General features: G+C 40.3%; 2 protein-coding genes across 6 annotated transcripts; both read left to right on the top strand.

Moving 5' to 3' along the window:
• The first annotated feature begins 45,806 nt into the window (after positions 1–45,806).
• Positions 45,807–65,382, top strand: LOC127652886 (nucleus accumbens-associated protein 1-like). 5 transcript variants are annotated; one of them, XM_052139317.1, is made up of 6 exons: positions 45,807–45,952; positions 50,940–51,965; positions 53,321–53,491; positions 58,456–58,561; positions 58,646–58,743; positions 60,753–65,382. In XM_052139317.1, exons 2-6 carry the CDS (start codon positions 50,969–50,971, stop codon positions 61,052–61,054), a joined length of 1,674 nt encoding a protein of 557 aa, XP_051995277.1. In that variant the 5' UTR covers positions 45,807–45,952; positions 50,940–50,968; the 3' UTR covers positions 61,055–65,382. The 5 variants fall into 5 exon arrangements, with proteins under 5 accessions (XP_051995277.1, XP_051995280.1, XP_051995276.1 ...); XM_052139320.1 differs by lacking the exon at positions 45,807–45,952 and adding an exon at positions 46,509–46,691 and having other exon boundaries at positions 53,324–53,491; XM_052139316.1 differs by lacking the exon at positions 45,807–45,952 and adding an exon at positions 46,509–46,691.
• A 3,237-nt stretch (positions 65,383–68,619) lies between these two features.
• Positions 68,620–69,819, top strand: LOC127652944 (immediate early response gene 2 protein-like). The gene has a single exon (XM_052139411.1). The coding sequence runs from the start codon at positions 68,814–68,816 to the stop codon at positions 69,387–69,389; it is 576 nt and encodes a 191-aa protein (XP_051995371.1). The 5' UTR covers positions 68,620–68,813; the 3' UTR covers positions 69,390–69,819.
• Positions 69,820–72,089: the final 2,270 nt, after the last annotated feature.

Below are 72,089 nucleotides of genomic sequence, written 5' to 3'. Positions count from 1 at the left end.
TTTATAATCTTTGGAAGGCGAAATCTAAAATAAAATCAGACTAATAATCACAGATCTAAACCAGGCTACGTTTGAATGTTTAGTTCTGTCACTCATTTAGCAGGGCTCGTGTTGTGCTCGCTGTGAGCGAGATCGCGCTCTCTCTCTCTCTCTCTCTCTCTCTCTGACTGCGAATAGCTAAATTGCATCACAGATGAATGGTTTCATATTATTATACATAGAAATGGCTGGCGAGATAAAATAACTTTCTCTTTATAGCAATAATAAATGTATTTTCTTAATTTCTCCAGTACCGACAGCAGAAGCGATAACGTCCGAGCTTACCAAAGCCAGTCCTTCAATAGCCTATAGTGCCTTGGTATCTTTTTTATTACTTATTTCTCTGCATTGAGTGACAACCCTCTCAAATATAAGACACACAAACAGAACAAATATAAGTCTCAGATTCACTCTCTAATTGCTTATTGTGACATGATAGCCACCCTTCTGCTGTGATAATGCAACTTCAACTACGCTATCAATATCCAAAGTAGCCGAACGTCATGTCAACTATCGCGTTTGTCACGTTTTTTCTTGAAGTTGGCAGTAACATATCAAAAGTTTTTAATTAAATATAAAGAAGTTATACAAATTTAATCCTTACTGTTTTCTTCAAGGAACTTAGCTCCTTCCTCAGGCACTGGATGAGGTCTGCTCACTCTGCCTGAAAATGACTCTAGGGGCAGTGTGCGTCGAACACGTGTTCCACAACAACACTAGGCTGCCCACAGATGCGCCTGCCTAATAATCGGCTTGATATGCGTGGATATTGGCCGATGCCGATTATGTAAAAAATGCAAAAAAATCGGCCGATTAATCGGTCGACCTCTAGTTGGAAATCAACATTTACCCTGAAATGCAAGGCCCCAAAATGCTTTTGAGACATATGGGAAATGTTTAAGTAAAGAAAAGAAAGAAAGAAAACTGACTATGTGGTGCCAGACACTACAGTCGACCTGATGCCTTCTCTCCTCTGGCCCAATCACATGCAAAAGGAAAGCCCATTGGGCAATGCATCATTACTAATCCGCTAAAGCTGAATTATGGAATAGATCAGATTCAGAGATCGCACAGAGAGCATCTTATTGAGGAGTGGCCACTAACAGGAGATCTGTGCTAAAAGTATCCATTTAACCAATACAGAAAAAGGGTAAACGAATCATAACGTTATCTGTCAGTTCTCTATTTCCACCCTTACTGTGAATCTAAAATCTTCAATAGGATGCTATTAACTCTGGCCTCCTCCATTACCAAGATTAAAAATTAAAGTGAACATTAGGGTTCGAAAGGAAATAAAAGTCTACTAATCCATTATGTGCCTCAAGGAACATTTGGCTCAATGGGAAGCCTAAATATTACACCCTGCCCTGTCAAGTAATGTGAACTCTTCCTGCACCAGATTCTCTCTTTTCTGTTTAACCTCAGGTCATAAAATAAAAATACATATTAAAGAAAACATGTTTACTCTTACATTTTGCCATGCTTGTCCTTGCTTTTCTGGTTTTTCAGGCTTGAATGAAAAGTCATTTTATTCCTTTCATAAGTAGCGGTGAAAGCTGGCACAGCACAAAGCAGCAATTCATTTTAGTGAATATGTTTTTCAAGATACGAATCAGTAATATGATCTGCAAAAGAAAGTATATCCATCCTGCCAATTGTATCCTCTATGTCCTGCTATAAACCTTGACATGTATCAAATATATAAAAAATGAGGAAGCAGACCCAATTGTTAGTGAATACAGAGCAATTTCATATTCATAAAGTGAGAATTAACTAGTCTGTTGCATAAAAATAATTTCTAAATTTAAGTAATTGAGGCTGCTTAAACACCAGATAGCATCTAATATTTTCTCTTAATCATGAGACAATATGTACATGATGGGAGAATGCCTGCAACATGTTTTTCCTAGCCCTGGAACAACTGAACTGTCCATGGTCCTGAAAGTAGAAGTCAGTCAAGACTCACAGACTGAGAAATATTGACAAAGAATGAGAGTCAGACAGTTTGGGGAAATGGTACTTACAAGTCTCTATGTATGCTTTTAGGCCCTGTTCTAGCTGCTGTGTCTGCGTTACAAGCCTCAGTTACTGTATAATACCAGAGTGGGTCCACAAGGAGAAAGATTTGGATGTCCCATTGGTGACTGCTGACATTGCAAACATGTTGATGTTAGTCTGATAAAGGCCTTACAACAGACCAGTAAAGTAACCTCCTCTATACACACACACACACACACTCTGTCTGACTCAGTGTTGTCTGCCACTGCATCTGCCCCACTAAGCACGCCTGCACTTAGCTGTAGCAGAAACACAATTGTGAACACTCACTCTTGAGCTACACTACAAGAGGAACACTTTTGTAGATGTACAATAATGTGCAAAGGTTTTAGGCAGTTGTGAAAAAAGTGAAATGTTACAACCTGCCCAATACACGGTAAGCTAAAATATTATTTCAATAAAAGCCATTTAATAACTTTGTCATATACACTCACTAAGCTCTTTATTAGGGACACATATTCACCTACTTATTCATGCAATTATGTAATCAGCCAATCGTGTGGCTATAGTGCAATGTATAAAATAATTCAGATACGGGTCAGGAACTTCAGTTAATATTCACATCAACCATCAGATTGGGGGGAAAATGTGATCTCAGCGATTTGGACCATGGCATGACTGTTGGTGCCAGATGGGCTGGTTTGATCTCCTGGGATTTTCACACACAACAGTCTCCAGAGTTTACTCAGAATGGTGCCTAAAACAAACAACATCCAGTGAGTGGCAGTTCTGCGGCTGGAAACTCCTTGTTGATGAGAGAGGATAATGGAGAATGGCCAGACTGGTTCGAACTGACAGAAAGGCAACAAAAACTACAATTGTAGTGAGCAGAATAGCATCTCAGAATGCACAACACATCCAATCTTGAGACAGATGTTGATGCTGTTGTTGGGCTACAACAGCAGAAGACCAACAGCAGAAGACCATGTCAGGCACTTTATTAGGACCATGGTGTTTTTGTATATTTACTGTATCAGTGACTGTATAATGTAGCAATAAGTTTGCCACTTGACAATGAATATAAATCAAATCCACATTATTGACCGAAACAATGCTGAAATTGATGACAAAACACACTTGTTTCATGTAGTTTGTTCTAATTGGGGTACGATGTAACGTAGTGTTACAACATACCCCATCAGTGCAACAAGATTCAAACTTGGCTAGTCACTTCAGCTGGCTGGCTAATAATTACAAGACTATGCAAGATGCTAGCTAACAGATTGGAGATTAAAATGATACCAAGTTTGCCTCGTTATATATTAGCACTGATAACAGAGATGAAAATTAACTTCAGTGTGAATTTTTACTTTTGCTACAGTCAAAGGAAATATTGGCTTTAGGTTTTTTTTTTTTGCCACAATTTTTGATTGGACAACAAGTAAACAAATTAAGTTTAATCTTACCAGTGTGTATGGAAACGTTTAAAACTTTAAAATTACTATAATATTTTACAAAATTCACTATTGATAGATTCTGGAATGACACAAGGGGACACAAACTAGGGGACCACTCTTTTTAATCAGCCAACCAGACACAATAGGCCAGATATTGGCTGATTAATGTTGGTTTATCACAATTTTGCACTTGTAAGTCTAATAATTACATATTTTTACATTTATGCATTTGGCAGACGCTTTTATCCAAAGCGTCTTACAGTGCAATTATTACAGGGACAATCCCCCCGGAGCAACCTGGAGTTAAGTGCCTTGCTCAAGGACACAATGGTGGTGGCCGTGGGGTTAGAACCTGCAACCTTCTGATTAACAGCCCTGTGCTTTAGCCACTACGCCACACATATATCACAAGTACGACATCAACTTGACACAAAACACTTGCAGAGGGAACAAAACAGATGCTGAGCTTTTAGTAACAATGTTTATAATGAATGCATTCATTTCCTTTTACTGGTCTCAGTTCTAAACAGGACTAGTCAGTCTCCTGTTTGGCTTTCAATATTTCACACCCTGACACAGAGGACTAATGTGACGGTACACATAGCAAAACTTCTTGAATTTTTGCGATAACAAACAAACAAAAGCAAACAATCCTTGAATCCTTAAGAGTTGTGGGATTCTCACAGGTTATGCAGAGAATAATAAAAAAATATGTGTGCTATAGAAGGTTATCAAGTTTGATGTTGCTCTTGAGGGGCCTCTAAAATACAAATCTAAAAGGAGACCTCTCTCAGGCGTATTTTCAGTCATTGCTCACACTCTTAAAAGTAAAGGACATAATCATTACCATTATCAAAAACGATTAAGCTCAAACAAAACCAGTGTTAGAACAATTTGCATTCTCATTTAACACAACATATTACAGTTGCAATCCTTGAAAGTGCACAGGCAGTATAAATATGTATGCAGGAGAATTACATCAAACCAGAAAGCATAACGAGTCCACCCTTTCCTGTTTTTCACAATGATGTTAAAAAAAAATGAGAGTTGAATGATGTGCTTACAATATGAACAGGCGGTGAATGGGTGGTGAATCAATTCTCACTCCATAATACTCTACTTTATTAAGGGTCCCTTACCTATTCAGGGCCATGCTGCACACCAATCCAGGCATGCCCGAGGAATTCATTATGATTTAGGTAATGAAAACACCACTGTGCCATGCAGGAAGCAGAGTGTCCTCAGGGTGGAGCATTATTTCTGCTTCTTGAATCTACTTTATAAAAGCAGCATTAAAGGTGACACATATCATTTCTGCACCACTAGTGGCACCAAACAAAATTACAACCTACAAATGTATTACTTAGTTTTCTGTACATATTAAGCTGGGATAAGATAAAGTATTTTAACATTATGCAACTTTCAATGAAAAAGATAAAACATGCCCAGATACAGTTTAATAAGAGTGTCCCTTTTTAGAGACTGGATTTAAATGGCGTAGATACAAGGAAAGCCAAAGGAATTGGTCATGAAAAATTCCTAAACATTAATGTATTAATATTAAAAAACAAAACTGGATTGCATGATAACCTGGCAAAAGGAGAGATCAAAAATACATGATGATTTTCAGCTAACACTGCACATTACCATTACAGATACAAGACTGCTATGTCACCAGTACTTAGTCACAAACAGCCATTGGGTCTGTTACTCATACCTCAATAACAACACTATTGAATGTAAAAATGAGGACAAACATGTTACACATTAAGCAGAAAGGATGACATTCACAAAACTGACAGACTGATTCTTAAATGATTGAAAGTAGTGCTACTGAGAGAGAGAGAGAATGGGTGGGAGTGGAGAAGTGGGCAGAGAGTCAGAAAAATTGTATTGCCAAAATTGAACTGGGACAGGCAGAAAAACAAGTTTCTCATGCAGATCCACATATTGTGAGACAGAGCTCTTTGAAATCAGAATCTTTCAATAGAAGCAGGAACATGGAGGAAAATGGATCACCAAGAAATTCCTGGTTACCAACTCTTGCAAATCCCCCATTTCTCTCCTTTCCTACCTCACACACTCAATAGTGGATGATTTGCGGGGGGTGGGGTTGTACCAGTCCTGGCAATGAGTGCTGCAGATGGCAGATGGCACCCTACACATACACACACATTTAGTTAGTTATCTAAAAGGGACATACCAAAGCCTTCTATTGTTATTATATAAAGCTAATTATAATTACATGACTCTAACCCATACATGACCTCTAAAATAAAACCTTGCGTTTTCAGAAATGTAATTAAAGATTCGCTTTATTCATGAATCGATTTCACAATAGAGTGCAACAGTTTGGAACTACAAGTAAAAATCCCATAAATTTTTTCCACTGGGTAACTGACTATTAATAATAACTTACAACCCATTAAAGACAGACCAACTGTGAGCTACGAGGATGTTATTCAATGTTAAATATGCTTATGCAGAAGCCATCAGTCCACATTATTTCAACTTAATTTTATTGAATTGTAGAACTCCTGGTGAAGCACTACATTACTATGATCTTGAGAGGGAAAATCCGAATAACATTTTGTAATATATTAGACTTGGAAGCGATGCCTTTCTCATGCACTGATAATTCGATTTTTTAGATGTTTCTCAATATTATCGTGATTTTTTAGATATAAATAGGGCTGCTCATTGCACAACAGTCTTTGTCTTTTCAAACATATTCCTCAATACAACTTTGGTAAAGTGTGAAGAGCAGGGGAAATTAAAGGGGGTCATACACCGAAAGCATCTAGCGAACGGCATGGCGTGTTCTAATATTTGAAACAAAGATTTTTTTTCTATGAAGGTACACGTCCCTCTCTTCCACCATATGCCGAGCTATGACTCCGGTGGCTGCTTAATAGTCTGCAGTGCTGAGGAGCACAACTCGCATAGTTTTCCATTAAATTAGACCCAAATCATTATCAAAGGACATACCGTAGATTATCAACGTCACTGTGTTCATTTTTGAAGTACAAAACCTTCGGAACTTTGGACTGCCATCCGCTGCACCACATCAGCTTGTACCACAGACCTTCTACATAGGGGAGCCTACAAGCTTAGCCTAAAATAGCATAATGCAGTGGAAATTCCATGGGCGGTTCACTGGTAAGGAAACAAGAGGCCATTTTTTGAATGTACGTCTATGGAGGAAATGCTTCAGTGTGCTTAATAAACTGCTTTTGTGAGAAAACAGTTCATCACTTAATGAATTTACCACCTGTCCGTTAATCTTCAAAATGTTTAACACTAAACAATCCTTTTGGAATGAACTACTATGTGTGGAGCAGTGGGGATTTCTTTAAGACTGCAAGGGAAGCTCAGCTTCCCCTATAATGTCAAAAAAATAATGGTCAAATATGTACTATTGTGTAAACAATTTATTGACTAAAAATACGTTAGAACACGTTCATCTCGAAGACGAGTTCATTCAGAATCAGCTACATTACATATAGCAGGTCGGCTGACTCGATTTACTTCTCATACATTCCCGTAGCGTCAGTGCATTTCCCTGTTGAAGCCGAGCGTCCATTGACTTCAACGGGGCTGCTCTGAACAGTTTTTTTCAGTGCTCCGAAAATAGACGGTCATTGGATAAATGCTGCGATTATGTCCTGCCCACGGACGCTCAGCGTCTCTGGGGGTGAATGAGGAGTGGGCTGGCCCGGACTCCGGGCTTCCGCGTGATGATTGGAGGATCTGTCGAAAGACTGCATCTCCTTTTGATTGACAGCGAATCTGTACTATAAGAAGTCACTGAAGCTATTTCGCGCTCAGTCCCATCGCGGATTTCTCAAGTGTAGTCGAAAGACAAACTGCTGCAACCTATTTCTTTATATTTGTTTGCCGAAATTGCTAGTCAATTTGCATAATACATTTCACAAAATTATAAACCACATTCCTTGTTTCAGTTTTACCAAGTTTAATATATTTTGTTTTAGAGCGTTCGTTCGTTCGTTCGTTCGTTCGTTCATTCATACAGTAGGCTAGGCTAGCGTCGTACGGGTGAAACTGCGCACGATGGCAGACGGTGCTAATATTGTCGACCTGATTTTGGCGAAGCCATTTGAAAGTCTTCCTTACGAGGAAAAAATTTGAATTAAACAGCAGGGCAGATCAACACCTAAGATTGATTTAGTGCAAAAAATAGGGTAAATAAGTTTATAATGTAGGCCGAAAATGAGCTTCCCCTCTTTGAAAGACCAGCAGCCGCCACTGGTGTGGAGTTTACTAAGACGAAATAGCTGTTTTAAAAGAGAAGATACAGACAATTATGCAACAGGTATGTGTCCACTTATGGCTCTCCCCATTCATTTTTATTGTTTCCACAAATAGTGACTTACAATAGTAACACACTAGTTGACCATTACACTCTCTCAATGTTGAAAAAGCAGAGGTTGTTATCTCGGTATAGAAGATCTCTACTCATACTGTGTGTGTGACACCTGTGCCTTTCCCACCCACGACCTGCTTCAGTAAATTTTATATCACCCTCTTGTGGTCTCCCAAAGCTATCATGTCAGACTACATTTAACGGAAGGCAACTGACAGTGAATTGAAAAGCATGCACATTAGACTTCTAATTTAAATGTCGCTAATGTTAATATATTGATGCCTCAAAAATTTTGCGATAAAATAACCTGCTGATCAAATCAATATATTGAATATATATTGATATTTTCTAAAAAAATCCCTATATATATATATATATATATATATAAACATTAAATACGTTAAGTACAGTCTTGAACCTTGACCGATTTTCAATTTGTTTTAGATCAAATCAAAGTTTGAAATGTTATGAATCATGTGGCTTAAAACTTATATCAAATTCTTATGAACAATTTTATGTAAAAATACTTCCAGAAATAAGACGGCTGAAAAAGTGGTTCCCCTTCTGTCACTCACTCAACGTTGTGTTGATGTAGTGACACTAGGGGTAGCTCTTGAGAGCCCTGAACACCTCTATTATTTTGAGAAAAGGCCAATGAGAATTGGCAAGTGGAATTTCCATGCCACTTTCCCAGACATACGGGTATAAAACGGGAAGGAATGCCCACTCTCATTCAGATTATTTTGCCTCTGGGCGCTTCAACAGCACTTAAAGAGTGTATATTTCTGCTAAAGAGTATATTTCCTCTATTAGAGCACACACATTGACATTGAACACCTTTTTAAATAAGCTTCTTTATAAAGATGCCTTTCCGTCTTTGTGTGATTTCTGGATTTCCGGTCGTTATCTCTCCACCTACGATGGCTACATGAGCTGCCTCACGTGTCTTGGCTGCGATCACACTGAGGCAGCGTTTGTGGATGGTTCATGTTCTCATTGCAAGAATATGACCATGGGAACGTTGCAGTCACAGCTTTCCTTCTTCCGACACAGGAAAATTCCCCAAGGACCTCCTATTCCCCAGCATGCTCGTTTGCTCATGTCCGGTTCCGAAATGAGACCAACCAGCCTCATAGCCAGCTTGACGTCTCTTTCGGGGCCTGTGAGCAGGATGAGTCTTCGATAGCTGCATCGGAGAGAACACTGGCATTGTCAGACGCTGAGGACTCGACTTGGCTGTCACCTTCGGGTCTGCCCACCCAGTCTGACCCGGAAGGCTCCTAAGCGCCCCTGAGATGGACAACCCAGGAGAGCGACGTCTGCTAAGGAGCTGGTATCCAGACCACTCCATCAACTGGTGGATGGCCGGGAGGTAAATCTTTTGTTTCCTTCTCTTTTTTGTTCACTGCACCTAGAAAGGGCTATGGTACCCAAATTGTCAAAAAAAGATCAGTTTCCTCACTCCTTGGGTCACAAATTTGGTGTTCACGACAGCCATTGTCACGGAAACCAGACCACGAGCACTCGCAGCCAGGGTCCCGCAAACGCGCCCAACCGCCTTTGTACGCCTGGCTGCCCGCAGAGGCAGCTCTTGACCGGTTAAGGGAAGTGGGCGTCCACATACTCAACTAGCTCGATGACTGCCTGATTCTAGCACACTCTCTAGAGTTGCTGTGCGTGCACAGGGACCTGGTACTCAGGCACCTCAGCCGTCTAGGGCTTCAGGTCAACTAGGAAAAGAGCAAGCTCTCCCTGGTTCAGAGTATCTCTTTTCTCGGCATGGAGTTAGACTCGGTCTCAATGATAGGGCGCCTCACAAGCGAGCCTCACAAGCGATCGCTCACAGTTGGTGCTGAACTGCCTGAAGTTTTTCAGGTGGAGGACAGCAGTTCCACTGAAACACTTTCAGAGGCTCCTGGGGCATATGGCTTCCTCGGCGGTGGTCATGCCACACGGGTTGATGCATATGAGACCACTTCAGACTTGAGTCCCGAGATGGACATGACGACGCAGCACATATCGCGTAGCTATCACTCTGCTCTGCCGCCACTTATTCAGCTCTTGGACAGACCTCATGTTTTTGCAGGCAGGAGTTCCCCTACAGCAGGTGTCCAGATGCATCGTGGTCACCAAATATGCCTCCAAGTTGGGCTGGGGCACCATGTGCAACGGGCACGCAGCCGCTGGTTCCTGGACAGGACCACGACTGGGTTGGCACAACAACTGCCTAGAATTGCTGGCTGTACTGCTCTCCCTGCAGAGGCTATTGTCATTGATCCAGGGCAAGCGTGTGTTGGTCCGGTCAGACAAAACAGCGACAGTAGCTTACATAAATAGCCATGTCAGCGTACATTCTCCTCGCATGTCACAAAACGCCTGCCATCTCCTCCTTTGGAGTCAGCAGCGACTGAGGTTGCTTTGGGCCACTCATATCCCAGGCAGCCTCAACGCTACAGTGGACATGCTGTCATGGCAGATGATGCTCAGCAGAGAGTGGAGACTCCACCCCCAGGTGGTCCAGCTGATTTGCAGTCGATTTAGCAAAGCACAGGTAGACCTGTTCGCTTCCCTGGAATCCTCACACTGCCCGCTCTGGTATTCCCTGACGGGAGCCCCCCTCAGGACAGATGTGCTGGCACACAGCTGTCCCCGGGGGCTGCGCAAATATGCGTTCCCCCCAGTGAGCCTACCTGCACAGTCCCTGTGCAAGGTCAGGGAGGACGAGGAATGAGTCACTCTCGTGGCCCCATGTTGGCCCACCCAGACTTGGTTCTCGGACCTCACACTCCTCGCAACAGCACCTCCATGGCAGATTCCCCTGAGGAAGGACCTTCTTTCTCAGGGATGGGCCATCATCTGCCACCCGTGCCCAGGTCTCTGGAACCTCCATGTCTGGCCCTTGGATGGGACATGGAAGACCTAAGTGGCCTACCACCAGCAATGGTAGACACGATCACTCAGGCCAGAGCTCCCTCTACGAGGCAACTTTATGCCCTGAAGTGGTGCTTGTTTGCGAATTGGTCTTCCCCTCATGGGATCTCTCCGTGGTCCTCCTGGGCCTTCGGGGAGCCTCCTTTGAGCCACTATAGTCAGTAGAACTGAGAGCCCTGTCCTTAAAGACAGCCCTCCTGATGGAGCTCAGCTCCATCATGAGGGTGAGGGACCTGCAAGCGTTCTCTGTCAGCGACACTTGCCTGGATTTCAGTCCGGCAGATTCTCATGTGATCCTGAGACCCCGGCTGGGCTATGTGCCCAAGGTTCCCATGACCCCCTTCAGGGATCAGTTGGTGAGCCTGCAAGCGCTGCCCCAGTTGGATCGCACGCAGAGCTTTAAATGCTCTGAGCATTTGTCTGCTTCGGCAGACAGGAAACGCTGTCTCCAAACAGAGGCTTGCCCACTGGATCGTGGATGCCATCGCTCTGGCATACCAGGCCCAGGCCGTGCCAACCCCTTTGGGAATATGAGCACACTGTACTAGGAGAATGGCACCGTCGTGGGCACTGGCACATGGCACCTCTCTTGCAGACATCTACAGAGCAGCAGGCTGGGCTACACTCAATACCTTTGCGAGATTTTACAATCTCCGGGTTGAGCCAGTATAATACCGTGTTTTGTCAGGTATGAACAGGTAGAGTTTCATTATGCTGAACAACTGGCTGGGTGTATCGATTGTGTATAGCGCCCTTCCACTCTGATGAGGCGAAAGCATGTGCTTTTACCCCCAGTTGAGTTAATGAAGTTGTGGACCCTGGATGTCCTTCCTCCCTAGCCCTGAAGCTCGAGGTTCGCACTTAAACCCACTACGGGTACTAGTATTCCCTGTACTGGGATAGGTGCTCCACAGGTGCCGATTACTCAGGTAACCCCTAGTGATGTATTTTCCATGGTACGGTCTCCCTTTCGGCAGCCCTTCCAACATGGAAATGTTCTGTTTGGAAAAAGTTCTGTGTTTGTCTTAGGTAACAGTAATATGTGCCTATTATTTTTTCACTAGCACTAGGGAACAGAGGCTGCGTCTGGCTGCCCTGTTGCCTGGAGTATACTGTTGTACTGGGATAGGTGCTCCACAGGTGCCGATTACTCAAGTAATGAGTGATGTATTTTTCACGGTACGGTCTCCCTGTCGGCAGACCCGCGTCTCCCTTGGGCCGGATGCCGTGTTTGTAGAGCTGCTCCCCTTCGAGGCAGGACCTACCACCATGCCCCTTCCATTAGTAGCTGTGAGCCCACGTGCTGTATTGCCACATGTTGACCTCACCTTTGGGCAGGATGTAGTCTCCACACGGTCTTTTCCCCCTGAAAGAATAGGAGCGGAAAAGAAGACCTTCCCTGATGCGTAAATTAGCATTAGATGGCCCCAGCCGGATCTAATACTCTGTGGAGAGTGAACATAGAGAGAAAAGGCAGCGGCTGCCATGGCATGCTCCCATGCTAGTTACGTCGCTTCCCCCTCACAGGGATGTGGGGAACTACATGACATCTTTTTAGGGCGTTGGGGGAGGTTACGTGCAGACTGACACACCTGCTATTATGCATGCAGCAGCTTGCTTGCACCTGCATCAGCAGTTCACGGTTCAGCTGCTGTGGCGTTTTTTATAGGGACCCCTAGTGTCACTACATCGACACAACGTCGAGTGAGTGACAGAAGGGGAACGTCTTGGTAGACAAGGTCAGACAATGGTCTCAGATAGTACAGCATTTTGGCAAGAGGGACACAACGTCTCATTCCCTCCATCAGGAAACGGTGGTTACGACAGTAACCAAGACGTTAGGCACTGTTGTACTCTATTGAGGACATAACCAGATCATGAAACAGCCTATATAAAAAGAACAACTTATATTCACTAACTGTATTGCAATAATCAAACTCAACTCTAGTTTTACAGATCAGTAAGCATGATGAAAATTCTATGCCAGATGTTAATTGGGATATCAGTTTTCACTGAAATGTTCCCTTAATTGCAAGTTCTTAATTCAGTGTGACAACCATTTCATTGCTACTGCTAGAAGTTAAACAATGATATCATTCATATGAGTACAAAAACAGAAGTTCAGTGTGCAGCTCTTATAAAGAAAATAATTCAATTAGTTTCAGGTCAAATCACTGATGCATTTACAAAATTATTTTCTAGTGCTCATACTCATGCAAGCATAAAATGTAAGTTGTATGTTATGGTAAGAGAGGTTTAAAAATAGCCAGCAACAAATGTATTTTATTCAATTTCTTGCATGGGGCGATGTCAAATTACAGTGAACTTAACCATTATGTTCTGTTTGGGGTCCCTCTTCAGACCCTCTTCAAATAGTAAAAACACATATGCATCATTATTTTTTTTTATCCTGATATTTCATGAATTTTCCTAATTACATAAGATCTTTTCATAAATGTGTTTTTGACTTAATGATAATTTTTCTGATGTCCGCTATGACATGACTACAAACATGTGATGCGAACATGTGAAACACTATCTCTCTCTCTCTCTCTCTCTCTCTCTCTCACACACACACACACACACACACACACACACACAAACACACACAAACTCTGATGAGCACATTGGACAGAGATACATCTTTGAGCATCAGAGATGACAAAAAACCAGACATGGTGTTAAATTACAATAACACAAAAGAGGGGCCTGGACAAAGTGGTTGCCACATACAGCTGTCAACGAAAGACCGTTCGTTGGCCCCAGGTAATATTCTTCAACATCCTGGATATCAGTGCATACAATGTGTTTGTGATATGTTGTGCCATCAACAATGAGTGGTGTGGTGACAAAATAAACCGGAGGAGAATATTCTTGGAGCAGCTAGGATATGCCTTGGTGTGGCCTCACATTGATAGGAGAGAGCGCCTTCCTAGGTCACTTTTTCATGCATCCACTGTGAGGGAGATTGAAAGTCGGCCTGAAGCAATCACTTCTCCAGCAGCTGCTGGAAAACATGGACAATGCCTGGTCTGCTCCAGAAAAAATTATTCAAAGACTAACAAAAGATGTCTGAAATGTATATATGTACAGCACATGCACAAATGGTCTGTTCCTCTTGCATCTGAAGTTAGATTTTTGGGGTTTTCACCATATTAGCATAATAGAGTATCAGGAATTTTGTGGTGTGACAGGGTTTTAGGAGAATGTGTTTGGCCATACTTTTTGTGTATTATATGTTATATATGTATACAGAGGGAATAGAAGAAAAACTCTTTGAATATCAGCAGTTCAAGACATATTGTTATAGGCAAAATCTATTACAGAGCTCACATCAGTTATCTAGCTTTGGAAATGTTCTGTTTGAAAAAAAATGTTGTGTGTGTCTTAGGTAACAGTAATATGTGCTTATTATTTTTTCACTAGCACTAGGGAACAGAGGCTGTGTCTTGCTGCCCTGTTGCCTGGAGGATACAGTAAATTTGCACATAGTTAGTCTGCCTAGTTGGTGAGTGTGTGGAAAAATACACTTGCTTTTGGATTTGTTTGTCATATATATATATATATATATATGTTTGTCATATATATATATATATATATATATATATATATATATATATATATATATATATACATACCGTTTTTTTATTTTGTGTAATCAAAAGTTATATGGTGATTTTTAGATTTCATTTTTTTTTTTCTGAAACGTGCCCTTGAAATTTGCATGAAATTAACATTTGGCTGTCCTGTTGCCCAGACGATTTGTATATACTGTACATTTGCACATAGTTAGTTTGCCTGGTTAGTGAGTGTGTAGTCAAAAAAAAGCACTTTTGCATTTACTTAAAATTAATTTAAGTTACTATTTAATAAAAAAAAAAAAAATCATACAAAAGGGATATTTATATTTGTTCAATAACATATATAGAACATATAAAGCTATATTTATTTCATTATTTTGTGTAAATAATGAAATTATATGGTTATATCTGTATTTAATGCACATTCCTACTTCAGAAAATGTAAGAGTTAATGATACACTTATTTCTATTCTTTTATCAGCTCAGGATAAATGGAAAGGAACATTTAAGTAGGAAAAAAGGATTATTTCATAATTATAATTATAATTTTCACACTTTAATCATTAGGGTAACAGTGACCCCAAACAACGAGGAAGTGAAGCAAATTTCAACAGAACATAAGGGTTAAATGGAATGCGTTTTTGATTCATTTCAATATCTACCTTAAATCCCTTTTTGCTTCCTCTCTCTCTCTCTCTCTCTCTCTCTCTCTCTCTCTCTCTCTCTGCTTACTTTTCTTATCAGGGTTGTGTGGTAATGTTGCTGCCAGTGTAGAACACTGTTCTTTGGACTTTATCAGAGTAAAGATTGTCAGTCTGGCTAAGAGATTGATTGATTGAAGCTCTTTTTATTTTTTATTTTTCTCTTTGTTTCTTTCTTTCTATCTATCTATTGCTCTTTTAAAAAATTCACAGGGTCCTAACGTGATAAACACATTTAAGTGTAGCTCTCATTGAATGAAAGGTCATGTTCTCTGAATTGGTAGTACCAAGGGCGAGTCTAGCCCCTTTTTAGGGGTGCTTCAGCACCCCTAAAAAAGGAGCTCAGCACCCCTAAAACTTGGAGTAAGAAATGTTGTTATTCTAAAATTTTTGTTCGTCTTTGACAAGGTTAAATAATGTCCAAAACATACTCCGTAGTTTGTGGTTTAAAATGTATGTGTTAAGGATGAAAATGAAAACACCCCTGCTTAGCAAATGGTGTCATCCTCTTCTCTTCTTCTACTTCTCCTCTGTACCTGCACCGCTCAGCACGACCGTCATCCAACGCGAAACACACGCAGAGGGAGAACCCGTTATGTAGTGTTGTGAATCAACTAAGTTGCTCCAAAGCTGTGTCTCATACTTCTTTCCTTTTACCTAGAGTTGTTCCGATTCTGAAACCATATCGGTGAGTACTGGAGTCAGTATCCTGAATCACCATGGTACACCTATAATAAGTGTTTATTTTCTGACTATTTTAGTTCAGCGGGTCGCCGCCGCTGTGGAGTAGCACAGGACCTGGGTGATTCGTCCATAGTCATAAACGGAGAGAAGTACCGCCGGTTACAATGTTGTTCCGCAAGACGCATGCAGTTCTCTTTTATTAACTGCTAGAGCGTGAAACAAAAACAGCAGCGCGACAAATAAACTGCGCACCTGTGTAGTGCGTACGTGTGTCTCTGTTGTTAAAGTTTATCGTTAATTTGATACTAATTTTAACAATCGGGAGTCATGTAAACATGACATCACGTGCGTCTTTTCTGGTCAGTCGTCATGGAAACATGAAGCCCTGGCGTTTGGACCAGAGTAAAACAAACATATCACTGTATACCACCAGTATGTGTGAAAACACTCACTGTGGCTTTTTAAATGAATTGTTATTCATTCCTAGATTTATATCTGTTATTTTTCAGTTGTGGCTGACTATCAAACTAGACAATAAAAGAAAGTTTAATGTTTTTCTTTTGCTGTATTTATTCATTCCTCACACACAGAGGATTTAACCTGAACCTGTAATGATGTGGAAATAAGGGAAAGGCAGAAGGGTGTGCGGATCCAAATGCGGCTTTATTATAATACAAAACAAACAAACACTGGAGCAAAATAAAAAGTCCACGAGGGGAAAAGTAAACACAAACACAAACTAACATACAGCTGAACACGAGTCGACAGAACATCCACGGGAAAACCTGGAGAAAACACGAATGGAGATTACACATTGGCATAGACATGAACATGAAATGGTAACGATCGACAACGGAGAGAGGAAACGACAGGGTTTAAATAGACAGACACAGTGATAACAAAATAAGCGACAGGTGCGGATAATAACGCTGTGACAGCGGTGATGAGGAGTGAGGAAGAAGGGAAGTGTAGTTTTAACAGAGACAGTGAAACACAGGCGGAACAACAAGGAAGACACGACAGGGAGCGTGTTCGGTGAAACAGAAAACACGGGACGGACAACAAGGAAGAGTGACATGGAACGTGACTGGCGAGGGTGAAACAGAAAACACGGGGCAGACCACCAGGAAACGTGACATGAACGTGACTAGAGAAACAGAGAACACAGGGCAGACAACGGGATCATAACAGAACCAGGCTTAACTCCTGAACTCCTAGCATTACTCTCTCTCTCTCTCTCTCTCTCTCTCTCTGTGCATGTGTGTGTGTGTGTGTGTGTGTGTGTGTGTGCGCGCGTGTGTGTGGCCTGCGAGTGAGCAATGGACATACGACAGTTCTTTAAAAGAAAAAAGACAGATTCAGGTGAGAGACTAGTCCATAATGACCTCTGTCTTGTTTTTTTTTGTTCTTCTGAAAAGTGTTAAGCTAAAGTAACAGATAATGCAAACCAGCTATCTGTTGTTGTATCAGGAGAAGCGATCTATCTACAGGAGTCTGCAGTTGTATGTAAGTGTGTTTATTTCATAGTTTTTAACATTGTTATAGTGGTATTCATTGCTAGATCAGGAGCTGTTTGTTTACTGTCTTGAACGTGGGTCGCTTAGACGTGTGTTTGGTGTGTGTGCGCTATATTTGTGTTGACTTGTCCCATAGTATTCGCTGATAGAATTGTTAGACTTGTTTAAACTTGTCACGTAGGATTCGTTGCTAGATTTGCTTAGACTTCGGGTTGGTTATCCTGTGTGTGTGTAAAACTATAGTCGTTTTAGTGTCTGCAAACAGTGCTTCACTTGTTTTAGAGTATTATTTATTGCTCAAGTGCAGCATAATTTATTTGTGCTGTACAGAAGTTGCGTTTGTTCCCGCGCAACCCTGAGTTTCGGTTTCGGGTGACCACATGACTAGCTTTGTTGTGATAAGTAGCATTAAGGCGTGGCTGCTTTTTTCCACTGAACGGCTCGTAAAAGTTGTTATTTATTGGACTTAATGCTGACGCGGAAGCGGCAGCGGAAGTGGTGGCCCTCGTGTGAAGCCCTCCTCGTGTGAAGCCCTCCTTGGGTAAAGACCAGCGAGTCTAACTGTGCGAGTCCACCGAGCAAGGACACTGACAAGGCTCCACTCACCAAAGCACTTAACTATTTTTCTATTCTATCTCTTTTATTATTTTACTTATACATACATACTAACATGTCTAGTTCACTAATAACACATGCCTTCAAGCACATCCCTGTTATCTGTTGTAGACCGTTCACAAGATACAGATGCAAGACAAAACGCAACCCACACAATCTACGGCAGCTCTGCACTTCAACACCTGCTCCACTCTCGTTCTCAGTGGGACTCTGGAACTGCCAGTCTGCTGTGAACAAAGCTGCCTTCATTCCAGCTTTCGCCACGCAGTCCACCCTCAGCATCCTGGCACTGACAGAGACATGGATACGTCCTGAGGATACAGCAACACTTGCTGCTCTCTCCAACAACTTCTCCTTCTCCCACACCCCTCGACATACTGGTAGGGGTGGGGGAACAGGTTTGCTCATTCATAATAACTGGACTTTTTCACCACAGGCTTCACTATGTAACAATACATCTTTTGAATTCCATGCCATTACTACAATGCAACCCACAAAATTACATGTTGTTGTCATCTATCGCCCCCCAGGTCAGCTGACAAGCTTTCTTGAGGAATTGGATGTCCTGCTGTCCTCCTTGCCAGAGGATGGCAGGCCACTTGTGGTTCTTGGTGATTTCAACATACACCAAGACAAACCCCAGGCCATTGAACTGAATACTCTTCTGGCCTCATTTGACTTGGAAAGACTACACACCACAGCAACTCACAGGTCGGGCAACCAGCTGGACCTCATTTTTACACGTAACTGTACCACCTCTAATATTCTTGTTACTCCTTTACATGTCTCTGATCACTACTTTGTTCAATTCAACATGATTCTCCCATCCATTGTAAAACCGACCCCACCTTTGGTTTCCTTTCGCCGTAACCTCCGTTCCCTCTCACCCTCTCGCCTTTCCACTGATGTCTCTGCCTCTCTTCCCACAATAAATGTATTTTCCATGCTTGATGTAAACACTGCCACAGACACACTTAGCTCTACTTTAACAACCTGTCTAGACAACATCTGTCCTCTCTCCTCTAGACCAGCACGGACTACACCACCCAGCCCCTGGCTGTCTGACGTCCTTCGTGAACATCGGACTGATCTCAGGGCAGCTGAGAGGAGATGGCGGAAATCTAAAAATCCAGCTGATCTAGGTAAATATCAGCTTCTGCTCGCAACTTTTTCAAATAACGGTAAAACTGCAAAAACTTCATATTACCAGACCAAGATCAACAGCACCACTGACACTCGTAGCTTGTTTAGAACATTTAACACACTTCTCTGCCCTCCCCCTCCACCACCTTACACATAACTGACAGCAGATATATTCATTTTTTACTGATAAGGTTACAGCCATCAGCAATACATTCACAGCACCACACCCTGTCAAACACCTGGCTCCTGTATGCAACCCTTCTTTCCCTATGTTCTCTCCTTTCACTGACACTGAGGTCTCTAAACTCCTCCTCTCCAACCACCCCACAACCTGTTCCCTTGACCCCATTCCATCACACCTTCTCCAGGCCATCTCTCCGTCCATCCTACCAGCACTTACACACATAATTAACACATCCCTTCTTGCAGGCACTTTTCCCACTACATATAAGCAGGCTCGAGTAACCCCACTGCTGAAAAAACCTGCACTTAACCCCACACAGATAGAACACTACAGACCAGTCTCTCTCATCCCATTCATGGCAAAAACACTTGAAAGGGCAGTTTTCAATCAGATCTCCGCCTATCTCTCACAGAACAAGCTGCTGGATGACAATCAGTCAGGCTTCAAAAGTGGACACTCCACTGAGACTGCCCTGCTGTCTGTCATCGAGTCGCTGTGACAGGCGAAAGCTGAATCGAAATCATCCGTTCTGATTCTGCTGGACCTTTCTGCTGCCTTTGACACAGTCAACCATCAGATCCTTCTCTCCACCCTCTCTAAACTGGGTATCACTGGATCTGTGCTTGACTGGTTCAACTCTTATCTCTCAGAAAGGTCCTTTGAGGTAGCATGGAGAGGGGAAGTGTCCAAGCCACATCAGTTACTTACTGGGGTACCTCAGGGATGAGTGCTTGGGCCACATCTCTTCTCCATATACACAACATCACTGGGACCCATCATCCAGTCACATGGTTTCTCTTACCACTGCTACGCTGATGACATGCAACTCTACTTGTCTTTCCAGCCCAACGACACCACAGTGACCGCTCGAATCGCTGCCTGTCTGGCAGACATCTCAGCCTGGATGAAGGAACACCACCTTCAACTCAACCCTGCCAAGACCGAACTCCTTGTCTTTCCAGCCAACCCGGCTGTTGAACACAACATCACCGTGCAGCTGGGTCAAACTACAGTTTCGCCTTCCAAAACGGTCAGAAATCTAGGGGTAACCATTGACGATGAGCTAAATTTCACAGACCACATTTCAAAAACTGCAAGATCTTGTAGATTTACACTCTATTTAAAAAAAGATTTACACTCTGATTTAAAAATGTTTCTAAGCCCAATAATAATAATAATCTGTGTGCCTTTTGATCATATCCTTAGAATCTGTAAATGGTCTCCATAATATTTTTGTGACATGACAAACTGACCTCAACTCTCCTGCCTACAATATATTTGTGTATGATTGTCAGTGCCAAGGGAAAGAGAGGGAGATGGAGAAGGAGAAAGGGAAAGGGAGAGCATGCAGGAAGAACCAGGTGAGGAAACAACAACAATAAATTGACATATAGTGAATAGTGGCAAGCAAAACAGTAACTACTCATACTCCTATACTAACTTATTGGCATTAAGTAGCCTATATTACATTTACTTTTTGTAACATTATTTTACACCACATTTTTTCATAATAAAGGAGGAGCAAAACAATAGGGAGAGTGCATAAGGGATGAGAGGGAATTGACTAGTGAAAGAAATGAAGAGACAGAGGGAGTGCAACATAGAGACCACCAAGCCAAAGCAGCAGAGACAGAAGAGAGCTGTTCAGACTTAGGGGATAAGGACACTGGTCCTAAACAGTTAAAGCTGTCTCAATACCCTCATACTCAGTTTGGCACACTAAAAATGAGCCTTTCAAGAACCATTTTTTTTAAATAATTTACAGAAGATGAATTACATTTTGTTGTCCAAGTACCTGTTACTTTGTTCAATGACAATAAAGTTGAATCTAATATAACCAATCTGATGACTGTTGATACAAAAGGAGGCACATGGAGTTAACGGTCAGGAAAAGCAGCTGAGTGAAGAAGGTTTTGTGTTTGTTACAGGGGGCTGTCTGTGTGAACTCTCACAATTAAGCTGGTGCTCTGAAAAGGTCTCCAAAAACAAAAGAAGAAAAAAATCTGGATTTTGGAGTTAGTTGAACCAATGTTAAAATGATAAAGTTATTTTTCAATAGACATATTTTTTGTTTTTGTGTGAAAAGAGGGTGGGTGGTGGCAGTGGGGCTCATTGGGTGCTCAGCACCCCTAAAGCTCTGATCCTAGAATCGCCCCTGGGTAGTACAAAAATGCACATTGTAACATCACCTTTTTTTAAATGTCAGAGGTGAGAATAGTTTGGAGAAAGGAATGAGAGACAGAAAGATCTTATATCAGGATAATATGGAGAGAGAATATTAATTAATTCTTTCTCCACACTCTATCATTTCCCCCCATGCATTACTCAAATAGAATATAAATCCATCTTTACATGGCAATTTATCTCTGAGAGCTGCTCATTCTAGGTGTGATCGATTGTAATGCTGAACCCCTTTATGGTCAAGTGTCCTGGCATAACCTTTTACTTTCATATATACATGTAGAATGACTCACTGAAACGTTTGAATAATGCCTTCTTTTCCCCCATTTTACAAACTCAAAATTGGTGCTTGCAAAGGCACATAATTTGTTCTGAGCCATTTTTTTTTGCTATGGATATGAATGATACCTCAAATTATGAGGCCTATTGGGGAGAGGTGTGCTATTACTTTTCTCAGCATACAGACGTTCATATGGCAGATGAACAAATTAGTTGAACGGGGTCCCACACAGATCTAGGGATCAGAACATCATGGAGATTTGACTAGGGCATTGAAGCTACAATGTAGCATCCACCCACATCACTCTAGCAACCACCTAGAAACACCATAGCCACTCAGAACACCATAGCAATATCCTGACAAAAAACAAGAAAACCCTAGCAAGGTGGCAACAAGTTCTACTCAGGCAAATACCACTCACATTTTTTCCCCAAAGGTAAAAAATCTAGCTATGAATGCTATCACTTTCAAATGATTTCTTTAGGGAAATTTTTTTTTTCAAAGATTTTGAAGCGCTTGTATCCATTTAAATATATGAACTTACACAGACACAACAAACATGTACACAGTCTGACAGTGTTCACAGTCAAACAGATCTATGTTTTAATAGTGGTGCTTAAGGTAATTTAGGACCCCCCATAAAACTGGGAGTGTAATTAGCCCCCTGAGCCGGCCAATAGGAAGTGACAGTAAGGTAAACAGGCAAGCCTCATTAACCCATCATCATGAGACTCGGTAATGAGGAGAAACACTGCAATTACAATCAGCACATCATAATAACACACACTCAGAAACAGCCTTACTGGCAGAATGTTGTAGATCATCTGGAGACGTGTGAAAATGATGAGCATGTTTAACACTTAAATGCATGGGAACATATCACAAATAGATCTTCAAAAGGCCCAGATAGTTTAAAATGTTCAAAATATTTTTAAGATCATTAGAAAATAATAAAATAAAATATATATATTTTTATATAATTTTATGTTTTATTTTTTATATATCAAAGAGAAAATGCAACAAATCAGGACAAATCTAAAACAGGATTCATTATTTTATACTGACATTTGATGAGACGCAACTAGCTGTTAAACACATACTGAGCTCCACATAACACGTAAGATACACATAAGCTACACAAGTATTTTCTCAGGCACTTTTTGTGTCTAAATAGATGCATAATTTACATAAATCAGTAGTACACCCAAATGACAATAGTCATATCATACTGTTAATTTGCTGTACTTGTTATAGTGTACTTCCATGTTGTTTCTTCATCAATTAGCAATATCAAATGTAAATCACTGAAACAACAGCACCACCACCACCACCACCACCAAAAAAAAAAAGACACTCTTACATACCTAAGGGTTCTAATGACATTATACAATTGTGGTACTTAAACCATTATATTTGTTTTTGCTTTTTTCTTCTTTTTAGTTTTTTTTGTTTACACTATTTATAAGAGAAAGATTGAGGAATACTAAAGAGGTGTGGGCACAACTCCAAAAAAAAATGGATAAGGTTACAGGTGGTGGAATGAGGTCCTGGGTCACTAGAGACCCGGGACCTATATGTTATGTGTTTAAGAGTTTGTAGGTAACACATTCAGCCATATATGTTCAGGCACATGCACACTAGCCCACAGAAACAAACCTACTCTTTGACTTTCTCTTTCTCACATACACACAAGTGCACATTCACACTAATGAATGCAAATCACACTACCAGTCCAATGTTTTGAAACACTTTCTCATGATCTTAAAAATCTTTTGATCTGAAGGCATATGGCGTATACTTAGACAAAAATATATTTGTGCCACCATATTAATTTATTTCATTATAAATCTAAAATTTTAATAAATAAAAAATGGACCAAATAATAAAGAAAAGCAGTCAATACTCCCATGGTTCTGCCATTTATTTTTGCTGATTTTAATTAAGACAATTACTGTACAACAGCATCTTTTCTCACTGTAATACCGTTGAAAATGTATTGTATTTTGGTAATGAGAATCATCACTGAAAACAATGGGAATAGTAAAAGTAAAATATCTGGATGTGTTGAGGTAATGAGAAAATTTACTTAAGTGTCCTGAAAATAATGTTGCACTGCAAAAAATCTTAGTGTTCCTAAATGTAGGCTTCATTTTCTGTATGCAAGATATTATTTTTGTTTTGTTTTATTGGTTTGGGGTTCAAATGTGCCCAGGACATTTTCTTGACAAGTTTCGTGAGAGTCACCCCATCACAGACATAAAAGCATGGTCATTATCATTAATTTAATCTTAATCTTGCATTACATAATACAAATTACATATTAATTACACTGAGCCTCGTACTAAAACATGTGCGTAAATGCATCTGACTAGATGAAACATGTTTCTTATTTTCCAAGGGCAAATACATTTTCTCTAAATGTCTCACTCAAGACAGAATATAAAAAACATACTTAAAAAAATGTTTGATACATGTTTACAGAAGCAGAGCTCCACAAATATCATCTCTCACTGGTCAGATGCATAAACTTAATCTTGCCATTTTATAAGTGATCACCCAAATCTTATGCTTTAAGTGGCTTGCTTCCTGGCAACATAACATATGATTACATTGTATCATTGGTCAGCACTTCTCTATCCTAACAAAATAAATGTGACACTGTCTTGATATATCTAAATATACATTTAATTGTTCACAGAATAAGTGTTTTTAGATGCATAGGCCTGATGAATTATTTAATATGTTAGAACTAAGATCTACTGCACACAACAGGTCAATGGTTCAGACTTCATGCACAATATCCATATGGCCCCCAAACTATCCAATGACTTGTGAAAAATTAAAAAAGTGAAAATTCTTTAATAGGAAGCAGAATATAAGACACCCCTCCCCCACAGCACACACATACTCTCTCCCTCTGTCTCTCTTGTATCATTATAAGGCTTAATTAAAAGGCACATTGAAAGCCTGCAGGGATTCTGTCTTTAGGGATGCATTTGGAGAAAAGGGACAGTTCAGCTTGGCATCATAATTACTGCCTCTCTGTGCAGTGAGCAGAGAGATAAATTAAGTGCACAAGAAAAACATCATCTCCATTGCCTGTTTGCTTTGGTTTCATCTCACACACAATAAGAGCAGCATCTACCATGTTTTAACAGTGAAAGACCAGCTGTGCCTTCAAACCATTAAGCTTAAGGGATGTTAAAACACCAAAAGACAATATCCAAAATGTCCTCCACTTCACCATGCTGGTGGCTTGACCTCTATGTCCACAGTAGTTTGAGCCCTGGGCTCTCTGTGCAAACACAGTCCTCATGTGGCTGTGGTACTAAATTGCTCTGAGTATCATTGACTGATAGAGTTAGATCAAGCACTGTGACATGATACACCTGTGCAAACCACTGGATTTTTAATCTAGCTCAACCCCACTAAAACCACTTTCACTGAAGTCATTTATTGTAATTACTAATCGTAATGCTTTTTGCCAATATTAAGATCTTTTACTGGTGACACAAAATCAAGAAAGAATGTAGGCTATGTAACTCCAATCATAAGAGTGTGAATCGTTCTGATGTCCTCAAGTAAAACTAAGACTACATTAGAGAATATGAAAAACAATTCTGTTATAGAAGAACTCATAAGATGTTCTCAGAAACTGCAACTTACCATTATGAACCTTAATTGAATCATATAAAATAGCATTATATTTATAAAATGTGGGTTGTTTAATATATATATTTTATAATGACATTTATATAACTCAACATGTTACCCTGATAAAAATAATCTTACCGTTAATTAGACACTAATCATTTATTTAACTCAACAGGTTACCCTGATAATAAGAATCTTACCGTTAATTAGACACTAATCTAAGCCTCGGATAGTTACGTGATACAAATTTAAAGAAACACTATCATTATTCAAAGTTTCCCTCTCACTCTTATAAACACACATTCTGCTGTAAATGCGGTTCCATCAAATTGTTCAGGGAGACGAAATGCTCTCTTACATTCTTTCTTACAAGCATTAGGCATGCATTCTACATGAAATAAAACGAGTCACGTCAAAGTTATTAAATGCTCCGGCAAATGCACCTTCCCATCTTCTGAACGCTGCTATGAGCAGAAATCGTGTCACGCAGTTCCCCAACAAACCCCGCCATGGTATATTAATACCAAATCCCCTCCGCACATCTGTCAGTGGCGATCTAACAGTGCGCCGTAAGTGCTTGTCATGTAGACGTGCACAGAGATTAATAGTAGCTCCTATAGTGAACTATATGTAACAACTCGTACATGATACGAAATTATTCATAGGGCACCAACCAAGTAGCTAACATAATATAATTCCAATCCAACCTGGAGTTCTGAGCTTCAAAGATGCCAGCGCGTGCTTTGAAATTCACATTTGAGATCATTTCAGATAGAAAACGCGTTGATAATTTGCAACAGAAATGCGTTACAGCTTTTAGATGATTTCTAGATAGAGCGCGCAAATCGTGGCGCATGCAGGTGGCTTCTCATCAGAGCACTGCGCAGTCTGGGCAACCGCGATGCCAAAACCTCTACCCAGTGTAAAGAGGTGGTAAATGTCGTTTGCCCAGGCATGCTCGGCATCGACTATTACGAATTCGAGTGATATGATACAAGAAAGTTTCCTACCTCGGACGGTGTCTGCTCTGAAAATCTTCCGCTGTTTGTTTAGCTTGCCTATCCTCTTTACTACACTGTGGCATCAGTGAGAAACACAGAGAAGACGGGAGGGGGGTAGAGAGCGCGTTATGGAGCAGAAGAGTGAAGATCGGGGTAGACCAGCACAAGGATGATGATGCCACTCCTGCGTGATTACAACAGCAATATGCAGCTACGTTTTATAGTAGAGGAATGTGCCATCAAATATCTAAATCGTTGGATCAGTGTGAATTGGCCTTAAATTGGGGTACAGTGATGAAGAGTTATTGCATTTTATTTTATGTTTTTATTTAGCCCACAAAAGGATCACAGAATTATATCAATATTTAGCAAATGTGCGATGTGTTTCTTCTTAAAATCTGCATGCTCTAATTTTTATGACGAGTGCATGTGCCCCTGAAATATGCAACATAACAATCATAAAGGTTTTTGAATAGATGTTTAATGCAGTCTTAAATGAATAATTCACAAAAAAATTGATTATTATTCTATAAATTACTGACAACATTACATATACAATACAAGTATTTTAATTTAGAGCATTTATTTAAACAACACAATACTAATGTTTTAACTTAGGAAGAGTTCAGAAATCAATATTTGGTGGAATAACCCTAATTTGCAATCACAGCTTGCATGCATCTTGGCATGATCTCTACCAGTCTTTCATATTGCTGTTGGGTGACTTTATGCAACTCCTGGCGCAAAAATTCAAGCAGCTTGGCTTTGTTTGATGGCTTGTGGCCATCCGTCTTCCTCTTGATCACATTCCAGAGGTTTTCAATGGGGTTCAGGTCTGGAGATTGGGCTGACCATGACAGGATCTTGAGCCGGTGGTCCTCCATCCACACCTTGATTGACCTGGCTGTGTGGCATGGAGCATTGTCCTGCTTGAAAACCCAATCCTCAGAGTTGGGGAACATTGTCAGAGCAGAAGGAAGCAAGTTTTCTTCCAGGATAACCTTGTACATGGCTTGATTCATGTGTCCTTCACAAAGATGAATCTGCCATATTCCAGCCTCGCTGAAGCACCCCCAGATCATCACCGATCCACCACATGGTCGTCTAATAGTTAGACGGAGTCCTGGAGAGGCCTTCAAGCCACAGTGTCTCCCACCCACAGTGAAATTTGGTGGAGGATCGTGAAGATCTGGAGGTGCTTCTGCTTGAACGCTTTGCGCCAGGAGTGGCATAATAGACTGGTGGAGAGCATGCCAAGATGCATGCAAGCTGTGATTGAAAATCAGGTTATTCCACCAAATATTGATTTCTAAACTCTTCATAAGTTAAAACATTAGTATTTTGTTGTTTAAAAATGTAATTGAACTTGTTTTCTTAGCATTATTTGAGGTCTGAAAACACGGTATCTTTTTTGTTATTTTGAACAGTTGTAATTTTCTGCAAATAAATGCTTTGAATGACAATATTTTTATTTGGAATTTGGGAGAAACTGTTGTCAGTACTTTATAGAATAAAACAAAATGTTCATTTTACTTGTAAATCCAGAGAAACTTGTAATTTTACAGTGGTCTCTTGTGGAGTACAGTGGAGCTGTATATCTTCAGAAGTGATATGATTCGTTTGGGTTAGAAACAAATCAATATTTAAGTCTACTTTTGCTAGAAATTATTTTTCCTGCCCAGTAGGGGGCATATGCATGAAGACTGTGAATCACCAAAAACACAAAAAGACTGTGAAAGGGAAAATTGAGATTGACTGAGCAGGAAGGAGAATTTATAGTAAAAATTGACACCCACACCTATCAAATAGTTTCCTAAGACACTGATATAACCATTGGAGTCATACAGATTCATTTTATGCTGATTCATGTTATTTTTGGAGCTTCAAAATTTTGACACCCATTCACTTGCATTATATGGACCAAAAGAGCTGAGATATACTTCTAAAAATCTTAATTTGTGTTCAGATGAAAAAAGAAAGTAATACACATCTGGGATGGCATAAGTGTGAGTAAATGATGAAATAATTTTCATTTTTGGGTGAACTATTTTATGGACAAGTCAAAATGTATTTTTGTGGTAATCAACATCATGGCACAAGTGCTGTCAATTGAGCTTAACATGTATTGAACTAAGACTATTCCTTTAAGATGGTATCTGCTGACTTTTTTATTCTTTTCTGCATTGATTTTGTCCGAAAATTTGCAGAATTCTGCAGAATGCTTTAAACATTGTAAGATGTCTTAAACTGAGCAGAAAGTACTATAGTCTTAAAGGCTGCTGAAAATTTTATAACATTAGGTAGAATGTTTAATAGACACGCAAATGGTGGGGGATGTGTGGAAATTTGTGAATGATGGGTGACCAAAATCTGCAGAAATCTGGAGTATAGGCCTGTTGATGACTGAGTTTCCCCAACAAGCAACACTCATGCATGAGTGCATATCTGAGCATAGTTTAGCCTTGTTCCAAGCATTCACTATTGACTTAGTCAAATCATCACCAAAAGAATTGTTGACTATATTGTGGTTGAAATGATTATAATTGACATCATGTCATGTGCAATGTGCATCAGGTGTACTGAGGGCTGGATTCTTAATCAATGCATGGGGGGGGGGGGTGTAGAAAATAATGCCCTATAATGTTTGTATTTGTCATGTGATTATATTGGTGATGACATCCATTATTTACCATAGTCCAATTGATAAAGATGTGATATAATAAAGCAGCAAATGTATGGTCCTTTTTAATCTCAGTAAGAGAGTGAAAAGGAGAAGGACAGACAACAACTGTGCAACAAATGTTAACATGTTGATGCCCAAAGTGTACAATGTAAAATAAATAGAAAGAGAGAGTTAGAAAGGGATGTACTAAGTGATCCTTGAGAGAGCTGACTGGTAAAAACATCCAATATGAGAGCATTTCAAGCTCCTCTGTGAACACAAAACAAAACAAAAAATTAATATTGGCAGAGCTGTGCCCATATATTCTGTAAACTGTTTCTTTTTCCCTCTGTCTTGCAACTTGTACAATCCAATGAAGAAATGTGAATGTTTTTACTAAATAACAACCTCCAGCCTCCCCAACTCACGACTCAAGTGCTGCAGCTGTGTTCCCATGGCAACGGGCCGCAGAAGTGAGACAAGCAATGAGCTAAGGTTGAGCAAAAAGATACTGTGTGACTGCTTAAAAAGGAGATATTTTTTCTCATCTCACACTCTCATTCCATCTCTCCATTACTGTTATCCTCTCGTCTCTCACACCCAACTGTTGGAGCAATGTGAGCAGGACAGCTTGCCAGACTCTGGCTCAGACACAATTTGTTTATAACCAGCAGTCAAACTAATGGGCCAACAAAGTACTGTAAAACGTAATACTTATAAGTTGATGTAAGAAGGTTTTATTTGTGTTGAGTGAGGAGGGAAGATATGGCACTCTTGGAGAAAGAACATGATGTTCCTGTCTTTCACAGACTGCACATTTTCATGGCATCTGAGATAAACTTTGAAATTCACTTTGAAAATGGAGAGCCGGGTAGAGGAGAAAAGATGAATAAATGATGGTGTGAATAAGTGAACACATGCTGGCATGAGTAGCAGTGGCTGTTGATAGACCAGATTCAGGGTTCTGCTGTGTTGCACTTGTTCATTCTGTGCTTATTCATCCAACAAGCATGGCCTTCTCAGATTTTGTACTCTGTGAAACTTACCCAACAAGTCCATTTCGCACCACCCGCTCCATCTGTCTTAATGGCTCTGAATTCTTTTTCCTGGTAAAGCAAGAAGTACAAAAGGGGCTTATTGGAAGGGCTGCATGATGTTAACCAATTACAACAGTGGGTGTTTACATTGAGGTCTTAAAGGGCCAGACAACTTAAAACCGAGCACTTCAGACAGAGGGCCAGAGACAGGGTGGGAAATTATTATATATGACTAAATTATGTCTGTTTGGTGGGAAAATAAAACTTTACAAACATTATAATTGGACCTCAGGGAAGATAATAAAATCATTAAAAAAAAATAAGACAAAAGAGTATATCATGACCCCCTTTAAAGTTTAGGAAACACACATCTAGACCTTAGTGTTTTCCTCAGCCCTTTATGCCTGCAGAGGTGGATGAAATTTTACCGGTACTTGTATTATATCACAGGATGCTCAGAAGCAGATCCCATATGGCCCGTCTTAGCCAGCTGTTAAATTCACCACAATGTTTCATCATTGCAGTTAGGCTAATAGCTGTGCTAAGTTCTTTCTTGGAGCATTTAGCTGTCTGTAGAAAAGAGAAGACATAATAAGCACTGAGCAGAGACTACACTGCTAGTTTAGCCATTGATATTTGATGGATATCATCTCAGCTGTGATCTGAGAATGACCAGTGGTGGGCCGTGCATTAAAAGTCTAGGCCTTTAGTGTGATTCATGCCATTAAGAGAACACAGTTTCACAATGAATAAGACACCCTATGCCTTTGGGCATCATACATTATGTCACATCTAATTAATAACTGTTTTGCGAAATGAACATCTCTCGAATAGACATTCCAATATCATACATTTTCATATAAATCTACCAAGGAGGTCTATAATACTATCTAATAATATTTGCAATTTAAATGTTCTTGCAATAAATTTCATTATGTCAGGGTACATGGTTAAGCTGCGTTCCATTCAAGTTGGAGGTGGGATATTTCTACTTGATATCTCTGACATAAATGCATTCGATTCCCCGATATTCCAAACTACAACACTCCCGTTAGCTTAGCAGGGGTTTGACTCTCATTAGAAATGCTTCCTAGCAACCCAACTGATAAACAATGCTGCAGCGCTAGCATTTGCGCTTCGGTGTACGATTATTAAAAGAGATTATAATGTTTTATACACCTGTTTCTTCTGGCGTTTGTTCAACAAGCTTTAATATCATGCAATGTATACAAGCTCATTTATCATATTACTTAAAAGTGAATGTTTATCACTTACTTTGCGTGTCGACAAGTTTGTGTGACATCATGCACATGCATCTAACGAAATCGGAGTTGAGAGTTTCTGCATGAGCCTTCAAGTTTTATTCTGACTTCAAGATACATTCCATTGCACTTTTCGTAGTAAGTTGTGAAATCCGACTTTCCGATTCGAATGGAACGCAGCACTAGGGCTGCGTAGGGCACCAACTCTATCATACCCTAGGAGGGCACCAGAAAGTCCACCGGCTGCACTTACTCGCACGTTATACAAGGACCCGAAAGCAGTTGCTGAACACAGACGATTGCTTCACGCTCATATCACGTGAACCCCGGTTTCTATAACAATGCAAAAAGCACTTACCAATTTGCTTGAAGTGAAAATCAGTCCTCCTTTCCTGATTAATATTTTAAGTAATCACACAATCATGCAGAACATCTCAGGTTTTTAAATTCATAAGGATCTCTTTCTCAATGGCGATAGCAGCAGTAATGACAGTCGACTCGTCAGCTATAGATCTTGTGCTCTTCGCTTTCAACTAGCTTGTTTGCACATGACTTCACGTCACTGCATTGCTGTGGTGCGAAATGCTGATGGAGGGCAGGAAGTGATTTTCTACATAGGAAGCACTATCACAAACTCAAATGTTTTGCATCGTATACGGTTGCTCATAATTACCAAACCGAGAAACCACAAGGAGCTTTTATCGTGTGCCAAAAATTGTTGTTCATAAGGAGGAAAATGCAAGAAATTTACTGAAAAACGCTGGAAAAAATGGCTTGTAAACCTGGGTCTGGAGTATGTGCAGTGACCACTTCGTCATAGGTAATTAATTGCTGTTTCTGCACTTTGTAAAGTTAAAGCAATTGTTTTTCTTTTCTTTGTTTGAGTTTGTACCCCTGTAACTGAACAAAAATACGTAACGATAGCATTGATAATTACAAAGTCTTTGCAGGCGAACGTAAATAACTTACCCTGCCATGCAATTGCAATGAGCTGCAATGACTTATCCGTCTTTTTTCGCGATGATCTATGTCTTTAGTGGCCTTTCGGCAGACCTTTGAGATTGGTTAACCTAATAACTTTAAGTAAACAACCGTAATGCTAACATCGAGAGGCGCTGCAGCGTTTAATGTTTGTTGCTAGGAAATGCCACTCACCCGGGCGAAACCCAAACAACAGTCATTGTGGAGCACCTTGGTACCGAGGTCGTTGACCCAACCACTAACAAAAAAGTTGTATGCCTCCATACTTTTGTATGCTTTCATTTGTTTTCTGGAGTAGAAGGATGCCTGGAGGAGAAGGTAGTTAATTATATCTACTGCCTCGATGGCAGGCAAGTATTCAGTTGAAAAATCGCTCCTCTTCATAACATAAGGATTATGTCCAACATATGTTGGGAATTTCTGTTTATACCTTTCTCTCATAATAGCATCTAAACTAGTAAAGTACAGACTTTCCTCCATCTCGTTCATTCTACTTTCTCTTTTCACTTCCTGCCCTCCATCTGAATTTGTCGTGACAAGAATCATGTGACTTCAAACAAGCTATTACATAACTCAAAGTGTGATTGCCTCACTCAAGGCCAGCCTGACCAGGACATATCCAAAAGATCACACCCACCAAGAACAAATAAATCAATCTGATTGGCTGATGAATATGACAATCTGACATTAGATGCTACTGTTGAGGGATTCTGTAGAAATTCTGAAGGCCTGGGGGGGTGGAGCTCAGTCTCTGCTTCAGGCATGTGATTTGTGAAACAGTTGTCACACTTGCTTGTAAACATCAAGGAATAAATTCTTACTGGATAAACTTTTCATTTTTCTCTATTTGTTTGTAGATTAATTAAGAGTGGAAAGCGATTAAAAATACATAGGCAAAAAGGTGATTGAGAATGAAAGGATGAAAAATATTTTTTTATTTGGCATATTAGTCCAGCAGAGAAGGCTTTGCTGGCCCTGAATTCTCCACTGAGAAAGACAGAATCTGAAAGATGGTTAATTGAAAGCTGTTATTTATTTTTTCAAAATGTGTTGAAGAGAAGCTGGATGTGTTTGCTTTCTAAAGACATGGTTTGTCACCTTACAGTTGTTGGGTTATCTGATCATTTCACCCCTTCTTCCTGGTACTGGATGTGATGCATCAATAATTGGCAATTTGTTTGATTTCTACAGGTTATCTGGGGTTTTTTTAAACATCACGTTCCTTACAGTTAGTTTATGCTTCTTGAGTTTAAAAAAACATATTCACAGTAATCTATTCACAGTTGATTTTGACGGAAACGGGTGGATCTTACCGTCTCTTTAAATGACATGTCCTGTATAACGTTATCAAAAAGCTCCTATATCACATCTAACTTTCCACAACTCGTGTTGTCTGGAGTTTTTAATACTGAATAATATTTTGACAGCGGAGCGATCCTAAAACACTTACACTAACTGTACAACCCAGTGAAGAGACTGTAAGTCAATCCCTCACAGCCTCGTTGTCATTCCCGCCAAAAATCAAAGACGACGTTGCTTGTGAATAAAGTCTAAACTAGCCTACACTATAATGTTATTTCTTGAGATGCAACGCTCATCAGCTTTTCATCTGAGTTGCTGGGGTGCATTGAACGGATGCTACCATCTAGCGGTAAGATTAATTAACTGCATTCACGTCTTGTGACGAGGTTGCCCTCAACTGAAGCGATTTCCTCCCTTGCCATCTGTCAGTGGGGGAAATCCTTTCTCCAGATAAACTGTGCTCAAGCTGAGAATTAACTACATTACTCATTTCAGCATGCAAACAGAACCCAAACCAGCTGCTATCAAAGGTGACAAATTTACTTTTAGCGATTAATTTCTGTAGATGGAAAGTTTGTAGATATTTCTCACATGGAAAACTAGCATATTAGGCATATATGTATCCTTTAGCAAACTACTAAAGTGATTAAATGCATGAAATGTTGTTAGTAACATAAAAAACATGTTTAAATCAGTCAAGCAAGCACAAACACACACAGTGAAACATTGAATTCATGTCTGTCCAATTACAGCTTGTTTGTCTACAAAAGTGATTCAACAATAATTGTGAGAAATGTGTGAACATGACTTATAACTTTTTTCTTTGCACTCACAGAAACTTGTTTAATATGATTTTACAAGATAATGACATGATAATGACAAGACCATGAGGCCAACAACGATTTTAGAAGCCATTAGTGCAAACACTTTACAGCATAACCTATTGTAAAACAGTATACTTCATCAATGAGAGATATGACCTTTGAAGTTAATTCTAAACTTTTAGAGAATGAGGGGTTTTCAATCTTTCAGGGCATGCATATGTTGTGGGCGCACACTCTCACCACAATCCAAAATTAATTGAGAAAGTAATGCATGCTACCACCCAGCACACTACTTTACATACAATTTAAATATTATATCTTATTTTACGCCCATAAAACACACCTTAGCTGACCGTATTCAGTGTTACGGTTGAGTTTGTTTCTGTGAGCACATCACGACAATCCATGGTTCATTTCCACACACAGCTTTCGGTCATTTCTGCAAACGGTCATTTGCAATCATCGGAACAAACAACACTCTGTTGTACGGGAGTAAGCATCGCTATGTCCTACTCACTCTGAAGAGCAGAACGTCTCGTTACACATGTAATCTTGGTTCCCTAAAATGAAGGGAATAAGACATTGCGTTTGCTAACGCTTATGGGAGTATCCTTCCACACAAACTAGTTGAAACCTCTCTACAATAACGGCAATATTCGAAAATTGGCTATGGTGTTTGACCCCCCTTCTTTTTAGGTGCGAAGCTGTCTGCTATAAAAGCAGGTGCGCAAACACCATTCCTCAGAATTTTCTGACTGAGGGACAAGGAGCGCATCGCTCACACCTCAAAAGAACTCTGAGTCTTGTAGTGCGGCCAGAGTTTGCAATGTCTTGTTCCCTTTGTCTTAGGAAACCGGGTTAAACTTATGACTCAGTACACTTGACATGTGTTTGATAACGCATATGGGGAACAGAATCCTATCATGCCGCACTACACGACATAACCTTCCAGAGTATGCCACAAGTCAGTGACCATCATGTTGGGCCAGGTGGGGAGCACTCAGAAAGAATTTATGAAATATAGTCATGAATTAATCACTTCACAAACCCATTTGTGAAGGGAGTTTATTCATAATGAAAGTTATTGTGACTTTATGGTAGATTAAAATGGCCTGAATGCAGGTGGTTGTGTAAAATGATGGGGAGCCCTTACTTAAAGGGAGGGGCATAAGTATATGTTTGGCAAATGAAAAAGCAAGTGCTCTAAACAGATATGACTTGTGAAGAGAGAGATGTTATGGCTAGGTTGTAAAACCTTGCAAATGTGTTTTGAGAAGAACATTCTGCTGCAAAACATAGGTCTTGCAAAGACACACCGTTTGTCCATGCCCATGAGGAGGCCGTGCCTCTAGTTGAGTGTGCTTTAACACCAATTAGGCAAGTCTTAACCTGCGACTCATAAGCCAGGGCAATCACATCAACGATTCAGTGAGAAAGTCTTTGCTTGGAGATTGACATTCCTTTCGAGCATCCTCCATAGCACACAAAGAGCTGATCAGACAGTCTGAACTGGCAGGTGTGCTCAACGTATGCGTGTAGCGCCCGCATGGGGCATAACAAATGCATGGATTGTTCTTCATTGGAATTAAATGGAGGAGGGAAGAGGGCTTGAAGGTGAACCAACTGTGCTCTGAAAAGCATGGTTAGAACCTTAGGCACATTGCCTTTTCTGGGTTCGATAGTGGCTTTTGAAAGACCGTGATAGTGATGCGCATGTGCCCATGGTGCTTAGCATGTCATGGCACATGAGCCAGAACTGAAGAGGTGTGTGTAAAAGCCCTAATGGACTGACGGCGGATGCGGCCGCCATAAACCCCAGAGCTTTTTGAAACAGCTTCAGTGGAAGTGTTCTCCCCAGTTTGAACTGAGACAGACACTGTAGAATGACCTGAATGCAGCTCACTCATGAGGTGTGCCTGCTCACAGAGTTTAGGCAGGCTCCCAAAAAGGGATCTGTTGGCTGGGGGAGCCAACAGTTGCCCAGCTGACATTGAGGCCAAAGCTTTTTAGATGCTGAAGCAGTAAGTCTCTGTGCTGGCATAACAGAGCCTCTGATTTGGCCAGTAACAGCTAATCATTGAGGTAGTGCAAAATGCACACAGCGCTCAGTTTCAGAGGGGTGAGAACCACATTGATGCATTTTGTGAAGGAGCAAGGAGCTAGAGACAACCCGAAGGGCAGGACTTTGAATTGATACGCAATTCCCTTGAACGTGAATCTCAAAAACGTCTTGTGATGTTGTACAATTTGGTCATGACAGTACTCATCTTTCAGCTCTATCGACACTAACCAATCGTGTGGGCGGACTTGCGATAAGATCCGTTTTTGAGTAATCATTTTGAACGGCCGCTGTTTCTCATCAAGTCGAGATTGTGTAGTTTCATCTGGAGGAGTCCACTCAATATAGAGCTCTTCGACCACCCTTGAAAGGATGTGGACCATCTCCTTGTCTGTGGCACGTACATGCTCCTCGCCCTTGCTGGGGGAGGGGGTGGTAGCATCATCCACAGACCACTCACCTGCAGCGAAAGACATAACATCGTCATCATCCCCTGCATCAGAACCACAGAACGAGACGAGGCCGTGCACTCCTTGCATATAATTAATCAGCATAGACGCGTTACTTTTAGATTGAGGGGCTCACAGTGCGAGTGACGGCACAAGGTCCACCTTAAATTCATCCTGCTCGAACTCACGGCCCTGCCGTGCCTCCTTGTGTGATCCTTGGGGTATCACAGAAGAGGTGGGTGGGAGGGTGCGGGAGGCTGAATTGTCCCTCAGAATAAGAGCGATTCATGAAAGAAGCGTCTTGAGACTCGTGCCTTCGAAGTGAGGGCAGTCTCCATAAGAGCTGATTCTGCGTGGGCGTGACCCAGACAGAGAATGCAGCTCTCATGTGGAATGTGCCTCTCGCACAAGGAACACTTATGGAACGACATCTTTAAAAAGATGCGATCGATTTTTTAATCATCCTAGTATTGGTAAAATAAATTGACATCAAGGGTGTGATTCATTGTAATACAAATAATGTTATTTATTTATTGAAATGCCCATGTGGTTTGGGATATGTAGGCAAAACTAGAAGACCTTTGAAAATTAGAATAGGAGAACATTATAGCAAAATACGCTCTGGTAATGTCAACAGCCATGGCGATGCATTTTCAGAATATTAAACACCCTGTTTCTAGTCTTAGATTTTGGGGTATATATAGAGAGAGTATGCATCCCACAGAGAGGAGGTGATATAGAAAACCAACTTCTCCGTAGAGAAACTTTTTGGATGTATTTTTTACGGACACTATCTCCAAATGGTCTAAATGAGGATTTTAACATCAGATTGTTCGCTGTCCTTTTCTGCATATCACAGCGGCATTTTGTGGTCCGTTCTGCATAATGTGCCGGCTCATTTTAGCTTGTCGTGTCCGACCCACCGGCCTGCTTGGTTCTCCCGATGGCCAGTCCGCCCCTGATCGGCCCCAAAGTGCATCGGCCCACCGGTAAAATGCCCGGTATGCCAGATTACCAGTCCAGCCCTGATGTGAATGTATTATGTATGTGTATGAACAGTGTACATGGTTTATTGGTACATATTGTGATGCATTTATTTGTTTATGAAACTCTTCATATGGTTTTAGATTAAAATGTTGGAGCAAAAGGTTTCTATATTTGATCATGCTTCTTTTTTGACTCGGCACCTTGCAAAGTTTGTTTTAGTGTGTGTGGGTTCTTACATATATTGTTTGAGATGCCAGATGCCTCACCTTGAAATTATACGAGAGTAGGCAGCTACGGAAGGCCAAATTATCTTTTAATGTCCCCAGCATTCCTTGTAATTATTGCATTTTTACTAGTAATAATTTCATTTACAGAGCTCTCTAACTGATAGTTTTACTAGTAAGAATTCCAATAAGATAGCTCTGTAACTGCATATTTACTAGTAATAATTCCAAATTACATAGCTTTACAACTGAATTTTTACTAGTAAAAAAAATTACATCAACTTTTGAGTTTAATTGTAGAGCTCTGTCATTTGGGTCTTTTTGTATGAAGTTGCATGTTCTCCCTGTGTTTGCATGGGTCTCTTCCGGGTTCTCTGGTTTCCCCCAACAATCTTTTTTTTTTATTATTACACGTGCTTTGTTTCTGATAAAGTGGGTATTATTTAAATTCTGTTGCTTTTAAATGAAAATGAATATGATAAGTCACCCAATGTACCTGCTATTTAGTTCATTTTCAAGCTGTCATTTTCATCCAGTTTAATAAAGACACGTGTTTTAGACATATGACATATTTAGAAATATGATAACAATCAAATATCTGTCACGAACACATCGGGCTCTCACTCACTGTCAATCACCCACTCTCACTCGCTTGAGTTTTAATCACGCACACCTGCAGCTCATCATCCCCTTGTTTAGACTTGCACTTAAACCTCACACTCACACTCAGTCAGCATCTAGCCTTGTTGAAGGTTCCTTGGACTCACCTTTCGCTCTGCTACAGTAGAGAATTACTTATCAGCATGTGACTTATCTGTTTGTCAACGTTCTGCTCTGGATGTATAAGATAAGTGACTTTGAGAACTCCGAATTTACTTTACGCATATAAATACCGACCTGCTCCTCAGTTTACAAAAGTTACAACTATTAAGCCCAGTTTCAAGTTTATGTTGCCTGTTTGGACCTAAGACTGTGTTCTAAAGTCTCCATACCTGCCTGTATACTCACCTCATGCTACTTACCTGTTTCCTCTGTGTTCTGTGCAATAAACTCCTGCATCTGGGTTCATCTCAGCTCCTGTGTTGGTGTGTCATTACAGAAAGGCTAGACTAAAATGAAAATGAACCCAGTGGGGGCTACCGCCAGTACGGATGATGATCCATTCTCGGAACTGTTACGTCAGCTAAGAGCAGCTCTCCTTCGCACTCCCGAACTTGCACAGCAAGCCCCACCTCCCACACCTGCTGCACCGGAGCCCACTCCATCTCCATCTTATGCCAGTCCCATGGTCAATCCCGCTCCATGCTCTGGATCAATGGGGTATTGTAGCGGCTTCATCTTACAGTGCCAGCTCGTTCTTGCAATGCAGCTTTTCCCTTCTGATTGGGAGAGCTCTCCAATGGGCACAAACCATCTGGGATCAGGGAGGCTCAGTAATGGATACACTTGAAGTCATTTTAAGTATTTTGTCCACCCTCAGGAGATTCATCAGTGGCAAAACAGCTTTATCGTATTTGCCAGGGAAGACAAACGGTCACCAATTATGTACTACAATTCCGCACTATTGGCGGCTGCCAGTGAATGGAATGAACCTGCCCTGATGACCATGTACCGCCAGGGATTAGATCCTCAGCTGAGACTGCAATTTACCACTTATGATGACACCATTGGACTAGAATGATTTATCCAACTAGTCTTGCTTGATGGAACGCTCCACCCTACAATCACCGTATACTCACCACTTACCCAGCAGACGCCCTCCAGAACTCAGTCCCGAGCCCAGGCAACTTGAACAGTCTCATCTCTCTCTGGTAGAAAGCCGGAGATTCACCAATAAGTTATGCCTATACATGTCTTTTACAGTCACTGTGCTCCTTAACTACGGGGCTGCAGGGAACTTCATTGCAAATGACCTCTACCGCAATCCCCGGCTCTCAAAGATCCCCTATCACACCGACCACCCCATACACTCTGTGACTGATAATCCACTGGGCAAAGGATACATTAATTAAGATTAAAATTCAACTTTTATTGTCATTGTGCAGAGTAAAGGTACAGAGCCAATGAAATGCAGTTCATGAAACCGCAGGGTCAGTCATGAAACAGTGCCCCTGGAGCAGATAGGGTCAAGTGCCTTGCTCAAGGGCCCAACAGTAGTATCTTGGTGGTGCTGGGGCTTGAACCCCCGACCTTTCAGTCAGTAACCCAGAGCCAGCACTGCCCTATCAGACCACTGCCCTTATACCACCCTGCTAACCTTGCAAGTTGGTTTTATGCATCTGTAAGATATCAAGTTTATGGTTCTGGAGGGCTCAACCGCCTATATTATTCTGGGCCATACCTGGCTGTGCGATCACTCTCCCGTTCTTTCCCGGAAGACTGGTGAAATTCTGAAATGGGGTCAGAACTGCTTTAAGGTCTGTATTCGCCCAGTACTCTGCCCTCAAAGGGGAGAAGGAGAAATTCTGTCCACTGTCAACCCCGTAAATGTGTTCACCACCACCATCAAGAGCCCAGCCAGTGACGGTCCCCTGAACATACCTATCTGTTACTGACAATATCTTGAAATTTTCTGCCATAAGAAAGCTTCCCAATTCCCTCCTCATCAACCATGGACTGTGCCATCGAACTATAACCAGGCGCGCCACTGCCCAGAAGAAGGATTTACTCTTTATCGCTTCCGGAGCAGAAGGCCATGGAAGAATACATCAAGGAAGCTTTAGCTCAAGGTTATGTTCACTCAAAGACTTCCCCTGCTGCCTCTAACTTATTTTTAATCCAAAAGAAGGATGGAGGTTTGAGACCATGCATTGATTATTGGGCTCTGAACAACATAACAGTCATGTACCGTTATTCATTCCCCCCATCCCAGCTGCCTTGGAGCTGCTAAGAGGAGCAACGGTCTTCACAAAGCTCGACCTGCGCAGTGCTTATAATCTCGTTCACATATGGAAAGGGGGATGAGTGGAAGACAGCCTTCGTAACACCAACAGGGCACTATGAATAACAGGTCATGCTGTACGGCCTGGTCACTGCCCCCTCCGTATTCCAGGGCTTCATGAACGAGGTGTTCCGGGAGTGCCTCCATCACTTTGTCCTGGTGTACATTGATGACATCTTGATTTACTCCCAGAACCAGACCAGCCATCATCAGCATGTGGCCCTGGTGCTAGAGCATCTGCGGAAGTTCCAGTAGTTCTTCATAGCTGAGAAGTGCTCATTCCATCAGAGTCACATCCAGTTTCTGGGCTATAACTTCAGTCCTCAAGGGATCCAGATGGACGAGGGAAAGGTGGAGGCAGTCAAGTCATTGACCTTTAGCGTTTCTTGGGGATTGTGAATTTATATCGAAGATTCAACTGGGGTTATAGTTCCATAGCCACCCCTCTGACCTCCTTGCTCATGCCTTTGTCAAATTGAAGTAAATCTTCACCACTGCTCCAGTACTAGTCCACCCAGATCCTGAGCTCCCTTTCGTAGTTCAGATTGACGCATCCACCACTGGCGTGGGGACGGTGCTTTCTCAGTGACAGGTGAACCCATCTAAGCTGCATCCTTGTGCCTTCTACTCCTGGAAATTATCTCAGGTGGAGCAGAATTACGATGTAGGAAACAGGAAACTACTCATCATAAAGTTGGCCCTAGAAGAATGCGCCATTGGCTTGAGGGTTCCTGTCATACTTTCTTGGTCATCTCTGAACATAGAAGTCTAGAATACCTCCAAAAGGCAAGCAGACTGAATCCACATCAAGCCTGATGGGCCCTGTATTCCACCCGCTTCCAGTTCTTGATCTCCTATCGCCCTGGGTCCAAAAATACTAAGGCCAGTGCCTTGTCTCACAGACATTCTCCCGACGACAACCCTGTGGATACAGAAACCATTCAGCCCTCCGAGATTTTTGTGTGCCCCAGACAATGGGCTTTAGATGACCAGATCGCCCAAGCCTCTGTCTCAGATGCTGCTGCGCCTGAGTGTCCTGAGGGCAGATGCTACATTTGTGCCACTCTTCAAGATGCCCTCCATAATCTGGTTCACTCCTACCTGGGCTCTGGGCACATTGGTATCCATCAGAGCCTCTCGCTCCTCTGGTCCAAACACTGGTGGCCTCATATGTCTCAAGATGCCATGTGATAAGATGCACAGACTGACTGTTGGAGAGGCTATTGGACTATTAGGTACTGACTCTACTTCTATTAGTAGTAAACACCCCTGTGTGTCGGTCAGGACACGAATAATGAGGAGACAGGAGCTTCCTTTTCAAAGTGTATTAAATCACAGAAGATTCACAGTCTGAAAAACAACATTCAGACATGTTACATTCAAATACAGTATAAATGGGTACATATTTTGATTACTGTCAATGTTCAATCCAAAAATCCAAGCATATTCACTTTCACATTTAAATAAATAAACAGAAAAAAACTCAATTAATTGGTCCACATAATTATAGGTTCTTCCAAGGAATGACTCAAATATTGATATCAATGTACACACAAACTGTTTGTACAAATAAACCTCATTCAACAGAATATAATACAGATTAACTCTTCTGTGGTATCATTGTTACAGGTTAAAGGCAGATCACAAAGTAAATTGTAATATTTAACACTGTATACATCACAGTTCAAGCGATCATACATGAATCGTGGTGTGTCCGGGCATGCCTGAGAAAGTGCATAAAGTTATCTAATACTTCCAGTACTTCCAGTATAGTTTAAACATAAAGAAACCAAATAACACTTACTTTATGGTCATGTACTAACACTTTGAACCACCAAATCACCAACAAACATCCAGATAACAGGCAGAGAAAACTTTCATCAGCACCACAGTCCTCTCCGTATAACAAAAATGGCTCAGCCAAAAGCAAATTAACGCAATGGTGCATTCTACCTGAAGGGTAAGGAATTACAACTCTTATCATAATAAAAGTCCTGCAATAAAAGGCAACTTAGATTCCTCCTCCGCCACCCGGTTTGAGGCAAGTCACTATGCCACCACAAGGACCTAGAGTGCAATGGGAATTGAGCATGCAATATTGGGGAGAAAAGGGGAGAACCCCCCCCAAAAAATTATATTTTATAGTCAATGTTTAGCGATCTGCATCAAATAAATTAAGAAAAATGTTAGTAAAGTTGACATACTGTAAGTATTTGAACAACCAGATGCATTTGCACTTGACAGAGTTTTGTGATCGGATTTATCTCTGCCTCATATCCAAAATGGAGGGCATTTACACTTACTCTTTTCAAGATGAGATAGCCATCCAATCAATAAAAATTAATTATGTGATGAGGTGATTCTTCAGTCATCCATTGTTAAAGTTCTCTGTTGCAGGTTTTTGCCTTTTTCCTGTTGAGTCTGCCAATGCAATTTGAATAACACAACATACTGCCGGTTTGCAATCTTGCCACCTGAACAATGAACAAAATTCCATTATTCCATGGGAATATACTTGGACTATCTCGTCTCTCTCTCAAATCCCCACTTGTTTGCACCATTCTCCTGTTTCCTAATCACGATGTGGCTCGCACGACACTCACGTGAAACCAGGCCAACATAATTTCATGAGAATTCGTCACAATTCTAGGTAGTGAATTCCAATTCGTATGACTTCATTTGTATGAAAATATACGATTTATACATCAACCAATCACATACACTTCATGAATGCGTTCAGAACCAGGAAGTGTCACTTCCGTAATACACATTAAGGCTTTTAACATCAATACCATGGTCATATTTATGCTCTGGGTAGGGTAAGGTGTTACACTATATCGTTAGGTATAGGGATAGGGTTTTGGTTAGGGGTTACAGTTAATCAAAACAGTTTTGGATTAACATGGAGCAAACGGCACATCGGTGGGGACATGAGGGAAGCGTCTCTCATTGCTGTGTGTATAATGCATTCGATTTTGTATGAATAAACTTGTTCAAATTGGTATGAATTCACCACCTCATACTATTGTAATGGATTCTCATGAACAGCTTGAACCAGGCTTCGCTCGCACCTTTTAGATGAGAATCATATTTAGCACTTACAAAGCACTGAACTTGAGATGAATTACATAAAATTTTCTTGGACAACCTGAAATTTTAAAAACACTGATTGTTAAAGTGTTGGAAATCATTCAATTATACATCAATGTTTTTAAAATTTGCTAACAGATGGAGAATTTTTTAGATACCACAGCCTCCTATGTATTATGTAAGTAGCGTTTTCCATTTTGTGCTGGTAATTTTGATTGGATGTCTTTGTGATCACAGTGGAGACGCATTTGACTGCAAGGTGTAAATGCCATCCAGCTAAAGAACATCCCCACACTATTTGGATATGAAACGCATGTTAATGAAAGGTGTAAATGGGGCCTAATTGTAAATACCTCTATTAAAGGTCTGCTGATGTGCTGTATGATGTGGCCTGAAAAATGAAAGGCCTGGGATTAAAGCTGAAGTGTGTACATTTTCTGTGTTGAAATACTCTCTTGTCCCAGTTTAATATGCAGAGTAAACTACAATATAATGAAGTAATTTTCTAGAGAACTGTTAACACTGTGCAACTGTGGTGCGTTTGTTTTATGCAACCCTCCATCCCAACAAAGAAAGACTGGACCAATGGTGTGAGTTGGGGTTGGAACTATCTGTTTGTTTGATCATCAGAATATGGTGAAAAGATTTCACACAGAAAGCTGTTTAAAAACAGACAGAATATTGCAATTCCATTCAGTGACACTAGAGGCACAAAAATTGCTTCAGCTTTAAATGAGAAAGTGTTTTCTATTAGAGTGCATAGAACTGAATAGGAACTTGGAAGAACCATCAATCAATCTTAAGGCTAGAGTTTTTTTTTCCTAACCTTACTGGGCAAAACTATTATATAATTAAATGAAGGTTTTATCCCAGCCTAAAACATCCTTAAAAATGGAAAATATATTAACATAATCCTATCACTACTAAGCCAGTGTGTAAGGCAGTAACCCCAGGCGACTTTCTGTAATTGTCTTTAGATACAAAATAGAAATGACAAGTAAAGTTGAATTGCCTTGTATTTTGAATGCAGAAAATGCTAAATAAATGCAGAGGCTAATATGGATGTTTAAATGGCAAAATAGACACCATTTATTCATTTATTTCACTAGAGGGCAGTGCATCTCTTCTTTGTAAATTCAAATAGGATTTCGTTAATGTTAAATACCACAGTTGTCGTGGGCTATGAAACTACAAAAATGCCCCAGTGGGGATGAAAACCCTTATAGTGAATAATGGATTTAATGTGATGGCACATTAATGCCTCTGAGTTTAATTGAAGTGCATGATATATGTACATGGATAATACTTTGTTTTTAAATTATTAGTTAAAGATTTAAAGAAAAAGCCGCTGAAAATGAGCAAATATTGTCTCTTAATAAAGGAATGATACTTTGATTAAGTGCTAACTATATTAGCTAGCATTATTATTTCAACATCATCGTCATCATCATTATATACGAGATGTATGGAAAACATACAGTAAGTATAAAACAAGTATAAACAATCTGAATGACTATTTATTGACATGCCTACAACAATCTGGCAACCCAGTATTTTCACTTTCTCCAAATCGTGACTACGGATGCCTGTGCGCACGTTTTTCAGACACAAAAATGCAATTGGAAATGTAGTTCACTGGGGTAATGCAAGGACATATATAGGATCCGTCTGTGACGTCACGTGTGCATGTAGCTTTGTTTCTCCTGTAGATTAGAAAACATATGAGTGACCTGCAGATTTTGGTCTTGTTTACGGCAAACATAAATGGATTATTCGACCCTACAGTGAGTATTTCATTCTTCCCATGTAAAATGTCTTGATAACAATTTCCAAACTAGAGTCACCCACTAGCATACATTCATATCTTTGAAGTGGTTAATATAAATTATATTTGATCGAGCTATTATAATTAATAATAATAGTTTTTTGTTTTGTTTTTTAATCTTTGATTAAACATGCAGAAAATACCTAATGGAAATGTAGCCCTACCACAATTAGGGCACTCCTTTTTGGGAGTAGTACGGTGTAAAATTCTGAAAAATGAACATGTTGCTTCAATCAAAAGCGCTTTGAAATGAGAGTGCCTCACTGTGTATAGTTACTAGTTTATGGCGTTCTCTGTGTGCTCTGTGTTGGGGATGTGTCTGGCGAGACGTAGACACATGGCCTACTTTTTGCGCACGTATGGAAACGAGGCGGTGGCTCATTTCGCTGTTGCTGTGCCAGCCTATGCGCAAATACATAACGGCGCTGGATAGGTCTCCTGGCATTGAGGCTGCGCCTGTGTTGATCATGCGATTGAGTGACGATGGGGAGTCATGTCTAGTCTATGCATGATCAGTGGCTCTGCGCTCCGTTTCCCGCTGGAAAAAGAGTTGGCACTCGATAGCTCTGCGATCGACTCTGCGCCTATGCCCACAATGAATGGCTGTTTCCAGCGCGAGACAGACGAGGCGAGAGAGTGAAGGAGAGCGAGCGCGTTGGACTCCATTGAAACACGTTGAAACGGATTCCAGCAAAGGGGTGAGTATCCCACCATCAAGTCCCTGGACTGGGTCATGCGAGGTTGCGTGACATCCGAGAACGGCGGGCGAGCGAGCGGCTGTCCTCGGATGTCCTGGCATTTTGGCTGAAATCCGATGGCTTGGAGATTTTGGGGGGTATTGTTTTGGAGAAGGTGTGCGGTGGGGGATGGGCACAGACTAATGATACCAACAAAAGTTTAACCACTTCGCCGACCTCACTGACATGGCTGAACACTCGTGCTGGCAGATGTTCCGGAGTCATATCTGGCTCATTTAAAATCCTGATTTCCCGGACCTTTGAAATCTGTTATTAAAACATCTCGCATTTATACGTTTAATTTGAAGGCACCACTTTGACCGTGATTGATGTTGTTGTGGCGACGAGTAGTTGTCATTTTCTTACTGGCGGTGTTTAGCTTACCCCCTCTACTGTCAGCACTGGTTTAGTCTGGCTCGCCCCCAGTTCGTGCATTTGTCCCGGGATGACCTGTTGATGTCTGTAAAATAAGATAAGGTGGGTATCCGAACTAGCACGAAATCGGTATGGGACATTAACTTTAAATTCCGTGTGCACTTGCGTATTTTAAGGATGATAATAACAACAACCACCAGATAGCCTGTTCCTCGGATCGTTAGATTCTGGAGCGTTGCACTTGTGATTGAGTGGCGTGGTGAACGGGGCGAACCCTATTTCAGCGCTGCTGTGCTAAACAGCTCGTCAACGGGTGCTCGAGACTGACCCGTCTAGGCCCGAGGATGTAGGCACGGTCCCGCTCGATGCGGTGTATTGGCATAGACGGGACAAGAGCGGCAGGTGTGCACTGCCTTCGCAAACATGGTCATTTTGTTTGATCGTCGGTGCGTCGCGGCGTTTTCCCTCCCGCTCTGAACGGCTCCTCCCCGCTGCGTTTGTGCTCGCTCGCGTGTAGGTGCTACATTTCTCACAGAGTGGGTTATAGTGAGCTATTTTGCCATCATTCCTCACGCCCGGCCCGTGCCAGTGGAGAACTTCGGGCGGACTGGAAGATTGACTGACACACGGTTAGCCTGCCGCCGCCACTGGCTCGTAAAACTGCTGCACTGTCTCAAGGTTTGCTGTTAATTTAGCTATACTCCATTTATTTGTTCTGCATTGGTGTGTTAATAGTGTTGGCTCATGCGTCGTCTTATATTTAATACTTCCATCTCACAGTTTTGGCATCAGATGGGATTGTGGGGCTGAGCTGGTTCTTTTTATATAGCATGTTAGTTATAAGCCTTGGTGTGGAGTTAAATATTATTAGTAGGCTACCTTTCACTAAAAGCAACCATATATAACCCAGACCTCATTTTCATGTGTGTTTACATCTGGAAGACATTGTTTGCTCATCTGCTATACATCAACAAGACATATTTCAATAAGTACATCTCGGATGTCAATTAGACTTTCAGCAGATGTCTTTGAGATTTGAATCTGATAATTTCAGATGTTTAGCAGATATTAGTTAGATTGTGATGCTTTCCAGATGAAAAGATGTACGTGTGCTATCTGGGATTAGTATGCAAAGTGTTAAATGTGGAGCTCAAATGTATCTCAGAGAGCACATGTACATCTCCGAGATGTGTGTTTTAGATCTTTTAATTTGGAAAGCATCACAATCTAACTAACATCTGAAAAAGATCTGATTTACAAACATTCTAAATCATAAACATCTTAAAGACATCTGCTGAATGTCTTATTGACATCTGAGACTTACTTATTGACCTACATCTTATACATGTATTGCAGATGAGCAAATAGCGTAAAAAAATACATCTTTCAGATAGGCCTTTCGTTATTATTGAAAAAAACATCTGATCATGGTTACTTGAGACAACCGTGATTCCTGTTTCATACACGCTGTGTTAATGACACGCAATGACAAAGAGGAGACACACGCTTACTCTATTTCTGTGGCGTGATAAAATGATGAAACAAAATCTCAAAGGATTTGCTTCATGACAAATAAGGGCTTGTGAGTTTAATCAGAGCATTAAAATAGCATGTGAAAGTGAAGAAATTAGGAAATTAATATTTTACTATCACATCATATAATAGAAATATATAGAAATAAATTATACTTGATTTTTTTAATAAAAAATAAATAATTAAATATGAGTTAAAAAAACATGTGTAAATGTAGAATTGACAAACTAAACTTAACCAAAAAGAGAGACATATTTTTAAGTATTTAGTTTAAGTATTAAGTTTTTAAAGCCTTAAAGGAAATCATAGTTTATTCCTATTAATATATGAATAATATTCCTATTTTTATTCCTAAAAAGCACACATTAAAAAAATTAAAATTTATATGACAAGTAATCGTCACAGCCCCAAAACAGACAATTAATCATCATAATCACAATTATTTGTTTAACAATATATTGACAGCCAGATTTCATAATCCTGACAGCCCTGCTTCCAGATGTAAATACACACTCCAAATGGACATCTTGGTGATGTACGTGCGCTATTAGGGATGAGATTACATTTTCTATTTGTTTTTAAAAGTGTTATTGTATTGCCGTGCTGAAAAAATGTAAACAGCTGAAACCAGCCTAAGATGGCTGGTTGATCTTAGATGGTTTAAGCTGGTCTCCCAGCCTGGCCAGCCTGGTGCTCAGCTGGTCTCCCAACCTGACCAGCTAAGAAGTACACAAAAACCTCTCTAAAACCAACCCATTGACCAGCTAAAAAGTTCCCAAAACCCCTTTAAAACCAGTGTACCAGACTAAACCAGCCTAAAGACCGGTCAACCAGCTTAGGCCAAAAACTATATTTTCACTCTGTGCGTGTCATGCAGCTTTAGTCGCGAGTACAGTCTTTAAAAGTAGTTACCCCCTCACACATTGTGATGACTATACCTAGGGTGTCCCTTTCCTCCCCCACCCTTAGGGAAAACTTCTTAAATAAACCCTGGGCCTCTCAGTGTGTATGTGTGCCACTGCACTCAGTCCAACTGTAAACAAGCCGTTTTGTCTGATGTCTATGGCTTGTATGTGTGAGTGCATGCAAGGGAGGGAGAGAGTTGGGGAGAGAGCCTGAAGTCAGACAAAGAGGGTACTTCTTTTACCATGAACGTCCTCCTATTGGTTCTGTGTGATGATCAGATCAGAATCAGTGATATTTATTGTGTGGTTTTATGAGTGTAACATTTCCCCAAATGTTCTGCCTCATAGTCTGCTGTTTTCTAGGAACTGTCTAAACTTAATGTGCAAAGTATATCACATCATAGTCTAATGGTTGACTGTGCTGTGTGCAGGTAAGAACTGTGGCAGTTATTCTGAGATGTGGAACTATTCAATGCACAGCAGTGTTTAGTTGACATGATCCGATAGCTGTTTTTACACTACCAGTAGTCTACTTGTGATTGCTGAACAAGAAGCCACAGGTTTTGCATTGGTGGCAAAAATGTCAGTCCACTCATTCTTGAAAAGTTAAGGAATACAGTTTTTATTCTGTAGCTACTCCGTTTGCTGACATGCAAAATAACTTTCCCTTCAATATGAGTAATACCTGAAAAAAAGGGAATCGTAAGAACAGGGTTGTTGCTGTTGTAATAACAGTTTAAACGCCATAGAAACCTACTGGACAGCATATTAAAAGTAGAAAGTGCAGGTTAACTGTTTACAATGAATTTCCTTTAAAGCAGGGCTGAAAGCTTTAATGATGGCTTTGCTCATGGTGTCACAGATAGCAGTAATAAGACTGACTGTGGTGTCAGTCAAAGCCCATTGTTTTCCACCCTCTTCCTCAACTATGACCTCAATCACTGAGGTTTAGTATCTCTCTCTCTCCCCCTCTCTCCCTCCCTGCTGTAGTACTGTAAGAGTGCCATTTTATCTCTGTCACAGCTGAATCACCATCTCATTCAGATTAGCAGTCACATCCCGCTCAAAGGATTTTAGAGTCTGCTCACCAACCTACTATTATTTTCAGACTGAGGTTGGATGTTTAAGACTGGTCTGCTAAAGGTGTCTACAGAATTGTCCCTGTGGTCTTATACAGTTCACCTTTAAAAGTAATAGCCTATTGCTAGTTGGCATTTGTATTGTTTGCAACAAATTGTATTGTTCAGTTGATATTATACTTCAAAAGCAAATTATGTTTGTAGTAAATCTTTTGGGCTGAACTTCTACGCTCTCTGTTAAGATAAGGCTGCTGACAAAAATCTCCTTTCTCCTCTATCTGTTTTTCTATTCCTTCTTTACCTCTGGTGCCTCTCAGATTTCTGTGGTGGTGCTGGCCATAGCGCCATGGCTCAGACCCTTCAGATGGCGATCCCAAACTTTGGCAACAATGTTTTGGAGTGTTTGAATGAGCAGCGCCTGCAGGGGCTGTACTGTGATGTGTCCGTGGTTGTAAAAGGCCACACCTTCAAAGCTCACCGTGCTGTGCTGGCGGCCAGCAGCTCCTACTTCCGAGACCTTTTCAACAGCAGCTCGGGCAGCAAGACCCCGACTGTGGTGGAGTTGCCCCCGGCAGTACAGCCCCAGAGCTTTCAGCAGATCCTGGCCTTCTGCTACACCGGCCGCCTCAGCATGAATGTAGGAGACCAGTTCCTGCTCATGTACACAGCTGGCTTTCTCCAGATCCAGCAAATTATGGAGAAGGGCACAGAGTTCTTCTTGAAGGTCAGCTCTCCTAGCTGTGACTCCCAGGGCCTCCATACTGAAGAGACACCTCCTTCAGAGCCTCAGAGCCCCGTAACCCAGACTGCTGCTGGAGCTGCGGCCAATGGATGTGGTGGGGTGGTGGCTACAGCGACTAGTCGGCCTGCTTCCTGCTTGACCCCGCTGCCCTTGGTTTCTCGAGTGAAAACGGAGCAGCCGGAGGCTTCGCCCTACTCTGTTGTGTGTACACCGGTAGCCAAGCGGCTCTGGGAAGGAGGCAACCGGGAAGGCGGAGGAGGCTCGGGTGGATCAGGCGGAGGTGGGATGAGGAAGGCGGCTCGATTCTCTCAAGAGATGGCACGTGGCAGTGCCATCCAACAGCAAGGTAGCATGGGACTTGGGATGGGTCTTGGGATAGGCACAGGTGGCCATAGCAGCAGCACCAATGGAAATGGCACAAGCAGTGCAACCCCTGAAGGCACCAGTCCAGGTACATTGAGTGCTTATGCCAGTGATTCGCCCATCTCTTACCATGATGATGAGGAAGAGGAGGAGGTGGTGGATGATGGCACTGAAGAACAGTACAGACAGATCTGCAACATGTATACCATGTACAGCATGCTCAACGTGGGCGCTACAGGTGAGTCCATAGAACTGTGGCACAAAGGGCTGGGAAAAAAATATCTAGGTTATTTTCAGATTAATTGCAATTTTCATTTATTGATTTTTAAAATCACAAGATTATTAAATCGCAAGACAACTACTGTTTGATTTCGTTAACTGGTGATAAGGTCAAGAGAGTAGAGAGAGAGAAATTACACAAATAATGAGAATCTTAAAGATCACTTTTTATTTACTCATTTTGTTTCCTGGCACTATTTGACTGACTGACCTACGTGTCTGTGCTTTATGTGCGCATGTGCTCTGAGAGCGATTGCGGAGTGATTGTAATGCGGATACATTCCAAAACTGTGTAAAATACACTTCAAACAATCTGTGAAAATGCCTGTCTTGGTGAGGGCTAAAAAAGCAGCCTTGTTTTTTGTTTGTTTATTTTTTATCACTGATTGTTTGCTTGCTTGAAAATTTTTTTGTTTGTTGTGGTGCCGAAATTGGTATTAAGAATCGTCAAAATGCTTTTTATATGTAAGTTATATGGACCTTATAACTGAAACCCAAATTAAACGGTATCTAATCGAAACAAGATCTTTTCAATCAGAATCAAATCAAACGATACCGAGGCTCTCGGTAAACCGATGTCATTGAAAAAATTTGCTATTCTCAGTCAGCTATGATTAATTTATTCAAGCGAGTGAAAGCGTCCAATTACAAGAAATTAGTGAGATGTTGCAAGGAAAATTCAGCTGGTCAAATGATCTCAACATGTCTTTATCTCATGCAAGTATCATTTTAAACATATATTTCAAAAGTACTATTTTATTAATATTTTTTGTTTTGTTTAAATGTTTAACAATTAGAAAAAATAAATAAATACTGAATGCATCTTTAACAAGTGTGTCTGGAAAATTAGTTACTTTGGAATCAAGCACTTCCTCTGGACCTGTTTGGCTTGTCACGCATACAGCCTCATGAAGTTTAAATTTTTTTGGTTTTTCTTTTTAACAAGTTAACTATTCTGTATTGTCTTTTGTGCCTCTTCGATAGGAATATCGTCATAGTTAAATTCACACTTTTTTTTTTTAAATGCTTCAACTGTTCGGAACTCATTAATATTTTATCAGAAGGTCCTCTTATCTTCTCTCAGATGGCATGAAAACTGAATGTGTTCTGATGCATTTGGATTTCACAGGTCTTTTATTAGTCTCAGTCCCCAGAGCTCTGAATTATCTCTCTGTTTTTGTGAGTCAAAATACTTTGAGGTTTAATCTTCTTGGCTGTCTAGACAGCATGCTCTGAGAACATGTTTTTGTCTTCACATTCTGTTTCAGCTTGCCCTAAACTTCCTCCTTTTTTACTCTTCTTTCTCCTCTTCAGCAGGTGAGCGTGTGGAGGCCCTCCCTGACCACTCAGAGACACGGCCCAGGATGCGCGGGCGGCAGGATCTTGCCTCCCTCCCCGCTGAGCTTATCGCTCAAATAGGCAACCGCTGTCATCTCAAACTTTACGAGGAGGGTGACCCTGCGGAGAAACTAGAGCTAGTTTCAGGTCTGAGACCACTTTACTGTACTCAACAACACACCATTTGTGAAGTTCTGATCTTCAGTTTTTCAGAACCGCTCCATGTGGGTCTCAGAATATTTTATGTGCACTGAAAAGGTTATCACAGTTAATTCACAACGGGTGCACATGTGCTTTTTTCTTACCCCAGTTCTAAGCCGTGTTTTAGTATTGTGGTGTAAAACAGGCTTTGGTGAATGACTGTATGCAATGGAGGCTTTTGTAAGTTGCACACTGTTACAGCATGGCCTTAAGTGACTCCGAGCCGTCCAACTGGCTCTGCTTCGAACACATAACAGAGGAATTCAGCCAATCGCTGGAGCTTTATTTAAACAGCAGCCGCATATATAAACATGCAGCTCAAAGTGCTTTACAAATATGATAAAAAGAAAGCATATGAACAAGACCAGACATGAAGGAATATAAACGTGGAAAATTAAATTGGAATTAAAGCAGATGAGAAGACTAATGATAAAAAGGTCTTTGGAAAGAATGTCATCAGAAAGTCATTAAAGATGAACAAATACAAAAGAGCTGAAGTAATGTAAACCAAAAATGGAAATTAGACAAAAATACAGAAATTCCATAGTTAACTAAAAGCATTGTGGAAAATAAGCTTTGAATGATTTTTGTAATTTCATACAATAAATATATACATATATATATATATATATATAATTATTGGCAGCCAAAAATTTTTGAATAATATACAGATTTTGCTGTTATTGAAAGAAATTGGTACTTTTATTCAACAAAGTGGCATTTCACTGAATACAATGTTTAGTCAGGACATTAATAACATCAAAAATTACTATTGCAATTTTAATTAAACTTAAACTTCTTCAAAGATTTCTCATAAAAAAATCCTGCATGTGCAGCAATGAGAGCTTAACAGATCCTTGGCATTCTAGCTGTCAGTTTGTCCAGATACTCGGGTGACATTTCACCCCACGCTTCCTGTAGCACTTGCCATAGATGTGGCTGTCTTGTCAGACACTACTCACACACCTTATAGTCTAGCTCAGGGGTTCTCAACCTTTTGCAAGCTGGGCCCCCCCAAAGCTGGTTCATTGCAGTTGGGGCCCCAGTGCCCCCCGCCCCGCCCCATGCTTTATTGTTGTTGTTATTATTATTATTATTATTATTATTATTATTATTATTATTATAATTGGCAGTAGCACCAGACTTCTAATGTGAGCTTGCAGGCATTATTATTATTATGAGTAGTAGTAGGCCTATCATCATTACTAGGATATTGCTATATAATTATATGAGGTTACATGCTTTATTGTTGTTATTATTATTATTATTATTATTATTATAATTGGCAGTAGCACCAGACTTCTAATGTGAGCTTGCAGGCATTATTATTATTATTATTATTATGAGTAGTAGTAGGCCTATCATCATTACTTGGCTATTGCTATATAATTATATGAGGTTACATGCTTTATTGTTGTTATTATTATTATTATTATTATTAGAATTGGCAGTAGCACCAGACTTCTAATGTGAGCTTGCAGGCATTATTATTATTATTATTATTATTATTATTATGAGTACCGGTAGTAGTAGGCCTATCATCATTACTAGGCTATTGCTATATAATTATATGAGGTTACATGCTTTATTGTTGTTGTTATTATTATTATTATTATTATCATCATCATCAGTAGGCCTATTGTCATTACTAGGCTATTGCTATAATTGGGAATTGGCACCAGACCTCTGATATTAATTTATGCTTTATTATTGTTATTATTACTAGGCCTAATAGTAGGCATCATCTGCATTTTTTACAGAAGCTTGCTGGTAGGTGATGTTAATGTGAGACCTGAGCCTGCTTTGCCTTGCAAAGATCCTCAATTCTTGGCTCAATGTTTGATAAACATAGCCTCAAATCATCCTCGATTTGTGCATGATTGCGGTATTTCGTTTTGAGTGCAGTCATTTTTGAGAATCCTGCCTCACACAAATATGTCGACGCGAAAGGAATGAGAATCTTCAAGGCGACGTCACAGAGTTCAGGGTATTCCTGCATCAATGCCGCCCAGAATGACGAAAGAGGGCAGGAGCTAAAGAGTTCCTTCAGTCTACTGTCACTCTTCAGCTCAATAAGCTGTTCCTGCATATCAATTGATAGCTTGTTTGCTGTGCACACAAACGGATCTCGAACCCCCGCAAGAGCGCGATAATCCTCTTTAAAGTATGTCGCAAATTGTTTTCTCATTGCTGACAGGTGCTCAGACGCTGATTGAAATAGGGAGGAGAAATCGTGTGACGTGCCTGCATCAGTGATAAAGTCTGCAAGGCTGGGGAACATGGCGCAGTTGCCTCGACTGATGCGGCCATGCCAGAGGTCTAGGCGTGCACTTTGTCTGCAAGGAGCAAAATATGAGTTTCGCGGCCTTGCAAAGACAGGTTGAAATCAAACAATTGAGTGCAGTTTTCTAAAGTCTATGAGCGCAGCACACAAATAAACTAAATTGACATACTGCAGTTAAATTTCAAAATGTGGTGTTTTAATATTTATAACATTTGAATACAGTTCAGCAACATACATCACACGGCCTGACGACCAAGAGAGCTGACAATTGACCATCACTTAATTTACCATCCCCTCACGATTGAAAATGTGACACTAATTTCATATGACAGTTCAACAAACAAGTTAATAATATTAAGTCACTTACATTTTAGATGAAATAGTGACTGTTTTGGTCTATTTTAGCATCGAAAATAGATCCGATGAATCCAAACAAAGATCACAGCATAGCCATAGCGCATCTCACAGCAATACTCAATCGTGTTTTGAATGATTCGGTGTTGTAAACGAATCGGTTGAGTCAAAGATTCAATGACCCATTCACAAACATCTGTCTCATTCTTGATGAATCGCCCGTTTGAACGAATCGTTTGAATGAACGACTCAGTGACTCGCTTAATGAAACCGCTTATCACCTGCATTTGCGCTCACTATCGACAAACCAATCAAATTTGTTCAAAACTTTTTTTTTTAAATCAGTCCAAACATATTTTAATTTTTATTCAGGAGTTATGCATATACAAAACTATAACTTTTTATGACAGTAGTTTAGTGATAAAAAAAATGTGCCCCAAAATTTTTTATTTCCAGTTTTTTTTCCCTTCCATCATAGCCTACTCGCGCCCCCCGGGAGAGTGTCCACGCCCCCCCGGTTGAGAACCACTGGCTGATCCCACAAAAACTAAATGGGATTAAGATCCATAATACTCAATTATCTTGTTAATTATCGTTGTCTAATGTCTGTTTCATTACCCAATCTAACCTTTTCTTTTTGTTTTTCTGTTTCAAAAGTGGCTTTTTCTTAACCATTCTTCCTATAAGGCCTGCACCCCTGAGTCTTCTCTTTACTGTTGTACATGAAACTGGTGTTGAGCGGGTAGAATTCAATGAAGCTGTCAGCTGAGGACATGTGAGGCGTCTATTTCTCAAACTTTTGGCTGTGTGTGTGTGTATATAAATATATATATAAGGGCCTGACCGATATGGCATTTTTTAGACCGATACCGCATTACCGATATGGTGGCCAATATTGTTCATTTTTGAGCTGGAATGAAAACAGATGCACCGATTTTGCACCGATATTACTATGTATAGGTATTCAGAAGGCTGCTTTCTTAAACAATTACTACTGAGTCAAGAGATAAACAGCGGCAGTGTTGTTACACCTTATTCTGCTAGTCAAATTCAGGGGAAACGTTCAATGGTGAAAAAACAGACTTTTAAATATTACATTTTGTAAATGCAATGACTGGAATTGTTTGGTTGACGGGGGTACCAAACTCTGAATCCTGAACAAATCAGTTTGGTGAATACATGTTTACACATTAGCTTTCACTCAGCTGTCAAGGTAGGAAGGTAGCTACTTGGTTTGCTAGTTAGCTGAAGCTTGTTGTCACAGAGAGTAAAAGATGGACATTGTTTATTTACTTTCCAGCATGGCATCTCACCAACTAGGTAAAAATGTAGTGTGAAATTAACACTCAACAGACACAATCCACCATTGCATCGTTGTCTGCTGAGCTGCTAAAAGATGCTCTGATGTTTACATTCAATCTGCTATGTTACTGATTGGACTGACAAACTAAACCTGGCTAACATAGCAAACAAAATGGCCAGACTGGTTAGAAGTGATAAAGTCTACGGAATCTCCGAAAACCGCTCTGTACAATTGTGGTGAGAAGAATAGCATCTCAGAATGCTATTATGAGATGCGGGTTAGCGCTTTTTTGGTGGCATGAGGGGGACCTACACAATATTAGGCAGGTGGTTTTAATGTTGTGGCTGATTGGTGTACACACACACTTAAGCTTACATGGACTCCAAACATTTTTCAAAGTTGTACAATACCTGATGATCCATCTTATCTCGGCATGATTTGGAAATTTTGCAAGGAGAATTTTATTGTCTTCAGTGAAAGAAAGGAAATCTGACCGTTTGTACAAAGGAGTTAACAAGTCACAATTCAGAAATGTTATCAACTAGAAATAGTGGTTTTTAAAGACTAAAACTAATTTAGTTATGACGTAAAATGAAATGGGCTATGTAATATTGAGTATGTATGATTTCTATGTCTAATCGAATAAGAAAATTTGTGACATTGACCAGATGCTCTTTGGTCAAGATGATTTTCTTTGGAAATCATGCTGAGATAATGGTTTTAGGGTCTTTCAAGGTCCAATTCATCCAGTGGAATGCATAAATTCAGTTCATAGTCAATAATGAGTACAACAGAATTTTAATCTGAGCTTTTTGTAATTTAGTATTCATTAATTTATAGAATCAGTATGTATTCGTACAAATTGATGAGTCATAAAGAGCTTGTCAAAATCTTTCATTATGTGTGATTTTGTATTTCTTGAGTACATTAATATGAAGAGAGAATCATGTATATGATCATGATCCACAGGCACCAGTGTGTACATCTCACGAGCTCAGCTGATGAACTGTCACGTCAGTGCAGGAACCAGACACAAAGTTCTTCTGAGGAGGCTGCTGGCTGCTTTCTTTGATAGGTGAGTCTGGGACAAATGGAAGTTTTCCTCCTAAATTGTAAAACCATAAGGTCTGCTTTAACTGTTTCTCGGTATGACATACAGGAGCACTCTGGCCAACAGTTGTGGAACTGGCATTCGTTCCTCAACCAATGACCCTAGCCGTAAGCCACTGGACAGCCGTGTGTTGCATGCAGTCAAGTGTGAGTTGCTGCTCTATTAAATATCAGATTCACAAGTTAAATGGAGATATTCAGCTTGTAGCCCTAAATCCCAGAACATATTACCTGTAAGCATTTTTGAAGTTATGGTTCCCCTCTGGAATTTCCAGTGTTTTTAGAATAGCAGTTTTTGAATTATGAGTAAAATTACTTCCCAGTTTATTTGACAACATAAATTACATAGCTATACCTCAAATGTGAATGTATCATTGTGCGCTTTTAAAAAAACTTAAATTGCTGACAAGTTGTTAGATAAGGACTACAAAGGTTGTCTGATTCATCAAGCATGTAAACTCAAATCATTATGATACTTGTAACCTTAATTAGCAACTTATTAGCAACTTGTGTTTTGAAAGCGCACAGCTGCTGTTTCCAAATTCCTGTTTGAGGTATGACTTTGTGTCATTTATGTTGTAGAACAAAATGTGAAGGTCTCCTTTAGTATTATTAACCATAGACCTTGTTTTACAAAAAATCCATGGCGAATAAGCCTTCCGGGTTGGCCTACAAGTTGATGTCATGACTGCATGAAGCTAAAATGTGTAATATTTTCTTGTATACCAGTTTAATATGAAGAGTGAACTGCAAGTAAGCCATTTATTATTTGAATCTAAAAGTGTAACACTGGATCTGTGGCTATATCAAAACATTCCTCTGTTTAAGGGCACGTACAGCTTGACACTGCAATGTTGGCTCGACCAATGGTGTGAGTTTCAGGCGGGCTTGGGGGGGGCTGGAATCTATTTGAAAATGGTGATTATGTTGGGTTTAGGGGTGGGCAATATGACATAAAATTACTATCATGATAACGATATATATCACGATAATAATTTGTTCTGGAAAACAATACAAATGGTTTAATATGTTAAATTACCATATTGTAATGCCTATTTTGGACAATCTAGTCAGTGAATTAAGTACTTTATAAATTAAAACTACTTCCTCTTATTATTTTCTCTTTATTTGGAACATTACAAACATTAAAAAAATGTATTAAGAAATCGCACAAACTTTACCATAATACTCAATTTTCCATTATGCCATATTTCAGTCAGATATGTTGTTGACCAATATTATAAGTATTTTAAACTTTACTAAAGAAACTCAGGATCTTTTCCAAGCAATGCAACAAAGAGAGTAATACATAAGAAATTCACAACAAAATTAAAAACCTCTTGCCCAAAAATAAAACTTTTCTTGCAAAAAGAAAAATTTATTATTAATGCTGTTCATCTTGTGGCTTTCAAAATATTCATTGGCATGCTTCATTTGAGCTGGTAAAACAGATTGCTTGTATTACCACGAGTGATTATTGTAGCCTACACAGTTTGCAGATGAAATTTTTGTGATCCGTGTCGACTTTTGTGAACTAGCTTGCTAGCGATCAAATCAGCAATGATTCATCAAATGATTGAAAATGGCAGATGATTCAGGTGTCTGGATCACAGTCACGCACGCTGCAGATTCCTTGCAGAATGTATCAGATCACGGTGGTCTGCTGCATCCTCTTTTATATTGCGCTTAGAATTGCCCTGCAAGTTTGGAATTGCACTTGCAATTTGTTGATACGTTTGCACCGTTGCCTGATCTGAATAATTCCTTTAGTAAATCGGTGCATGCAAAAAACAAGCGCTTTTACTAGCCACAATTAATTCCCCATTCAGTCTCACGTGAAGCCCTTCCCACTGATAAATATACGCACACATGGATAATTACATATCATGAAATACATCAAAATATCTATCGATTGACACTTTTTATCGTCTGTATAACTGATCTAACTTACGGTTTCCCATAGCGAAATGCTTATGTTCATAGAGTGTAACTCTTGTCACTGAATATTTGTGATTTCAAACTCCAAATGTGAAAAAATTGTGAACAAAAATCCTTGAATCTGCGTTGTTGCAAGCAAGCTTTTAAAACTTGTTTTAAAAACATATGTATTTAGATACACCAGTTAGAAATGCCCTCCCATATGTCTCTGTCAACAGTTTACTGCCAGAACTTTGCCACCAGCTTTAAGGAGAGCGAGATGAACGCCATTGCGGCAGACATGTGCACTAACGCTCGGCGTGTGGTACGAAAGAGCTGGATACCCAAGCTGAAGCTACTAATGGCGGAGGGCGACGCCTATGCCAATTTCCTCCCCGACAGCATCAAGATGGAAGCGGATGGCCTGGGGGCGGAGCCTAACTTTGAGACTGCGACCTTAGAGGGCGGCACCGTGGATACTGGAGGGTCGTCGGGCGAGTCTCTGCAGGGTGTGGCCGGAGAATCCACTTTGTTTCAGTGAGTGGCCCAGCGAGGAAAGCCCCATCCCCTCTGCCGCCCCACCTTCTACCCACCTCCCACTGCGTGACTCTGGGCTCTGCTGCTTCTGCCTGGGATGGGAAGGGAGAGTCGGGTAGGAGATTGGAGAAGATAGCACAGTCTATAATGGGTAGCGTCAGGAGGAACTTGAGTGGTTTAGGACAGGGGCACCATTTTCTTTTCAATCATTTTTGTTTTTGCTGAATAACCCTTTTTTGCACAGAAGATCCCCTTGCCTCCATTCTCTGCAAATAAAGATATAGTCACTGATTCTATACAAGTACATAATTAGGACCAGGAAATGTTTTCCTGTCTCACAAACACACACATATGCACCCGCTCTACTGGAGGCTGAGGTTCCCTGATCTCACTGTACTGAATTTGAATGTATCCATTTGTAGCACCTGGCTTTGTAAGACTAGCCGATTGTATTTGGCCCAAGAGAGACAAAAATGCTCGTCATAAGATCTAAGGAACGGCAGATGGAGAAAGTAGTAAAGGAGAAGTTGGTGGCATATTCTGTCTCTTATTCTGTCTAAAATGGAAAGAATTTGATAGCCTCCTATCCTTCCATTCCCCTCAAAATAAATGTGAGATCGTAGTCTGCCACGTTCTTTGGTTTATGTCACCATATTCTTCCTCTCCCCTTTCTGCTTGTTTCACTGTGTGTGTGTGTGTGTGTGTGATATAAATCCAGAGTTAATGAAAGATTACGGACTGTAAAGGATAAAAATATATTTATCTGCTTGCACCTTTCAAGCGCGAGAGAAAGAGAGGGATTGTTTTAAAATCTCTTTTTGTGTTTTTTTGTACTTCAGTGTTTGTGAAGAGACACCTTGTTTTGGGGATTTAAGTGGAAATGGTAAAATAATGAGAACTATTTTTGCATAAGGATTATCCTATATTTCAAAAGACTGGTGCTTGGCTTGTATCTGGATGGCCCTCTTTTGTGATTTATATCCTATTTGATTGGCCCTTCAAAATGTCTGTTGCCACTTTTGGCCATTGACATACGACTTTGGTTTGTTGATTGGTGCAATTGCTAACTCCAATACGAACTGGTTCTCATTGACAGTGAACCGGTTTATTAATCAGAAGTAAAGCAAGCAGATTCAACATAACTTTAAGAATTTCTTTGTGTAGGACAAAAAAGAAGAAAAGAAAATGTTTTTAGTATGTAAACCTTTTAGCTTTCTTACTTCCATCTACCGCACACAGAAACACGAATTTACAGCCTGGGAAAGGGATGGCGTGCTTCATATTGTTAGTCACTTTACTGTCTTAAGGTTTGGGCCTGACTTTGTGTGTTTGGGAATGGAGGAGGATTTACATTGCCTGTGTCCCAGGAGAGGAGGAGCAGAATGATTAAGCTTCTCTATGTTGCCCATGTCCCTGTTTGGGCAGCTGTGTGTGTGCATATGTGAGTGTGTGAGCCTGTGCTCGCGTAGGCAAGCATGTTTGTGTCCGCACAAGTCACCATCTGTATACATTCCTTGCACATATTTGGCACTGTGTGTTTGCATGTGGGTAATGTGTTGATTCTGGGATTTATGGTATGTTTGTTTCTGTGTTTGTACGTTGGAGGCACATCCTGTGCGGATGCTTTTAAGAAAATTTGCCCATCTGATAGTTTGCTATTACCAATGAACTTTTGCATATCCCAGATTTCCATCAGGATTTGAATGGGATTGCAGGTGATGTTTTAATGTCCGTTCAGGCATGGTTTTAAATGCACATATCTCGCTAAAACAGAAATTTGTTACTTTAGGCTATTTTAACATTTCATGCCCAAGTAGTGTGTGTATATGTGTGTCTCTGTTGGGCCACTGTTCTCCTGGGACACACAGCTGCCCCCTTGCTGATAGAGGAAATGAACCTCTTTGCACCTTTTCGTCGACTGAACTAGAGCTTTTTGCACCTTTTTTGTAGAAGAGAGTGGTGGATTGTGCACCTTTTTGTAGAGCGTAATTGATGGTTTTGGGACTAAACTAGCGGATGTGTATTGGTCAGTTATCTGGCCCAGAACAGAATGCACCCCTTTGTCTGTGACCAGCCATGCTGAATACTGATGTAAATATTGAAGAGACTGTTGAACAGATTTTTACCACATTTTTTTAACAGGTCGTTTCTCTTTTTAATTGATGGCATACATTAGGTGTTTTACCCCTCTTGTTTTAACTAATGTTTACTCGGTTTTTCTTTTATTTGCATAACCAGTTCTGGCTTACCTTCTGTTTGTATATCTGGGAATTGTAGTTCAGTTTTTCCAGGCTTAAGAGTCGAAGCAAATAAAGTGAACTCATGGCGAGTTTACTTCAAGCGGTCTAGTTCAGGTTCTAATTTGTGACCTCATTATTTCTGGACCAGAAAAAAACAATGCCTCTTGTGTAGAAATGTATAATATTGACAAGCCAACACAATTGATATCTGGCTTTGAAAATGTCTCACAGACAAGCATTCATCCATTTTTTTATTTTGTTTCTCCATTCTTTTAGCAGACCACATGTACTGTATTTACTTTTTTTTTAAAATACTACTAATTCAAGTTAAAAAAAAGTTGACATGCCAAGTTTTTTAAGGATACAATATAGAGTTGTTTGACAGATGATAAGAGTACTGAGTATCTTTTTTTTTTTTCTTCATTTCTCTGTATTGACTAAAGTGCTGGGAAGGTGGGGCCATGGTGAGGGATGTACTGGTGCTATGTGTGCAATTCTATAGATGTTAAAGGCCTGCTAGGTCACTGGTGCCTTTTCAGAAGGACTGTGGGTGATAGACTGTGAGTATCTCTTGGTGGGGCGGTGAGCGGTGGCACTTTTCCCTCCTCTTGCCGGCTATGACTGTGCCAGTGTTTATGCGTCCTCCATTTTGATGGCACAGATCACATATGCTGCATGCGTTGCTGGAGAGGAATCGCTGTATCCATCCGCCACCTGCAGTCTGTGTGTTGTTACTGCAGCTTAGATTTACTACTTACAGTCAACACCAGGTGGTGTCATATCTGAGAGAGAAGACTTTTGAAGTCTTTGTAAGACTAGGAGTCACAACAAAAGATGGCCTTTTTCTAACTGGGAAGTTTAAGGTGATGTGTGTAATTGTTTTCAATGGGAAATTTCTTTCCTTACTATAAGTAAACCACATGTAGGTTTATTTTCCCTGAAAGTGTAAACACTGTGGCTCTGTTTGTTTGAGCATCCCAACCAGCCCGACACAGCGACATTGGTTCAACCAATGTGCAAGTTTGAGGCAGGAGTATCTGTTTGGCCAAGAAATGGAAGTGTTTCTTTGTGATTCTGTCTGGTGACACAAGTAGGGCAGAAATCACACACTTCACCAGAATTTTATATTATTATTATTATTTAGGGGAAACTTAGGACTTGTCTAGTCTTGTGATTTCTGCCTTTCAGAACGTTGTAATACACTCTGTTGGGGTAATGTGCATTGTAGATCATTGTGAATTAGTAACCTGGCAGAAGTGAGAGAGTGTGGAGTGGTGTATGAAAAATAAGTGAAACTTTTTTTTCTAAATGGTGACTTGTCTCTCTCTCTCTGCAAATGCAGAAATTGGCCCTGTCTGTTCTGGAGTGACCGGCTGGCTGTATTTGAAGGTTTTTATTTGGCTTTCAGTTTTTGCTGCGTTTGTCAACCTAAGCCTCTTTAAACCAGAATGCAGCAGTGCTATTCCACTCTAAATAACAGATGTACCACAGAAAGATACTCTCACCTCTTTCTCTGCATGTTGCATTCTTTTTCAGCATACCCCAATACTCTGCTTTTAGTCCTTCCCCAATATGAGATGACAATGATAACTCATTTTTTTCAAATGTTTTGGTTAAGTAACATACGATAGACAGATATCCCTATGTCCGGACATGGTGTCACGAATTCAAGAGAAATACAGACAGGATAGTGGATGACATCAGCTCGCTTGAACACTCAAATACAAACAAACTGGTTGTGAACCTTTTTTTTATGATGCAGTGTCTCACTTTCTATGACTACATCCCTATACAAATCTATATACTGTATATTACATAGAAGCACTAATGAAGTTTGATTGTTAGTCGTGCACTCTCAGCATGAGTTGTAACCCATACCCAGCTGTGCTCATGCAGTGACCCTGTAATGCCAGTGCTCATCCACTCCATTCTGTCTGTGTTCAAAGTGCCAATAACTTTGTGAATCCCTAACTGTGACCCAATATTATCAAAAGTAATTGCACATTAACTACTGTATAAAAAAAAAAAGAGAAGATAAGAGAGAAGTCAAAGGATACAGCTGAATATCTTAATAAAAGTTTGTAACAAAGGTTTTATTTTGTCTGTCTTGGCTCTTTATTGGGTGTTTAACATAAGTGATTTAATTATGTTAAGGCCTCTACATACTTCTTACGACATCGAAGAACAAACAGGTGTGCCATCATTTAGAACTTAATCTGTCCAAAAGGTGTTTTTAAGTGAGTTTCGGTGGTTTGTAACAGCTGGCCTGGGCCTGAGTAGAATTCACATGAGGTCTGTAAAAGGAGTTGTTTTAACCACTCGATGCTGATTGAAAGTCATATATATGCCATAGAATTTTTTTTATTTGTCTTGTTTACATTGTAAATTCATGACGCTAATACGTGGTCATATGTGCCGAATACACTTTATTTTATGATGACACTGATACTACTGCAATAATGAGTGTATAAAAGTGTTAATGTGCAGAATAAAGATAAAAGAATGATGAGAGGCATGTCTTTGGGCAAATGTGTGTGAATGGCTTTTCAAATGGTGAGATGGCACATGAGTGAATGGACGCTTGAGAGTATTTGAGTGTCACACCTACTGATGACGTGGACCAATGGCAGTAAGAAGGTCTTAAGCAATCGGTCAGAAGTTTTTTATAAGTTTACTCAGGCGAGCTATCACAAACACCTATTTGGCCAGATTTTATTCTAAATTATATTGTACCCATTTGTTCTTCGATTTCGTATAGCTGGGTCTTAAGTGAGCTGCTCATTTGTGAAAATGTTTCTATATAGCATTTTTAAATACTTTTTTTTTTCATTACAAAATATCTTATCAGCTCAACAAATTGATCGAAAAGTTGACTTGAACTTTTTACATTAATTTCTGAATGCGTTCATATTAACCCTTTTGCTTTAATAATAGCATGCACTTTAGCTGGAATGAACTCTATGCTATCCCAGCATGATTGAAGAATTTGCCTAAGAGCATAAGCAAAGAAATCTCACCTTTCGTACAAAAAAAGGAAATTATTTTTACTTGGTGCAGAATCAATTTTAAACTTATTAAACTTATTTCCAGGTTTAAAATAGTTCCTAGTTTTTTTTAGCTTAGATTTTTGAACCCCAATGAAAAACTTATTAGTTCTTATGTTTATAACATAATAATACACTCTAGTATACTTGTAGATACTTGCTGGGTGTATGTCAGTTTGTCAAAGATACTAAAAGTATTTAAAATGATGTTGTAGTCCAATGGAGTGACCTGGGTTAAGTATATTACAATGGTTGTTGAGCTTAATAACTACATTTAATAGTTGACCCATAGTTCAAAGTTTTGTGTTATCCGATTAGATCTACTTATAACGTGCCATCATGCATATTCATTTATGCACTTTATATACTAAAAAGGATGGATGTATTCACCAAAAACAAGCATTTAGCTGCCATTTTAATTATCAAAACGTGTTCTGATTGGTGGGAGAAGTTGAATCTAATTCAATAGTTCAAATTGTTTAACTTGTGGGAAATTAACTCTTTTTTTTTTTTTTTTTTTACTGCATTTAATCCACTTGAGGATGATATTTGTAACTGTTCCAACCTTGTAAAAGTTTGCTGCTCTTATCCTTAACACTGCAAAATACTCTTAGTATTAAACTAGATACCATATCTGAGTGAGCTTAAAGAACCCTGTGAACTCTTTCCTGGCATTCAGCATTGTCTTGCAGACCTTGAAGGTTTATTCATGACAACTGGCCCTGTACTTTATCTGAGCACAGAAAAATGTATGGAGGACATGCTGCCATATATGGATTGCAGATATGCCCAGATTGCTCTACTCTGATTCTATTGCACTACAATTTAAAGCTAACAGGGCTCTCTTTGACGTTGCATAATAATTTGGCTTTTACATTTTCTGTTAGTAGATCATCACCTTTCTGAGCCCCTAAAGGGCCAAGATGGTGGGGGAAAATATAAGCAAATGCTTTTGCGTTCTCTCGCAAAACTTCGTGTTCCCCGAGAATTTTTGCATGCTTTTGCAATGATTTAAAAGTGAGTTCCGAATTGCAGTTATTTTAAAGCCCAAAACCTTCAGTCACCACCAAAGAAGCATGTATTGCTTTATTAATGGAGAGGGAAACGTCATCACAACAACAATAATAATTAAATTGTGGACCACAGAATTCCATTTCAATTAGACCACTTGCATTTAATGTAATTTTAACTGTGTTGTCTTTATTTTCACACATTCATAAATTGAAGATTATGATTTGTGCATTGCCTAATTGTCTTTTATTGGGCTTCACTTTCATTGCACTGACTTTCTCATCTTGTTGAAGACAAAAGCTGGAATAATGCTGGAATGCACATAGGAGTCTAGCAGAAGACTGTCACTGTGACGCACATTTTGCGAGAGAACGCAAAAGCATTTGCTTTTTTATTTTTCTTCTCACGCCACTAGTGTTTTTCCCCACCACCTTGGCCCTTTAGGTGCTCCGTACCACCTTGCATTTTGACCTTCAGAATATTTAAACAGATTATAAATATTTGGAGAAATTAATCATGCTCATAGATTCATAGATACACATCTGCTCTTGTGGAGCTTTCAGTTTTGTCTTCCAAACACAACTCAAAGTGTACTGAATTGAGGTCAAGAAATGCATTTAATTACTGACAAAAATTTCGCTTTACAACATAAACTTGGAATGGAAAAAGAATTCTACACTTGAGAATCAGTACTCCACAAAATGGTCACGTTACCTATTTTACGCGAAAACAACTGGATAAAACCCATATATGGGCAAGGAAGCTTGACGCTTTTGGTTGTGACGAAGGCAACAGGAAGTAGCCTAAACGATCCTACGCATCATGGGTTCTCCGCAGAGCAGACCAGCCGGCGGATGTTCCTTATATGGGTATAAGAGAATGTAGAAGCTAACCCACTGGAATAAAAGTGTCCATTTAACCTAGGCTAAAACAAAACTTCCTCCACATTGTCATTTTGTTGTATTGTCGAGTAAGATTTAGCATCTCTCTTTCTCTCTCATATTCATTATATATATATATATATATATATATATAATACAATTATCGGAATGTATGCATATACAATATAAACATAATATTGTGTGATTATATCGACGTTAAATTTGCTATAGTTTTTAATTATTATTGTTTAAAGTGTGTGTCAGTTATTAATAGTGTTGTGATAGTCGATTGATAATTAATTCAGCACTTAATCGTCAAAACATTCCTTTGACATAATTAAAAAGTGATACACCCGTTTTGACTTATTTCCTCAAGCATAGAGTAGCAAGGCATGGGAGGGGCCCGACTGTCAGTCACCACGTCACCAAAACTATATAATACCCGCCGTCCAGACGCTGGGGTTTACCAGAGACTTGGGGTTTACTTCGGGGAATGAAACGACAGTGAAAGTAAACAGAGCTCCGATAAAATTAAGTAAACAGTGTTTGTAAGGTGAAATTAATTTAGTAACAACCAAGTTACAACAATGGACGTCACAACAGAGGCGAAGCAGATTATGATACAGGCTCTTGGTAAAATGTACAGCTCGCGCACACAGCGTGGTGGACTCCGGCTGCACCGGAGCCTGTTGCTGACGCTCGTCATGAAATCTGCCAGGGACATATACCACTCGTCTCGGCTGGCAAGCGAGAGCATGCGACAGTCTGACATAACCAGTGTCATGGAGAACACATCACAAACAAAAGAGCATATGGACACAACGTTCTCTGCGGTATCTGAAGTTCCAACTGCTCAGTGCGCGACACAACCTACCGAGGACGGGCAAAGGTCCGGGCACGAGGGTGATCCACATCTGCTCAACCCTGCAGGAGTCACGGTGGACAAAGAGAACTGCAGCCCAACCGGACTGGACCGTCACTCTAGAAAGCGACGAAGCAAAACAGCCACAGAGCCTGACTTCCTACCATGCAAAAAAGCAAAACTGGAGTATGTGGAGCTCAGAGTAATTCTTCAGACATCACAGAATAGTTCCGCGAACTGTGGTAGAGAGCTGGACTCGTTGTCACTCGTGCCTATGCCAAGAACAATTGTCACATTTTGAAGGGACAGCACTGAGAGAGAAACGTGTGTTGTCGCACGTAGACGTCACAGTGTTCCTGTTGTGGTAAAAGGTCAACAGCACTTGACTTAAAGGGGTCCCAAATCAGTGGAGCAATGTCATGACAGTTGATTAGGCTAGCCTACTGATCAAAGAGCGGGCTGTTTTGGAAACTTGTGACTTATGGTGCGACTAATGCTCCTCTGATTCAGTGCATAACAACAACACGGTTCAAGTACCTACCTACGAGGAGTGTAAATTAGAAAATCTTCATGGACATTAAAACTATTTTTTTATTTAATTTATTTATTTACCAATTATGCATTGTTGTTTTTACTGTGGTTGGTCCGAATAGACATGATATATTAAGATACAAAAAGCAGACAGTATTTGATATGAATTTATCTACCTCACTTTGTACAATAAAAGATTCTCAAACATTATATTTTGTACGAAGACTGCTTTATCCGGTCCGCTAGGGTGTTATATCGCGCTATTCGAGGTCATGTGACCGGGGAAGGCGCGGGTAGGAGGTGTTTTCGCGGAAGGCAGGAAGCGGTTAGCGCATCAGGCCGGATGAACGCTGTCATCTCACTCCCACTTCTTTTCAACTCCCAACCGGGCCCAGGATATGCGGAACAAAAGAATAACAGCAGTAAAACGTTAAAGTCATTTACAGATGTTTAATGGGCCATCAGCAAGTATAGTTTAACCCGAACCTTTAACTTCATTTAACAGTTTTCTTCCTTACATTATTAAGTATAGTGCCCAGGGGCGTAGATTCCGGTGGGAAGATATAATCAAAACAATCAAATACAACTCCCCCATTATTTATACCATGATCAATGGAATCATCGGTGAAATTTTCATGCTGCATCCCCCAATGTTCAAGCCAAATCTACACCCTTGGTAACGCCATATTTAATTTTTGACAGAAATTATAAATGAGGCTGTGAGGGAAATAAATAGTCTTATATATATTTCACACCACCTGCGAAAATCGAAAATGTTATCAGGGATGAGACATAATACCTGTAAAATTAAGATATCAATACAATTTGACAAGGAATCAGTTATCTTGTCTGTAAAAAATTCTGCAGTGTAGTGTGTTGTAACGTGCAACAGTGTTCAGTGCAATGAATCATTAACCAGATGATCAATCTATCAATATAAATTAAATTAACAGGATAATCATTCATGATCATGAATCAAACTCACTCCGAATGCAGACTGTTTCTGACACTTTTTTCCATGCATTATTGTTTTATTATATCCATGCATGTGGTTACATGCATGGATATAATAAACAAATGATGCATGGAAAAAAAGGCAAATAGACAAATGATATAGAACAGTAAAAATCCCTCATGACGCTGAAACTTCTCCGTCTTGCCTGCACTTGTGAGCTCTGCTGTCTTCACTCTCATTGGTGGTTGCCCGCAGATGTCTCCAGAAGTCGCTATATGCTCTGATTGAAAATAAATGGTATTGTGTGGAGTTCTCGTGCTATGCCGCTGCAGTGTGAACGGGGCTTAAAGTTGCTCCGAAATCGCGTAGGCTACTGTCAGCATACTGCATTTGGCGAAGGACTATTTTTGTTTTGTTAAACAAGAAAACCATTAAGCCCAAAGAACAACTTTCTTCTATGTAGGCCTACTGCATATCACTTACGGTTGAAAAGAGCCACTGACTTGCAGTTCTCCCGTTTATTTTTTTTTATTTTTTAATCCAACATGACATCCCTTCACCTACTATGGCAAAGGCTACTAAAGTGTCCAGTAGACCCGCTCTTCATAATTTTTCCGGTCATCCGGGTATTTCTCCTTACAGTTTTATGAAAACTGAAGATTCAGACACTGCTCTGTTGACGTATACTGTATTGTAGAGAAGTATGCATATTCAAATGCAGCGTAAGTCTGTCCCTCACAGCATTGTTTTCATTCCTTTAAAAACATTTTATGGTGCTATTCTGAATAAAGTCTATTAATCGGATCCCGCCATGGAATAAATAAATAAAACAGGTTAATCTGACTTTATGTCTCACTACTGTGATTTTATAACTTGCAATTGCAAGAATTAGACCAACAATTTTATGTCTTGCTAGTCTCAAGCAAGTCTACATTAAATTGCTCATTTATATCTTTGTGGTGGTGTCATACTATTTTACAAACAAAAATGGAGATAATACAGGATGTAATTGACACAAAAATCTACGTGGGAGCCATGCCCATGTGGATAGTTGTCGACACAGCAGAATCATGCCCCGTGACGGAAGGGGGAAGGGAGCAGGAAGTAGGGCAGGCAGAGTGAGTGAGAGAGAAATGTGTGTGTGAGCGGAAGGAGGTATTAATAGACTAGAGGAAGGACGGCATCCTTCACACATCCGCACATCTGGCAACATACAGCAGACGGCCAAGGGGAGCGGGTGCTGATGACTGCCTGTGTGGCCAATCAATTGTCCTGCTAATGGAATGAGCTCCCCTCCCCCCTATTTTCCCTTTTTTTTGAGTGTGAAAACTGAGCCTCTAGTGTCTGAAATCTCACAGTAATGCACTGTACCTGCTGCAATCTCCTGACCAAACAACTTTAGAGCACTCAGCACAACAGAACGTCACATACGCAAAAAAGGCACACATGCAGAATCAGGAAAGAATTTTCTGATTCTGCATGTAGAAGGGTTCTTTTTACAAGGGTAAAAAAAAA

Source organism: Xyrauchen texanus, chromosome 12 (genome assembly GCF_025860055.1).
Source record: "Xyrauchen texanus isolate HMW12.3.18 chromosome 12, RBS_HiC_50CHRs, whole genome shotgun sequence".
NCBI lineage: Eukaryota > Metazoa > Chordata > Actinopteri > Cypriniformes > Catostomidae > Xyrauchen > Xyrauchen texanus.
This window is presented reverse-complemented; position numbering and strand designations above follow the sequence as displayed.

Coding starts and splice junctions, on each gene's coding strand:
- LOC127652886 (XM_052139317.1), top strand. CDS start 50,969: ATGGCTCAGACCCTTCAGATGGCGATCCCAAACTTTGGCAACAATGTT. Junction 51,966..53,320: donor GCTCAACGTGGGCGCTACAG/GTGAGTCCATAG, acceptor TCTCCTCTTCAG/CAGGTGAGCGTGTGGAGGCC. Junction 53,492..58,455: donor GAAACTAGAGCTAGTTTCAG/GTCTGAGACCAC, acceptor CATGATCCACAG/GCACCAGTGTGTACATCTCA.
- LOC127652944 (XM_052139411.1), top strand. CDS start 68,814: ATGGACGTCACAACAGAGGCGAAGCAGATTATGATACAGGCTCTTGGT.